This window comes from Podarcis erhardii (genome assembly GCF_964252035.2).
Source record: "Podarcis erhardii genome assembly, chromosome: 5".
In the NCBI taxonomy this organism is placed as follows: domain Eukaryota; kingdom Metazoa; phylum Chordata; class Lepidosauria; order Squamata; family Lacertidae; genus Podarcis; species Podarcis erhardii.
In genome coordinates this window covers 31,388,929-31,451,266 of record NC_138509.1, presented here as the reverse complement: position 1 = coordinate 31,451,266, position 62,338 = coordinate 31,388,929, and the positions used below count along the sequence as shown (strand labels likewise).

Genomic DNA, 62,338 nt, shown 5'->3' with positions numbered 1-62,338 from the left:
CTCCTTTCAAGTTAGCTTCCTACAACAGAAAAGGAGTTTTGCACATGCAAAACTTATTGATTTTTGACTGAAAACCTTAAACCATAGGCACTCTTGCATAGGAATAGTGGGGAAAGGCAACATAGTTCCTGCAACGTCAATTGCATTAAAACATTTCTCATAAGATTTTGCAGCATGTATTCTTTGTAATAGAGGACCCTCTGAACAACCAAAGAGTAAGCATGTAACACATGAGTAGGCAAATTAAGGCCCGGGAGCCAGATCCAGCCTAACTGCCTTCTAAATCTGGCCCGTGGAGAATCAGTGTGTTTTTACATGAGTAGAATGTGTCCTTTTATTTAAAATGCATCTCTGGGTTATTTGTGGGGCATAGGAATTCAATTTTTTTCCAAAATATAGTCCGGCCCCCCACAAGGTCTGAGGGACAGTGGACCGGCCCCCTACTGAAGGTTTGCTGGCCCCTGAGTAACAAATATTGTATAGAACCTCCAGTTCAAGAGAATATTTGTGCATACAGCTGGTGTCAAGAAATTGAGTTTTTTCCTTGCGTCACTGAATACAGGGAGAAAAAGAAATCTCAGACATGAATCCAAAGCTTTGCGCTTGATCAACAGGGTGATTTGTGATGTCTTTGATGAAAACAGAGAAAAACTTAGGAGGAAAGAGAAGTTTGGTCAGAGACAAGCTGGATTTCAGGTGTCAATGAAACACCTGAACACAAAATGTCAAGACACAAATGGAGATCTAAGATTTGGTGGAAAGCTCTAGGTGGTAAGGAAAGCCACAAACTCTGATGTTGTCCCCCAGGTGTAGTGAGAAGAGAAAGAAGAGGATTAAGAACAGATCCTAAGAGTTCCTAATGGAAAGGATGAAACTACAAAACGTTTCACCTTGTGGTGACAGTAATCACTGAGCAATTAAAGAGGTAGGAAAAGAACCAGCAGGGGACAGTCAAAGTATCTCTGGAGCAGAGACTCCTTACAAAACAAAAAGGAGTTGGAAGTGAGGTGATTGGTAATAGGGCAGTTTCTGTGGGGTGCAGTGGGTGGAAGGTGGATTGCAATGGATCATAATCATTGGTAGGACAGTTTCTGGGGAGTTGCATGGGGTGGAAGCTAGTTAGTAACAGGCCAAGAGGATGAAGTCGACAGCAAGGAATAAGTGGCATACTCCAGGGAGTTTGGAAGTAAAGAACAGAAATGTATTTACTTCATTAGAGTGATGGTGGATTTTCCCTCTCTTTTCCTTTTTTAATGCGGGAAATGGTGGTGCATTTGAAAAACACTATATACAGTAGTTAGTCTGAAGTGGGCAAAAGGATAGTACTGTAGTGGTAATTTTGGAGTCTCTGTGGTACTTAAGACAACATTCATGATGGTAGTAGCCATGTTAGCCTGTAACAGCCAAACCAACCAAGTGTCTGCTAACACCTTAAACCCTCTCACTTTTATTTGAGCATGTCTTCCTGGGTCAGAGAGGCCACTTTGTCAGGTGCATGCAGTGTGGTGTTTAGCATTTTGGGTCATCACCTCTCCCCACTTTCCTAAGCAGAAAATTGACAAATCATGGAGGATAAGGTTATGCCAAGCACAACCTCCAGTATCGGAAAACATGCCCACGAGTGGGGGCAAGCGCTGCTGCTGTCAGGTCATGTTTGTTTATTATCCTTTTATTGTATTTAGACCCCACTTTTCCTCCAAGAAGTTCAAGGCAGCATAGTTCCCTTTACTTTCCAAATTATCCTCAAAACAAGACAAGTCTATGAGGGGTAGGCTGAGAAGAGAGGCAGCCCCCGGCCTACGGGTGAGCTTTCGTGGCAGAGTGAGCCTTTGAACCCGGGTCTCCCTCCGACCCACTCTAACCCCTACCCCACCCTAGCTCTAGCAGGCGGCGGTGAGATGTGTCTTCGTCCTGCTCTAGCCAGCGCTTCCCCTCGCGCGCCCAAGGCTCCCCTGGCAGCTGCGTCCCCTGCCCGCTTCGCTTTCGCCCGGGCGAGGGACAAAGCGAGCGTGCGGCTCCGCGGCCTTTGGACCCAGCGGGTCTGCGGCAGAGGGCGCTGTGATTGCCAAGGCCTGTGGCGAGCGAGCGAGCTACTCGAGGCGGAGGCGGCGAGGGCGCCTAGGCCTGCTTCCGGGCCGGCACCCGGAGAGGCGCGCGGTGGCGCTTCTTGCAATCACAGCCGCGCCGGAGACTCCTCTCTCTCCTGCCCGCCCTCTCCTTCTCCCTCTCGCTCTCTGTCCAGTCACGCGCAGAGAAAGAGAGGCAGGCTGGGGTGGCCGCTCTCCGCCTCCTCCTTTTTTTGCAAAGCCCAGCTCTCCGCCCGACGCTCAGGCCGATTTAGTTGAGCAACACAAACAACAGCAGTAGCAACAACAACAACAGCAGCGTCCCTCGCTGACCCCGCGCGTGCAAAGGCTGCCCGGAGAGGCTGTGGAGAACCATGGTGAGTCTTTGTGTCGTCCCCGCAGCTCCTCTCTGGTTTTGTTTCACTTATTTGGGGGACCCGCCGGACGAGGGGGTGCTGGTGGCGCGCGCGCGGCTCCTTCCTCTCCATCCCTTCTCGGGTCCCCTGCTCCAGTTTCGTCAAACTTTCGCTCCGCTTTCCCCGTTCCCCGCGCTCCCCCACTCCAGGGGAAACTTCTCCGGAGCCCCTCTCGCTCCCGGGAGTAGTAGACACGGCACTTTGGCACCCTCTCGTGTGCACACGCCTAGCCCGCGGGGATCGACTCGTGTGGTGGGGCGCCGAGGGGAGCGTCGGGAGAGAAGGAGCCCAACCACTAGGCGCTTGGGCCGTCTCCTGTAAACAGTGCGCCGAGGAGGCGGCGCTAGGTAGGTAGGTAGGTAGGTAGGGGGATAGAATGCCAAGCCAGGAACCAACTTTTCCAAGGTCAGGTTGGGATGGTGGGGCAAGTGAGCGAGACGTCGTCGGATACCCCCCCCCCCCAATCGAATGGGAACCAGTACGGATTTTCTGCTTGGGGGTCTTTCAGTCTTCTCTGTTCATAAGCTCAGCCAGTCTCAGGACCTCCCCTCCCCACCCCCATCACTATGTTTTGCAGATCAGTCTGAGGGACGGTCTACCCCTTGGGTGGGGAACCTGTGGTCCTTTGGTGGGCTGCATTTGCCATCAGTGTTTATGGATGATGGGATATGTAGTCCTCTCGCATGTGGAAGGCCACAGGTTCCCCTATCCTTGGTCTCCTCCCCGCCGCCCACCCTCTCCCCTTATAAAACAAAGTACTGGACTTCTCCATGGGTCTTATTCATCTCCCTGTTTCCAGATTGATCTCAAAGCCTGGCGTTAGCTTTTCCTTGCTGAACTCGCTCCCCGTAATGCTTTTGTGCTTTGCTCTCTTAGATCTCTGGATAACTTCCCTGTTTGTCTTTCCTGTTTTCTCTCCACAACTCTCTCTCTCTCCCACTCTTTCTTTCTCTTTCCCTCCCTCCCTCTTTCCACTCCATCTGCTTCCCCCTTACCTATACCTAATGGTAAATAGGAAAGTACCCAGACTGGGGAAGTGGTTAGATGGGCACCCTGCGTGTGTTTGGTATTAAAACAAAAGCTAGTGAGTGGAGAATGGAATGGAACAGAGATTACTTTCTCAGTAGAGAGTTTACAAAACAGGAAGTGAAGGGGGGGGGGCGGGCAGATAAAAGTGGCCTGCCCTAAAAATCCTTTAAAAAACAGAATACTTTAAATGTATCCTTTTCAAAAGAGTCTTTCTGGGGAATATCTTGAGTTAGCCCACACTGGTTTCCCTGCTCCATTCTAAAAGCTTGGCTGAAAGGCAGAGATTATTACCCTGAAAAGGCTAAGGGCTTGATGGTTGAAACTGGTGTTTTTGCATGGGCAGAAAACCAACTATTGTGCCCAGCTTGGCACTTGGTAGAAAATAAAAAGGCTGCTTTTCATATTCTTTTTGGGGTTGTTTTCTCCATAGTTGTACAGCAAAGTCTATTGTGTGAACTTGTAGCACGGCAGCTGCACTTTTGGTGATTCCTGCTTTTGACGTATCAGTTGGAAAATCACGGCAGAGTGTACAGTACCCATAAATTTCTGCTGTGCACAACACACTCTGCTCTTTCCTCAGATGACTGAGTGCCCAAAGAGGATTGCATCCATCAGGATTAGGCAACACGCCCCCCCCCAAAGAGCCTGGGGGCCATTGGTCAGGGTTCACATGCTGGCAGTGGGCAGAGCTCATGGTGGGTGGGGCCAGAACTAAAAGTGGGCGTGGCAACATCTTTTCTCTCACCTGTAGGCCCAAAGGTTGTCCATAGGTGAATATAGAGAATTAACATTGATCATTATGTGATATTATGGCAGTGGACAAAACTGTACTGTAACTTTTAAATAAATGGATTTTTAAAAAACAAACTAACTAACTAACAAACAAACACAACATCGATCCTAAGTCCTGCTGAGTGCTTTATGTTGCCAGTTGTAGCTTCCCACTGCATGTATGCAGGGGGAAATGGTTGCATGCATTTGGTACATGTGACCGTGTACACAGGTTCTCTTGTCCAGAGGTGATACCTGTGCAGGACACCGACCATATGTGAAGCATATGGGCTGAGTTTGGGCATGTGGTAAAAATGATCCAGGCCTTGTCCTATGTCGAAATCCTTCTTTTTAAAATGCAGCCTGACATGTTGTGGCGAAGGATGGTCGAGCAGAGGTGTGATCCCATCCTTCCACACTGCAAATGTGGCAGATGCATGCTGTCACTTCTCTGCATGTCCAACACTTGCGTACAATCCAGGGTGGATAAAAATCAGTAATTAAAAAATAATAATCAAAGAAATCAGATTTTTTTTTTCAATTTAAATTGGATTTTTAAAATAAAATGCTTTTGGAGGAAAAATCTTTCCAAAGATAGTTTTCTGTTTAAGTTACATTATAGTCCAAAGGCTGTCCATCAGGAAATAAGGATTTGTTTTAAGTTTTTCATGTGTGCTAAAACTCAGCCTAAGTTGTTTGTTTTTTTTTAATTGTTTTAACTGCATCAGTTAACAAACATAGATACATATGCTATAATGCTATTGTTTTAGTTAAATAAATTGTTTAAATTGTTATTAAGGAAATTATTACCGTATTTTTCTCCTTCCAATAAAGTATAGCAGAAAAGTTGTCCAAATATAAACAGTTAACTTAATCTCACAATAATTTCATAATTATCTGTATAACCAAATAAGTAATTTTTGATATAACTGTAAAAACTACTCTGAAAATTTATTATTCCAAAAATGAAACCTTCATCTGGTTGTAAATATTAAGATTATACCAGCAAGAATGAGTCTTTCTGTAAAAAAAATGATTTAAATCAAGTCTTACTGACTAGTGATTTAAATTGTGATGTAAATCAAATCCACCCTGATACAATCCATGCTCATGAGACTCACCATCTGTTTTTAATAGTGCCTAAAAGTTTAAGACTGTGCATGAATTTGCTCCAGTGTTGTGAGGTGAAAAATTTGACCCCCCCCCCTTTTATAAATTTGTGACAATTAATGGATACAAATTGAAATTATGATATTAGGTAAGCTTGGCCATTTCAGTGCTTTTAGCTTTGATTAATAAAGGCAAGTAGAATAAACATGAGAAATTAGATTACTCTCTAGAGCAGTGGTGTTCAGCCAGTTCAACTGGGGTGCCTTGAATGATGGCCAGGGGTGCTGCGGGCAACACTGGCCTCTATCCCTCTTTCCTTCCTTCCCTCCTGATACCTTCTTGTGTCTCCCAAAGGCTTGCAGAGCTGTTTGTTGCAGCAGCCCTGGCTACAAGCTTCCCAGATGAATGGTGCCTCTTGGCCATGGGGCTCTGGTTGCCAGGAGCTGAGGCAGCCTCGGAGTAAGCAGGCAAGGGATTCAGCCCGCCTGCCTCCCAGGCCTTGCTGTTGGGAATGGACAAAGTCCCAGGCCCCTGTGGGGGGCAGTGTGAGGAGGCACATCTCTTTGGGGCAGGGGGGCAGCAGTGGCTGCCTGGAGGACTCTCAAGGAGAGGAGGCTGAGGAAGCACTTCACAAGGGAACGTGTTTGAAAAAACTCTGCAGGCAAGGGGTGACATAACTGGGCACCTGAGCCCCACAGGGGTACTGCAGAAAGAATGTACTGTTCTTTGGTTAAAGACAGTACCTTGGGTTAAAGACGCTTCAGGTTAAATCTTTTCAGGTTGCGTTCTACGGCGACCCGGAAGTACCGGAAAGGGTTACTTCTGGGTTTCGCCGCATGCGCAGTCACTCAAAATGATGCCACGCGTATGCACAGAAGCGGCGAATCACAGCACACGCAGACGTGGGTTGCGTTCTGCTCAGGTTGTGAACGGGGCTCCAGAACGGATCCCGTTCGCATCCAGAGGTACCACTGTAGTTGATCAAGGGACCCATGGACTCAAAAAACCCTCTGCTCTCTTGTGCATGTTACCCTATGCAGATTACTCCATTTCCCCCTGGAAAACACGCATTGCTTATCTTCCATAAATCAAAATGCCCTCATTTTCAGGTTCAGGTTCAACCTCAAAAAGAGTGAACACTGAGACATCTTGGACAAGCAGCTGTTGTTTTTCATTATTCTGATTTTTCTTAACAATAGATAAAGAAGTCACTTTAAGCATCATCTAGTCATGGATATAGCTGAAGTCCCACACAGTGAAGGATATGCAACAACTAGTGGATAAGCAGAACATACCTGTATCAAAATACACATCCAGCCAATTTATTGGGACATGGATGAGTGTTGTGGTGGGAATCCATCTGTGTTGGCTGCATGTGGGATCAGATCCAGAATGACTATATTTTCAGTACTCAGTAGTGATCTTTAACATCTAAGGGAGATAAAACACACAAATAGGCTTTGTAAAACAGTAGGACTCAGCTGTTTCCAAGCATGCGTCCTTCTTTCTCCCCCCCCCCCCCGGCCCCATCCTATTCTAGACATACATTTCTGAGATCTCCTCTCTTATTAGTCCTCATTTACAGTTCTTTTCATTTGTAGTGTTCACTGATGCCTACATACATGGATCTTTCATGTGGTTTGTCTTTATTTCAGACTGTCTCAAAGCTTTCCCACTGCGGTTTGTTGTTAATTTACATAGCTTCTTCATCTATTCAGGAATATATGAGCTTGCAGTTTAGATCAAGGAGCACCACACAATGTACACAGAATTGCGGGTCTTCAGCTTGGCTATATATCATATCATTGAAAAACAAAACAAATTATACGTTTGCAACATTCTTTTATCACAGACTCCTACCAGTCTGGGCTGATTTTTCATACTGTAGGTCAAAAATGCAGTAAGGTTCCTTAGGGTATATAGGAATTGAGCAAGAAAGCAGGCATGCCTTGAATTTTATCTACAGTGATCTCGTTTTCACTAAAAAAGCAAACCTGTTTATGGACTGTGTTACTTTAGTCTTCAAGTTGAGGCTCACAGAGCTGAATATATATATTTCCCTGCACAAAGAATGCTAGCATGTCAGGCTGAAGAGTTCTAACTTAAATCTTCTCCCTGACAGGTCAGCTTTCTTTGTTTTGAACTTTCTTGTGTGAATATACTTTACAGTGTGATAAAATGGCATAGCCCAGACTGCAGGTTCTCTGTTTTGGTGAGAACTGCATTTGGTTTCACATACTTGTTCAACACTCACTTTGCCTCACCTGAACGCCCTGAAAAAGATAGAGAAAGGGTGTTTAGTGTTGTCAGCATACATGGAGGAGACACCTTGTTCTGTGTCCCTGAGTAGCTTATCCCAGCAGTTTCAAACAAATGTTAAAGAGGATTAACTTTCAATTGCTAGTTGGAATATCCAGGGAGATGGTTTGGGAGGTTGTCCAGAATCAGGTGGTTCGCTTTTTGCATGCCATCAGCAGTTCTGTTGTGTAATGGTGGTGTAAGGAGAAGTAGCAATAAAAGCTGGGGGGGGGGGGTCCTGTCAAGGAGCATAGCTGCAAAGTAGAGGCTTGTTATCTCTTGTACTCTGGTAGAAGACACAAGCTTAGCAGGTTCTAATCTTCAGATCCGTATTATATAAGCATCCTGAGATAAAGAGCAGATAGAACAGTTCATGCTGAACTTCAAACCTCTGTTTAAAAAAAAGGGAACATGAACCTCTCTTGGATAAGAAGCACCTCTGCATAAGACAAAAAAAGGGATTGCTTGGCTGGCTTTCTTTGTTCCTCTTTCGAAAGGCTTCGGATAATGGAAAATGCATGCAGCTTACTTGCTGCGGCCTAATAAAGTAGGCTTATGTATATATGCATTGATATGGAAGTAGAAATTACTTACCGTATATACTCGAGTATAAGCCGACCCGAATATAAGCCGAGGCACCTAATTTTACCACAAAAAACTGGGAAAACTTATTGAGTATAAGCCAGTTCACCACACCACAAACCTCCTGGTGGGCCGGAGTGCGTGTGTGCGCGCGTGCATGCGCACAAAGCAGAGGAGGCTTCTCTCCCCCCCCCAGCCCCTCCCGTGCCCCTGCCTACCTAGGGTGCTGCCAAGAGGCTGGTGGCAGCAGCAGTGGAGGAGGAGGAGGAAGGAGCAGCCCGAAAGGGACCCTCACTCGAGTATAAGCCGAGGGGGGCTTTTTCAGCATAAAATATGTGCTGAAAAAGTCGGCTTATACTCAAGTATATACGGTAAGTCAGATATGCACCTGTAAGTAAACAAATGCATAGGGATTGAAGTGGCAGGCAGGGGAAGAGGGGAGTTGTGAAACTTCTGTGTTTCGACATGTTAGCAACATAGGAACCTGCCGTCCGCCAAGTCAAGACCATTGTCTCATCTTGCTGAGCATTGTCTACACCAGAGGTAGAGAACCTGTGAGACTCCAGTTACTGGAATACAATTCCCATTCTCCCCGGCCATTGGCCTTGTTGGTGGGGCTGATGGGAGTTGGAGTCCAACAACACAATGGAGGGCTACAGGTTCCCTGACCCTGGTCAACACTGACTACCGGTGGCTCTCCAAAGTTTGGACAGTCCTTATCTTGCCAGCTGGTGATGTCAGGAACTGGATGTGTTGAGGAGAAAAAGAAGAACAGCTGCTGGAATGTATAATGGCTCATGGTATCATATTAATGATCGCTGAGGATCATTCTAGTCTAGCCTCCTGCAATTCAGGAATAAGCAGCTACCCCATACGGGGATCGAACCTGCAACCTTGGTATTATCAGCACCACGCTCTAACCAATAGAGCTATCCAGGCATATCTGGTTACAATAATGATTGGTGCACCAGAATAGTGAGTCTCCCCCCACCCCCGTGATATGTCTCGTATTAGTTATCCGTTGTTGGGTACTCTTCCCACAATTCAAATTATTTCCCCTTTGAATAAAACTGTTCTGTGGCTCCTTGTAGGGCCACTGTGTTGTTGTGGCATCAACTATCAGAAGTTGCTAGTCAATAAATGTGTCAGACATCTAAGGTGTCAAGGGATCCTTCTTGTCTATAACTTCCCGTCTTCTCCGCTTCTGGGGGTGCAAATGTTAATTGCATTCATGATGTGGATGGCCCTAAAATGTGTAATGTTTTATTATGTTTTATAAATGTTGCAAGCTGCCCAGAATGGCTGGGCAACCCAGTCAGGTGAGCGGGGTACAAATAATCAAACTATTATTATAATTAATTAATTAATTCAAAACAAAAGCTCATTTGAATTAGACCAGAGGCACCTCCCAGCCTGGCATTTTGCTTCCCATAGTGGCCTATGCAAATTCCACAAGCAGGATTCCACAGGCTTACTCACTGCATTCTGCTATTGTGCATTTCAATTAAGGCGAAATTGCCACACCTTGGTAGGGACCTTGCTCAGAAGAAGGTTTCAAAAGTTGGATGTGGAAGAACAGGTCTGAGGAGCAGAGTGCAGCCATGAAAATTTGTATTTTCTGCAGCGCGGCTTTAAAGATTGGGAGCTGGATATGACAGACGTGGTTGGCAAAGGACAGCAACTGTGAATTTGAAATATTAAGGGTTGGTTTCTTTAAGGGGTGTGGGCTCAAGGTTACGCAGTCAGGTGGGAAAGGGAAAATGGTAGGAAGCAACACTCATTGAGTATTGAGATTGAGACTGGAAAGGCTCCTTTCTTCAGTGCATTTGCTACAGCAGAGGTCTTCCCCCACCTTCTACTTACAACAAAAGATGTTAGGGAAAATAAAGGAAGCTTGTGTTTAAGGAGCTAACACTTTCCAGTGTTGTCCTTTGTGGGGCTAAAGTTCTGGAACCTCAAGCTGATACGGCAGATCCTGCATTGTCCATTGATGCCATTCAAAAGTCACGGTGCAAGACGTGGAAATGAATGGGAGGCTAACTTTGCTGGAAGATGTTCCGTGTTGCTGTTGAGCTGTAATTTTAAACTTACACAGGGAGAACTTACCCTGAGGAAATTTTGGCTGATGACGAAAGCAGTTACAAAAGACACAGTCTCAAGAACAGCAAACACCGGTTAGTTTTAGTGGGAGACACTAAACATGGATTTATCCCTGTGCGCTGGTGGTTCTTATTTTGGATTAACGGGGACTAATGGAGAGGGTTGCTGTTTTCAGATAGGATTAGTTCACATGCCAGCAAAGTCAGGCTGCACAATTGAGGTTGGTTTGGTGCTCTTGTGCAACAAACATAGCCCACGGTCAGGGATGATGGGATTTGTAGTCCAGCAACACCTGGAAGACCACAGGTTCCCCAACCCTACGCTAAATGGTTTGGGACACAGTTACCTTCAGAGCTGTCATCCCATTTGAGCCAAAATTCTCCCTAAGATTTCCCATGGAGGCTCATTTTTGCATCTCCCTCAACATCTGAGTTGTGCTTGGTTGGGACCTTCATTGTGGCCACTTCTTGACTTTGGAATCTCCTGCTGAGAAAAGCCCACTTCATCCCTCTTTGATGACTCTCCACCTCTGTGCAATATCACTTATCACTGAGCGAGGATTTTGCCTGTCCATTTTTGGGGTAAATAATTTTTATTAGTTTTCCCGATACACAAATATTGTACCTGAGAACTTTAGAACAATGGTATTGTAGAGTTGGAAGTGACCACGAGTCTCATCTCGTCCAACCCCCGGCAATGCGGGAATCCTTTTGCCCAATGTGGGGCTCGAACTCCTGTCCCTGAGGTTAAGAGTCTTATGCTCTACCGACTGAGCTATCCTGCAGGCATCCTGCATTGTCAAACAAACAGCCATTCTTATCTATACACAAAAGAAACTGCAGAGCATACAATAACAATTTCTTTTTTTTTTTTTTTTTTATAATAATTTTTATTGATTTTACAACATAAAGAAAAAACAAAACAAACATAATGCGACTTCCCCAAACCTCCCCTTCACTGCATCCAAATTTCAAAATTTTTAGCAATTCTTCATCCCATTTTTATATTTAATTCTCTTTAAAAAGAGTTTCTGCTTTATAAATTTCGATTTATAGCTGTAATTCTTAGTGTCCAATCCCCTGACATCTTAACATTCCGAAATTTTACAACAATTTTTAAGATAGATTTTAAATTTTTTCCAGTCCTCCTCCACTGTCTCTTTCTTCTGGTCACGGATTCTGCCGGTCATCTCTGCCAGTCCCATAAATTCAGTCACCTTGGTCTGCCATTCTTCCAGAGTAGGTAATTCTTTAGTCTTCCAATACTTCGCCAAAAGGATTCTTGCTGCTGTTGTTGCGTACATAAAAAAGGTCCTATCTTTCTTTGGTACCAATTGGCCGACCATGCCCAAGAGAAAAGCCTCCGGTTTCTTTACAAATGTCCACTTAAGGATTTTCTTAATTTCATTATAGATCATTTCCCAGTAGGCCTTAATCTTTGGGCAGGTCCACCAAAGGTGATAAAAAGTTCCTTCACATTCATTACACTTCCAGCAATTGTTATTGGGCAAATGATATATCTTTGCAAGCTTGACTGGGGTCATGTACCACCTATAGATCATTTTCATTATGTTCTCTTTCAGGGCACTACATGCCGTAAATTTAATACCTGTGGTACAATAACAATTTCTTTAAACACAAAAACCACGGGTGTATAATAGTTTGTTAGGGCTGTAATCCAGATTCAGTAATCGTAACCGAAATCAAAAGCAGAATCATAAAGCCCTCTTTAGCTACAAACAAGATAAAATTTAACCAAAGTGTTATGAAATTATCCTTCTTCCTTTGGCTCTTGGTAACTCAATTTGCCGGCTCCCCGGTTTTTAAATACAGTGGTACCTTGGGTTACAGACGCTTCAGGTTATAGACGCTTCAGGTTACAGACTCTGCTAACCCGGAAGTAGTACCTCGGGTTAAGAACTTTACCTCAGGATGAGAACAGAAATCGTGCGGTGGCAGTGGGAGGCCCCATTAGCTAAAGTGGTACCTCAGGTTAAGAACCATTTCAGGTTAACAACGGACTTCCAGAACAAATTAAGTTCTTAACCCGAGGTACCACTGTACCACCTCTCTGACATGCTAATTGATGTGTTTATTTGCTGTTTCTTTTCTTCTCAATTTAATTTTTTGTATTTTATTGTTGGCGTTACTTTTGCTTCGATGGTAAAACTGCCTTGGGCATTTCTTTGAAGGGGAAGGTGGGGCTAAAACACTCATGGCAAATAAATCAACCTCACTTTCCAGCCACATTTGTTCATTCTGCCTCGGCCTTGCCCTTGCCCTCTGCCTCATGGGTCCTTTGTCTTCTTTTCTAGGATGCGGTTGTTCCTTACAAAGAAATCCTTCTGCAATATTTAAACGAAACAAGAAATGCCCTGAATGCAAAGTGTGCTGGGGCTGAGCCCTGGCAACTGGTAACATCCACAATTGGGGCTACCCTCCTGGTTGTTTGGCTATACAGGTTCCTCTTCCAACAAGAAAGTAAGTGCTTTGTGCGTCTCTGATGTGAGGAATTGGGGGGGTCCACTGCATTTGTGTAGCATGATGCTCTTCAAACAGGATTTCATTTTAAAAAGCCCCTGACATTCGTGGTAGCAAAGAGGTGAGGTTAGAAAGTCCCAACTAACTCTTCACCTTGTTTTATTTCTACGTTGATGGCTGTGTTTGGCCCTAAGACTAAACTATAATTTATGAGAGCTTGGCTTCTCCTCCAGTGCAGCTTCAAGAAGGAGAGCAGAAGTTTCCATTTCTCTTTAAGACTAACCACAGTTTGGTGTGTTGTCCAGATCTTAAACCGTGTTTAACCTTAATATTAGTGGAAACAAGCCAGCCTGGTTTGGAGTTGGCTTGTGTACATAATCAGAGTTAAGGATAACCACAGTTTGCTCAGGTTTAGATGCATGAGCATGCTGTAGCTGATCTAAAACAGAAATGAAAACTTTCAAATTTCCTGTGGCTCAGCCAGGAGAGATGGGAGGGTGTGAGCTTGAGGCTCACTCAGGTCCATTTCTCTAATGCTTTATTCCAGGGATTTGGACCACAGACGCAGGGGCTTCTTCCCTATATAGCCCTTGGGACTCCCACATTGCTTTATGATTTCGTTACGATGCCCACTGCCTTGATACTTAACGTGACCGGGCCATATATAAATACTTCTAGAAATAAAAGGCTAAACTGTGGTTTCGTTTTGAACAGCTGGCTCGAAAATGTTCAAACTTGGGTGTTGTAGAATAGGTCCACCAAATAAAGTTATATGTTGATAGGGTTCATGGTGAGAGAGAGAGTGTGTGTGCACAAGTTACGTACTCAAATGCAACAAATTCATAAATTAGCCATCACCTCTGCAGTTCAGGGTTATGGTATTGAAGAAATGTTATACTCTCTGTTGTAGGGTGTGATAGGTCTTGATATCCGTGTGTGTGTGTGTGTGAGTGAGAGAGAGCACATGTGTCCTTGATGGAGAAAAGAAAGGTAGCATTTTAAATACAGTGGTACCTCGCAAGACAAAATTAATTCGTTCTGCGAGTTTTTTCGTCTTGCGAGTTTTTCGTCTTGCGAAGCACGGAGTTTGGAAAAGCTTCAAAAATCACCAGAGTCTTCAAAAACCTCAAAAAAGGCTACCACACCGCGTGCTATGAGTTGCTCCTCGAAGTCAAGTCGCAACAGCACCCCCTGAATGCATGGTTTTAAGAAAAAGGAAACAAACTTGCAAGACAAAGGAAACAAACTTGCAAGCCCATAGGGAAATTTGCAAAGCAACTCAAAAAACGAAAAACTCTTTCGTCTTGCGAGTTTTTCGTCTTACGAGGCATTCGTCTTGCGAGGTACCACTGTACAGACATGTTTGATAACACAGGCAACAAGTTGGTTCTTAAAAGGTAAAGGGACCCCTGACCATTAGGTCCAGTCGTGGCCGACTCTGGGGTTACAGTGCTCATCTCGCTTTATTGGCTGAGGGAGCCGGCGTACAGCTTCCGGGTCATGTGGCCAGCATGACTAAGCCGCTTCTGGCGAACCAGAGCAGCGCACGGAAACGCACGGAAGCGCACGTTTACCTTCCCGCCGGAGCGGTACCTATTTATCTACTTGCACTTTGATGTGCTTTTGAAGTGCTAGGTTGGCAGGAGCAGGAACCGAGCAACAGGATCTCACCCCATCATGGGGATTCAAACTGCCAACCTTCTGATTGGCAACTCCTAGGCTCTATGGTTTAACCCACAGCACCACCCCAAAAGCCTAGTTTTCGGCCTTCATTAGATTCCGCACGCCCTTGTTTTTTCCTACAGCACATGTCCAAATGTGATCCAAGCTGCTTTCTGTGTTCATTCCATCCATAAGCTTTTGGATTGAGTTTATCCCCCCACCCCCATTGCTATGCACAGACAGGAATTCGGAAGGCTTCAGAGCATTTCCAGCTTCGCAAAGCAGACAGTGCCAAGACGGGCATGTGCCTGTGTGCATTTCATTTATATCCTTCTCCCTTCTGGTCTAAGAGCATCTGGGGAAGCTTCGCAGCTCAGAAATTTCGGCCATGCCAGCCTTCCCCTGTGTACATGCAGGGTTTTGCAATTCCCAAAGATGTGCACATGGATGTGCTTGGGATCAGTAGGGGCAGTGCAAAGGTCTTGGCAACAAATTGCTGGGAACTTTGATGGCTAGAGGGCAGTGCAGGTAAGCATGCAAGAGGGGTAGAAAGCAGCTTTCTGAAGCAGGAAGCCTTCTGTACTCAAGAAGCAGGGATTCTTCTCTACCCTGGCAAATAAAAAAAAATTACATTTGGAAATTTTGGGGCTGAATAATAATATTTTTTTTAATGTTTTCTTTCTAGGTTTAACATCACGATCTAAAAAGTGGTTCTTCAGAAATTTACGCAAATTGCCCTTTATTGGTACTATTGTAAGTTTTTAAGCATTGAGCTACTTACCTATTTAATTTGCTAGGAGGAAACATATTTATTGCTCTTTATCATTTGATGCTCGGGGGGGGGGGAGGGAATTAAAAGCATACCTGTGAAAAGAGGTCAGCTTGTTTAAAATTGAACTCAAGGCTTGAACTATTTTTTTGCAAGGTATTTGCAATTAAATTATCCCCATGATTAGAATCTGTTCATATTATATTTGCATGTGTGTTTGTCTATCCTAACAGATAAAGAAACAGATGAATAAGACTATGGAAGATATGGCCAGCACCTTAAGTTTCTTGAAAGAAAAAACGGGTTATGTCAAAATCCTGCCGGCAAAAGGCTTGAGCCAACCAGATGTGCTGAAGAAGATGAAGGAATACAGCTCTATGGGTATGAGTCTGAATGCATACTGGCACATGTCAGTCAGTTTCAGCATCTGCTATGCTCTGCTCCAGTGCTAATGTTAATTAATAAGCAGCAGCAAATGGCTGTGTATTACAAATACTCAGCCTTCATTCTCAATTAATGATGGAAGCATAGTTCTTGGAGAAGAGAACAAAATAAAAACCCTGCCACTGTCTCATAAAAGCGAAGTAATGTTGTTAGTTGCATGAATATGAGGAAATACTAACTTGACTTAGAAAGTTTGGAGAGCTCCTGTTTGGAGGGGTGTAAAACCTGATTTTCATGATTTCTCCTTGCCATGTATTTTTCACAAGTGTTGGACATTTCTCTCTTCCAGAAAGAGATTATTATAAGTTTGGGTCCCATTCTGGAGCATGAATTCCTGCCACCTGCTGCTGTAATAGTAGTAATAATACGGATATTATTATTAATAATAATATTGTGAGTTATACCCTGCCCATCTGGTTGGGTTGCCCCAGCCGTTCTGAGTGGCTTCCAACACATATAGGTTAAAGGTAAAGGACCCCTGGACAGTTAAGTCCAGTCAAAGGTGACTATGGGGTGTGGTGCTCATCTTGCTTCAGGCCGAGGGAGCCAGCGTTTGTCCACAAACAGCTTTCCTGGTCATATAGATCAAGTAAATCAATATTCAATAATCCATTAGAATCCAATAGTAAACAGTAAAATCAGCAAATAATAACTTTACAGTTCCATGGTTAATCATTGCTTTTTAACAATAGTTAAAGAGGCAGGCTGTTTGCAAGTGCTTAAAAAACCCCTTGCCTATCTGCTGATAGTTGTCTCTGACAAAGGGTGTCTTAAAACCCCACATTGCCTTATTTATCTCCGCTCAATGCCTGATACGAGGTCAGGCGAGCGGCAGGTGGGTGTGACTTAGAAAAAAACCAGCCTTGTGGGTCAGAAAGGGAGACCTGCCGGGCCTAATTCTGCATGCAGAGTAAGGGTTCCCTAGCTCTGTGCTAGACTGTAGTTTTAATGTTGTCTCCATAGACCGTTGTGTGAACAGTCAATCAACTGCAGTTTTGATCGGCAAAGTGCTTTTAAATATGAAGGGCGGTTTCTTGTCTCCGTGCTTTCAGGTGAAGTAAACTGGGAAGACGGGAAAGTGTCCGGGACAGTGTACAGTGGGGATCAGAAACTCACGGATCTGCTTGTGAAGGTAATTCAGTGTGGTAAAAGCTATATGTTTATCCTTCTGTTTGTTGAAGAAGAAGAGTTTGGATTTGATATCCCGCTTTATCACTACCCAAAGGAGTCTCAAAGCGGCTAACATTCTCCTTTCCCTTCCTCCCCCACAACAAACACTCTGTGACGTGAGTGGGGCTGAGAGACTTCAGAGACTTCAGAGAAGTGTGACTAGCCCAAGGTCACCCAGCAGCTGCATGTGGAGGAGACGCGAACCCGGTTCCCCAGATTACGAGTCTACCACTCTTAACCTCTACACCACACTGAATGCATGTGTGCAATTTTTTATTTTTTTTAATGACTTATTTTAAATGAAGCAAGTTCTCATTTTGTATTTTTTATGTTGTGAACTGCCCTGTGCTCTCTTTGGGTGAAGGGCGGTGTACAAATTAAATAATAAGGATTAACTAATTCTCCCTGTAATGAGGCGTTCTATTTTGAAGGAACAGGAAGGAATGTGAAGTGGAAAGCAAATTGTGACAGGGAAAAAAACCCCCCATCCCACTTGTGAGTAAATGAGGTTCAGGCAGGCCAGTAAAGTAGGTGTACTGGTTAGGCATCACACATACTGGAATTGGAAGCAGAAATTCCCCTGAATTTATGCCCTGTGAATCATTTCAAATGCATTAATGTGTCTTGCTCATAATTGTAAGGTGTGGTTTGGCTACCACATGCTGTGACTTCCAAGCATGAATTCAGTTAAACCTATCCTTCCCCTTTCCCATGCCCAATGGAGATAGGAATTGTAGGGAAAAGGTGGAAGCGTTTGGTAGACTGTCCCTACCTCTGCCACAGTCAGTTTACAAGGAATTTACTTAAATTATTTTATCACCAATCGCTTCCCGTGAAACAAACTGATGCGTTTCTGCAATAAAAGCATGTATAAAAAGAATTTCAAGCTTCAGGCCGGGATACAAAATCTCCGCTAAAAAGGCTTGTTAAAAAAGAAAGGTGTTCAATAGTCTGCTTGACTCCCAAACAGTCCTCTGTATCTCTTTTAAAACTTGTTTTCCTTCTGTCATAGAAAATAAGTAGGAAGAAATGTCATGCTAGCTTTGTAGAGGCACCTGAGGCCCACGTGATTAGAACTGCAGGAGAAGAGCAGGGCTGTGCTTGCTTCCTCACTCTTCTGCAGGCCCCCCTCCGAGGCCCAGAGGGACCCTGGGCTGCTTCTAGGTTTTGAGGCCCCCAGCCACGATAGGAATGAATGAAAATAAAATGCCTCTTTATGCCTTGGGTGGGAAGCCGCCTCTGTGTGTGCATGTAGGCTTCTCACATGGTTTAGCCTAGGGGTCCCTGTTTCAGACTTTGCAGCCAAGGTGTGGATGTTGGCGAATGCGTGGAACAGGTAGGGTCTGTGAGGTTGAGGCCACCAAGCATAGCTCCACTCGTCGCTTCACACAGCTACCATCACGTGAGACGTAACTCCTATTCAAAGCTTCTGCAGCATTAGAACTCGGTATTTGGATGAGATGGCAGTATGCAAAGCATTCTGGGACTAACTTTATAGCAGAGAAAACTCTGCAGGGTCCTCCTGTGATTTCTCCGAAACCAGTCATCTTTGATGGATGGGGAGTGAGGTGACTTTCTCCTGTACAGTGCAGCATCGCCTTTTCAAGGTTTACTTTCGAGGAGCAATCTCACCTGTGCCAATTTTCTCCCTGAAGGTTTATGAGGAATTTGCATGGAGTAACCCGCTTCATCCAGATATATTTCCGGGTGTGAGGAAGATGGAAGCAGAGGTTGTGAGAATGGCTTGTGCGCTTTTCCACGGAGGGCCCAAATCTTGTGGAACGGTAAGTAACACGACATGAGTCCCACTAGCTGCAGCCAGTGTATTTGTGTAAATGTTAAAAGATCCATTACAGAAAAAAGTGTGTGTCTTTTTTGCCTTGTTTCCAAGGGAAGCTGCATTTGCTTTGGGTCTAGCCAACTCTAATGAAATTGTTATTTTATTTATTAGAATATGTATATAACCTGCTCGATGAAAGAGCTGCCTAAGCAGTGTACAAATGAAATTGTAGACAAACCACAGCTGAAATCCACAAAACAGTTGAGAAACGAAACACCTTTAAATTTTGTTAAAGTCTGAAAACAAATTTTACGTAGCTAAAATATAGGTAGCTAAATTATATGTCTGTGTAGGCAGAACATATATAAGCTATCCTGAGAATTAACAGCTGTGCTGGCAAACTGGTGACACAGTGGACACCAAAGGTAATTAAGAAGTTGTGGACAGCTTGCCAAATACCTTGGTAGTTATGCAGTGCTATTCATTAACCTCTCTTCCAAGTTGCACGCTGCTTGGCTAGTTTGTTTACATAATGTTGATGGTTGACCTGTGCAGGCAATGAACTTGCTTGCAAATGTAAAAAGCCTTGTCATTTCTAAAGAGGACAACACCAAGAATTGTGGGTGTCCAGTTCTTGAAAAAGTCAAAATTGAAAGAGAATTGTGTTCTCTCCCCCCCCCCCCAGGTGTGTGTGTGTGTGTTATCAGAGCAAGTTGTATGTAATAAATACGTTGGGTGAAAATTGTGGTTGGTATTTCAGCAACTCGTATGTTTAGTAGCAGCATCTTTTATATTATGTTGCCAAGAAGGTGAGCGATTAGACAGGAGTTCCTTTGGATCTAATGTGGATGGTGTTTGTTGCTGGAACAGTTTAGGGTCAGTAAGATTCATTCATTCATTCACTTTATTTGTATACCGCTTTTCCACACACACACACACACACACACACACACACACTTCTCAAAGCTGCTTACAACAAAGAAGCAGAGATGCATTTCAAGCAAACATTGCAAAAACTTTCATAACGTAGCAAAATAACGCGGTAGCAATTTCATAACAACCTAGCAAAACAAAAATAACATACAAAATAACCACATTTCAATACTGTAAATAAAACAAGATTAATTGACAGGCAGCATTCAATAGCTAAAAGAACAAGGGAGCGTCACAGTTTCATTTTAGACCTAGAAAAACACCCCCCCGTGGTTTGACTCAGTGACCCTCTCCTGCAGCCACTTGCAAGGTTTGCAAGAATAATGGGTGGGGTAGCAGGAAACACCCCCCCCCCCCAATGTTGCTAATGAAGATATGGGATGAGAGGCCTAAATCCAGCACAGATTTAGGCATGCTTAATTTTAATTTTGTGTCGCAGTTAGCCTAGGGTTTATGACCCTAGCAATGCAGCGTCCCATTCTATAAACAGTGTTTCTCCAACTTGGGTGCCCAGCTGTTATTGGACTACAGCTCCCATCATCCCTGACCATTGGTCCTGCTAACTAGGGGTGATGGGTGTTGTAGTCGAACAACAGTCATGCTCTGCATACTGTCAGTCTGTTGAATTCAAGAGGCACTGTATGTGGGCCAGGATCTGGGAAGCCCGGCTTTCAAAGCTGCGAAACAGTGCATCTCACCTATGCCAAGAGGGTGATGGGGAGGAGAGAATGGATGCCATAGATGGACTTGAAACCAACTGGACTACAGATCTGTAATAGGTCAAGGGCTTGCCTTTTGATGGGTTTGATGTTTTACTGTGGTTTTATAGTTTGTTGGAAGCTGCTCAAGAGTCGCTGTGGCAACCCAGTCAGACAGGCAGCATATAAAAGATAAATCATCATCTTTTTACCCTGGCTTTTGATACATGAGATGCATGTATTCAGGACCTACCCTGTTCTTGCAATTTGTTTTACATATTTTAAATACTGAATTTTAAATGGTTGTAACTGCCCTGGAGCCTGATGATGAAGGGTAGGTAATAATCGAAATAATAATGATGCACTTTAAGTGAAGTATACTGATTTGCTTTTGTACCAAGAGAGATGAACATCTTTATGTCAATATTTATATTCTCCAGACGTTTCCCCAGAGTAAAACTGTCAGGTTCACAATAACCGTTTCCAGTTCCTGGACGTACATGAACTTGCAAGATGTAATATTGCCATTCGATATGCAGGATGGTGTTAATCTTCTATCTCCATGTAAATAAAAGCTATCAGAAAAACTACCAAGAATAAAAAAAAATCTGTTTTTCTTTAGCCTCCACTGTGTTCCTTATGAACAACAAAACCAGCCTCTAGAATTCTACTGCTAGGATGCTTATCTGTGCTACGGACTTAGACTGAAATTTATGCAATAGTTACCCCTTTCTCCAGGGAACTCTGGGAACTGTAGTTCACGAGGGATAGAGAAGGCTAAGGGTCTCTAGCAACCAGCACCCTCACCATACCACATTTCCCAGGAATCACAGAGGAAGCCACGATGAATTAACTGCAATACATCTTAGTGATTAATGTAGATATGCCCTAAGTTTGCCTTTCACAGTCATCTGCGCTGATCCAAAAATACCTTCTGTACATCATCTGTATTCGCAGGTGCTTCTGTGCTTCATGTACATTTTTAGGAATGTGAGTGTGGGGTGAATAATAATAATAATAATAATAATAATAATAATAATTTAATATTTATACTCCGCCCATCTGGCTGGGTTTCCCCAAACACCCTGGGCAGCTCCCAGCCGAATATTAAAAACACAATACAGCATTAAACATTAAAAACGTCCCTAAACAGGGCTGACTTCAGATGTCTTTTAAAAGTAAGACAGTTGCTTATTGCCTTGACATCTGATTGGAGGGCGTTCCACAGGGCAGGCGCCACTACCGAAAAGGCCCTCTGCCTGGTTCCCTGTATCCTCACTTCTTGCAGTGAGGAAACCTCCAGAAGGCCCTCGGTGCTGGACCTCAGGGGGTGGAGATGCTCCTTGAGGTATACAGGACCTGAATGGGAGAGCAAGGATAAAATTCCAGTTTTAAGTACTGAGGCAGCTGCTCTTGTCCAACAGCAGATGAAAATTGCCAAGTGACTTCTCTGAAAGAGGCTTATTTGTGAGGAGGGCTGGTCCTCTTATGTCTGTGGGGCTGAACCGGAGACTGTTGTTGTGCAGTCTTGCCCACCAGTTGAGGCTGAGGGCTTCCAACTAAGCAGCGGCGCACTGAAACCACTGCTCTCGGTGCCCAGTCACCAGCCGTGACCTAGACTGGGTAAGGCATTGTTGCTAAAGAAGCAGCAGGCTCCCAGGCAGTGATGTAAGGAAGCGAGGGTTGTACTTTCGTGTGCTCAGAGACCTTATTAAAATTAATTTATTGCAAACTCGTCTTGCAGGGTTAGCATCGCCTTGCAATCTGTAGGGAAGGAGCTGCCCACAGACAGTGAAACTTAGGCAGGAGGTTAACAGTTCAAAGGACTCGGAGGTGTATGGCTAGCGGTTAATAGAACTCACGTGGAGCAGAAAATATGACATGGTTCTTTTGAGGAGGCTGTGTGGCATAAGAAACAATTCTTCAATGATATAAATAGTTGCTTTAATAGCTGCATATTTGTCGGTGGTTAGCATTTACTTCGCATTTCCTCTCAAGGGTCTACACATATATTCTCAATGAATGCTTACAACTACCCTGTAAGACGGGCTAGTAGCTGCCTTCTTAATACAGGGGCGTGTGTAATTTGGCAGCTTGGTGGGATCATCACAGCTCATTCTCTTAATCACGAAGCCCCATTAGGTTTTAGGAGCCACAGTTCCATTTTGCACAAATGTACTGACATTACACTTTCAAAAGAGCCTAAATACCATTTAACTGAATCCGTGCAGACTTAATTTGCTGGATTCACCAGTGAAGCCTTTATTTGCTTAGTTAATTCTGTTTGACTTTTGGCAACATAAAATGGGTCCTTCTGCACTATAAAGGTAGAGAGAAAAAGGCTTACGTACAATTAACAATTCCTTTTTTAAAAAAGTGGTACAGTCTTTGTTAATTGATTATTGCCATGCCTGTCAATATCTCTTCCTCCTCCTCTATTCCTGCTGTAAATTTCTGGAAGCTAAAATGTGTTTTTGGAATTCTGAGTGTCCGTTTTTTGTTTTGTTTTTTACTTGAGAGTAGAGCACGGATACTTCCTTTTCCTAATCTTTAAAAAAATGTTTTTCTTGATCTATTTTCTCGCAGTATAGAATTGTTGAATTTCAAGGCCCCACCTCAGTGCTTGGGCACGGCAAATGTTTATTCTGAGGCTTAATAACTATGCCTGATTAATGAAAACATAATTAGGGCATTTCCATGTGCTCTGGTTTCCATCACGGTGTTCTGTTGCGCCACAAGCGGTTTAGTCATACTGGCCACATGGCCCGGAAAACTGTCTGTGGACAAACGCCTGCTCCCTCAACCTGAAAGTGAGATGAGCGCCGCAACCCCATAGTCGCCTTTTGTCAGGAGCTTGTCCTACACTCGAGTAGGACCCTGGCAGAGACACATGCCCGACTGGCATGTTCTCTCCCTCCTGGTCGATCTTTTGGGAGCTTCAAAAGCTTTCTTCAGGCAGAACATCACAGCGACTGATGCCAGCAGACATCGGCACACTTAGGGATCTGCAGAGTCTTCACAGCTTGTGTAACAGACCTCAGCAACTCAGCATTTTGGCTAATCTACTATATTTACATATAAACACACACGGAGCACTGCAACATGGCTCCCTCTCTCTCTAGCATCAGACAGCAAAGAGAAAGAACAAAGGACAATAGTCCCATGTTACGAAACACAGTATCACAAACATCCTGTCTCCGTAACTTCCCACTTTGTGGAGTCAAAACATACACTGTCATGTGATAGACAACAATCCCATGACTGCAGTCATGGAACAGGAATTCTAACACTTTTGACTGGACTTGATCGTCCAGGGGTCCTTTACCTTTTACCTTTTGACTCGGGTCCTCCTAATACATGCATGCTGTAGAGCTCCTTCTTTGCTACTTCCTTTGTAGTTGCTTCAGAATTTTTTTAAGCCCACAGAGTTTCACTTCTCAGCAAGTTTACATAACAACCTTTTTATGATTCCTCCCCTTGGGAGGTGCATCATAGAAACCTACCTCAGCCAACCCCCGCAAAACCAAACAACTTACCCTTAGATCTCCCCCTGCTGCTGCAAGCCAGCTGCAAGCTCCCATACTTCTGTGTCCTTCACTGACTATACTCTAGTTGTTAATCTAAAGAGGTAAGGCATGCCAGAGATTTTGCCATGAAATGTTTGTAAGAGGCATGGAATGTTTGCAGAAGTGTGTCAATGCAAGAGCAGGAGGAACAGGGAGAGATGCAATATGATCCCAACCCTTTGTAATTAATTTCCTGAAATTAAAACTTGCAAATCTCTGCTGCCTTTGCAGTCTGCTAGCATCCGCCACTCATCAAAAGCCACTGAGCCCAAGCATCTTCTACCTATTACTACCCTTCAAAGAAAGTTCTTGAGCTGTTACGCTAAACAAAGAAACTAAATGTGGTGAAGAGCTGTAGCAATATTCTTATTGCCTGACCCAAGGAATTCCAGGGTGACTTTGCCACATCTACTGCACCTGGCCATGTTTTACATTGTGAAATGGGGAGCTTTCATTTTTAGTCTCCTCCCTTGCAACATATGACCTGCCACCTCCGATTTCTTTCCAGTTTTCAAAGGCCATGCATGTAGGCCTTATTGGCACTTCCAGCCTGTAATGGAGCCAATTTTCCACTTGACTTTCAAATGCAAAATATATTGCAACAGTGAGAAAAAGATTAGGGACAACGCACAGTCTGAACCTCTGGTGAAAACTGAAGACCTGCCAAGTCATAAGAGCAGTCCCACTGTTCTTACCCATAAAGAATTAATTGCCAGTGGCGGCATTTTGTTTTTACCAGAGGTTCAGGCTATGTGTCGCTCCAGTTTTTCTGTGTCTGTGGGCATAGATGTGCTGCCGTCTTGTGGTTTTCCAACCAAACTCAGAGGATTATATGCTTCTGTTGTACTGCTCTACTATTGTAACAAACTTGACATTGCCTCTTGTGCTTGCCAAACCACTCCCACTATTACGAGGAAACTATCCATGATCTTTAATCCCAGAACCAAAGAATATTCCTCTTGGTCTCTCACGCACCCTTTCTGTCTTCTACAGAGTTCAGAAAGGCACATCTTAAATGTGCTCTTCCCTGCTCAAACTGGCAACATTCAGAATAATCTTGTCAAGAAACAAAGTGAAAAGGAAAAATGAGTAAGGCCAGTGTTTTTGCCCAGCTGTTCTAGGGGGTTTAATAACTAGATATGCACTGGAAGCAGAACTTTCCTCCCTCCCAAATGTTGATGTATGTACTACAGCTTCCACCAGTTGCTGTGCTGGCAGGTGCTGATGGGAGTTTTATAGTACAGCATATGAAGGGGCACCAGGTTGGGGAAGGTTAGTATGAAGATTTCCTGTCAAGTAATTTCCCTACACAGAACGGAACAGAATAAAAGAGGAGTTTATTATATAGGAAATGCTATCTTTGGTTTTATTTATTTGGGGGCGGAGAGATGACACCCCATGTTTCCCTCACTTGCAAATAAGCCCAGCCTTTTCTTCCCAGACACATGCCATGCTGAAATTCGCCAGTGCTTTACTCAAATCCCACTTGGGAAGAACAACAGCACTGGGATAAGAATCTTGCTGAGCCACATACAATTCCTTGTTGGTGTTTTCACAGCTGTCTGGCTTCTGCTAAAAACAAACAGTGCATCATCTGTTCTTTCTTTGTTAGAGGGACAGGGTCGGGAGTGACATACTGTCTTGTGCAATGACAGTTTGTTTTCTTGGCTTGTGTTTTTTTTTAAAGGGAGAGGAATCAAAAGGATGTGGGATCTTACATTGACAAATTGTGAGCTATATATTCCAAGGGGGTTACAGTGATTCTGAGAATTGGTAGGGAATTACAGGTTTCACAAATAAGCCATAGGTGGATAGCTCAGTTGGTTAGAGCATGGTGCTGATAACGCCAAGGTTGCAGGTTCGATCTCTGCATGGGGCAGCTGCATATTCCTGCATTTCAGGGTGTTGGACTAGATGATCCTCAGGGTCCTTTCCAATTCTACAATTCTATGGCAGCGAGCTGATTTAAATTTGTACTCATTCAGTTGGACTTTGTGCTTTCATCTTGCAAGTAATTTTTTATAGTGTGAGTTATTACTTCTGGCACACACAGTTTCAGGTTAAGTACGAACCTCCAGAACGAATTAAATACTTAACCTGAGGTACCACTGTAAATCTATTACATTGACCTTCAGTATTGGCATTGTGTTTTCATGAAGGCAGCTGAGGCATAGTTGTGGGTAGTTCAACTGTAATAACCTCCCCCAAAGAATCTTGGGAAGTGTAGTTTGATGAGGATGTTGAGAATTCCCACACACAACTACACATCCCAGGATTCCTGGGAGAGCAATGTTAATATTAAACTGGTTTGTAGTATAAATATACCCACTGTCGCCCAAGTACCATAAGCAGTGAATTTGAGATTTGCTGAATGAGGCTCTTTCTCCCTCTCCTTTCATAGAAATGGTTCTTGTTTATTCATATGCATGTAGGAAGTACTCTAGAGGTGCTTAAAAATAGTCATAATAGGGTGCTGTTTTGCTGTGGAATGCTAACATTATATGTAGTGGAACTGACAGATTAGCAAGGAAGAGTTATATCCTCTAAACTTTCTTCGAGAGAGTGTGTACATATAAATATATGTGATAAGACATCTCTCATTTTCCCTTAAAACAGTCAAATTCTTGAGATAATGCATTCAGCTTTTTTTTTGCATACAGAATTAGAAAGATATCCCCAGACGCTGTCTGCTTCATTTTTCGCACGTCACGTTCTGAGCTTCCCCCTTGTATTAGAGGAAGTCAGTCAGCTATACATGCTTGAAAAGGCTGTCAGCTGTTGCTGAGTCACCTGGCATTGGCCAGCTGCCCACTATATTGCAAAAACCAGAATAAATGTCGTGTGACAGTGATTCATACAGTCTCAAGGAGATAATAGTCTACACTGGAAGGTAACCAAGACAGTGTTATATAGGCTAAAGTTGACATCAAAGCTTTAAGCAGGGGTCTTAACGTGGCAGTTCTGCAATTGCGCTCACAATCTCACTCAGTAATGGACTCTCATTTACATTTCTACTGCTTATAAATTTTGAATTGTCCCATGAAAAGTGGTCATAATCTTCAAAATACCACAACTCTGCTCTTTTCTTATATGCACAGTAGCTAGAATGTTTGGAGACGCTTTTGCACAAAGAAGTTAAGAAAGAGTGGCTTGGATGCTGGATCCCACAACACCAGGCCAACAACAACAGCCGAGTCTCTTAAGCAGATTTCTCATTCAGCTGTCTCCCTTTCTCAGATTACTTCAATGTCTCTTTGGGTTTCTGTGTACCAACAAGTCTGGTTGCAGAAAAGTCCTTGCCACAACTGCTGTCATCCGTTCCTCTTTACTGGAAAGGGTTTCATTGTTGAATATATATATATATATATATATATATATATATATATATATATATATTTGCTTTCGTAGATTTTCACGGGTACAGGAATGCAGGTTTTGGTGTCCTCGGGTGTCTTCCCGTGTAAAAGTTGGGGTGTCTAGGCGACGTTTCGACGAGGTCTCACTCGTCATCTTCAGAAGATGACGAGTGAGACCTCGTCGAAACGTCGCCTAGACACCCCAACTTTTACACGGGAAGACACCCGAGGACACCAAAACCTGCATATATATATATATATATATATATATATATATATATATCCATCCCCCTATAGTTGGAAATGACCTGCTGCCTACAGGAGCTTTTGTAGTTAACATGCTGATAGTCCCTTTGTTCTGTTTGTGCAATTTGTGTGTGTGGAAGTCTTCTGTTGTTAGGACAGGGCATTGCATCTCATTGGCTTGATTTCGGTGTTGCTGTGGCACTTACATCCTCTCCTGTGATGTGTGTATGTGCGTACGTGGGTGTCTATATTTGTGTGTGTGTGTGTGTGCGCGCGCATGCACTTGACACTCTTTCAGAGTTTCTGATAACTAGGGACTAAAATTCACTTTCCAGTATAAGACGGTACTTCCATTTGTATGTGGTCATTTAAGTGTGTCTGCTGTTTTTAATTCCTTCTGAACAGATGACCTCTGGTGGGACTGAGAGCATCCTGATGGTCTGCAAAGCTTACAGGAATTTGGCTTACGAAAAAGGAATCAAGCATCCAGAAATGTATGTAGCCCATTAGCCCATTCCCCCCCCCCCCGCAACAAAGTAACTAATCACACCCTTAATATAGGAGAAGCTATTTTCATTAAGCATCTTTTTAGATTGGTCACTACTTTACCTTTTCATATGCTGGGCCAATACTGTTGATATTTTTACCCCTCCCATTGCAAGAATCTCCTGATCTGAGGTTTTGAGAAAGGAGGGGGCAGAAACTGCTCTTCTACTCTTCCGCTCCTGACTGCCTGTCTGTGTGTGGAGACAGTCTTATCTATGTAGTGACTAGATGGCTGACTGGGAGATGTAACACTCATGCAAGCCAGTAGTTCTTTAGTTTGTAGTAGCTATTAGAAATAAAAGGAGTTATGCTTCACAGCTAGCTTCTGCGTTATTTATACTCTGCATGAGTCTGGTGCTCACAATACACAGTTGTGAGTCCAGTGCACTGAGACCTGCTTTCCAGGATTGGAAGGTCTCTGAAAGTGCTCCAGTCGCCTAGCCCCGTCGGGGCAGAACCAGTTATGGAGCCCAGTCGCTGACATCGGTTGAAAGGCGTACTGACAAATACTTTACACTGAAGAAAATGGAATCAAAAACTAAACGGGAGGGGTAGCCAAACATGGTTCCCTGCAGATGTTTTTTGGACTCCCAACTCCCATCAGTCCCATCCCCTATGGCTGATGGTCATACTCTGAATTAAACTCTGAATTCACTGCAGAATGGCAAGAATTCAAAAAGCACAACTTTGAAACCTCTTCTAAATGCACCCCCCAATACTTTTGCTTATCTAGGAGCACTTTGGAGTTTGGTTGTTGTTCATGGAAGAATAAACTGTCAGTGGAGGCAGAATAATAGGATCACAGAGTTGGAAGGGACTACGAGGATCATCTAGTCCAGCCCCCTGCAATGTGGGAATCTTTTGCCCAATGTAAGGCTTGAATCCATGACCCTGAGGCCTTCCATTTCAAAAGCTGCCTGCCATGCAGAGGGTGGTGACTGTTGTTTGCGACAAGCCAAATGCCCCACTGGGCATACAGAATAACTTGGGCAGTTTTCCAAACTGTGGTCTTGTGTGGTTGCTGGTTTTTTAATAGCAAAACCAACTTATCAGAGGTCCATGCGATGCATGTATTTCTTTAAGTCCCCCACATCTCCCAGGCTTTCAGGTATATATCAGTTTATTTTTGTGCAGGCAAGGAGGGGATGAAACAGGAAGGATACAAATCACGGGCAACTACAAACGTTTTCTGAGACATCTTGCTATATCTGTCTTCCCCAGGCTGGTTCCAGTGAGTGTCCATGCAGCATTTGATAAAGCAGCTCATTATTTTGGGATGAAGATTGTGCACATTCCATTGACCAAGACGATGCAAGTGGATGTTAAGGTATTGCTCAGATATTCTCAGACCTCTTATCAATAGTGACTCTGTAAAGTATTGAACATCGTTGGGCTTCCTAGGACAGGGTTCATCAAAAGGCCCTGTATCACGATCATAGTTGCAGGCCTCATGTGCCATTCTGAAGACTGGTGTCTAATAGAGCATCTTGACTGCCTGATCGTTTCCTCTTGATTTTTTTCAGGCAATGAAGAGAGCCATTTCCAAGAATACAGCCATGCTGGTCTGCTCAGCACCGCAGTTTCCTCATGGAGTCATGGACCCAATTGAGGAGGTCGCAGAGGTAACTACCTTTGTGCTACTTCAACCTGAGATATACATTGCTTCCTGTGAGAGGGGAGGGAGAGTTGTTTTCAACACACAAAGTTTATCCCTCCAGTCCCCTGGTCCATAGCTGATGAATGGAAAACCCAGATGCATGTACAGATTGGCCTCCTGCAGGGCACCATGTGTCCATAAATACAAACTCGTATCATTTGCAAAGTGACTGCAATATCCTGATGTAGCTGAGTGCAGCTCCACATCTTTGGAAGATAGCAAACAGTTCTATTACCATACTTTCTGTGGTCTTAGGCCAGGGGTCGGCAACCTAAGGCCCGCGGGCCACAAGCAGCCCATGGGGGTTGTTTAAGCAGCCCATGGACCCCCACTGCCCACTCAGGGACCCCCATCGCCCGCTCGGTCGGCTCCCGTATGCTGCGCTAAACCAGCGCTGAGCAGAGTGGGGACTGTTGGCAAAACCTATTGGTGTTTCGCAACTTTCTGACTAGTTGCAGGACCTTAGCCAGACCTAGCAGAGTAAACGCAGAATCCACGGAAGCAGTTGGCAACTTGGCTGCAGACAGGATAGACGAAGCAGGAACCAGGAACTTGTAGTTAGGTGTTTATTATATACAGTGGACTATTTACAGGAACAGAACGCGGATCTTTTGCTAGCTCTCTCTGACACGACTCACAACTCCTACACTGACACACAGAACTCTGAACTCCAAACTCTTGAACTAACATATTCCAGTTAGTAGGCCATTATCACTCCCTTGAGATAGCTTGACCAATCAGGGAGCTGTCTCCATGTCTCTGTTATCACCAGGCAGACTTACTCCTTCACATGACCTTCTGGCTGTCTGCCAAACCTTAATTGACTGAGTAGCTGCACGTACACAGTTTCCCAACAGGGACCGCCTTCCGCGATGCTGGCCCGCTTTCCATTGGCTGCATGAAGCCCCTGCAGCCAATGGGAAGCTGCACACACCTCCGCTCTGGAAGGAGCACTGGAAATAGCGTTTGCACATGCATGTGCACGCACGCACTCCGGCCCACTGCAGTGTCTGCGGGACCGTGAACCGGCCGAAGCCACAAAAACTTTGCTGACCTCACAAGGACTGTTCCTTGTGATCAGTTTTGGATTTGAAGCAACCCTGTATTGATGCAGATCTCCCGTTCATTGACTTCATGAGGATCAAAGGGAGGATAACAGTTTGGAAATTACAAATAGAAGGACTTTGGTAGACACTACCAGAATCTGAAGCCACTGGTCAGGGCCTCCTTGCTTGTAGAATGCCTTGAGAATGGTGAATTTTGCATCTTTTTGGGGAAGAATGCTCAGTCGTCTTTTCAAACAATGTAAATAGGTTTGATATATTTGAGATTCACACTTGGCAGGAAGTTTCTGTCTTCTTGCTTTTGGTTTAGCTGGAGAAACTAAGTTGATTTCCCCCTTTGGCACAGCTTGCATTGAAACACAAGATTCCCTTCCATGTGGATGCTTGCCTGGGAGGCTTTCTCATTGTCTTCATGGAGAAGGCAGGGTACCCTCTGAAGGGGGGTTTTGATTTCCGAGTGAAAGGTGTCACCAGCATTTCTGCAGATACGCACAAGGTGAGTTTAAGCAGGTTTAATGGAGAAAATCTAGCTTGAGTCGATTGCCCACTCTCCAAACTGGATCAGGCATGCTTCCTTTAATTCTGCTTCTGGTTCATTTGTACGGAAAGACTTTTACGATCATTGCCACTGGGCATTTGCCCTAAACTGCAATCCTGAACATAAGTCCTTGCAAATAATTCTCACTGCATTTCTGAGTAAACTTGTTTAGGTTCAGGGTATATAAGCATGATGGCAGGTGTGTACACAGCAGGAGAATTTACCTTTGCAAGAAAGGAGTGGACTTTAATAGAAGACTAAATGCATTAATTAATACATTAATCTTCAGAATGTTTGGAACTGGGTTCAGATGTGATCCTCTGTCTTTTTAGCAAGTTGACACCTGTCCCCTTGTTATGCCCCATCTTTGAACGAGACACTCCTAAATAGCTTGCAGGCTTCCCATAGGCATCTGGTTGGCTATGGTGAGAGCGAGATCCTGGTGAAGGTGGGTCTTTGGCCTCATCTGGCAGAGCTCTTACCTGCCCATAGACTTTCAGCAGCTGGAATACTTTATAAGAAAAAAGAAAACCCACACTTAACATTTTAAAAATCACTGAAGCCAGTGTGGAATCATTAAGGTGCTGGTTTTACCCTGCAATTCCCTGCAGAAGAGGTTTGAACATGTCTGTGGAATTCAGTCTCCATCAGATTCTTGTGTGTGGGGATTTGTATTAAATGCTTGCTTTTTATTGTTTTGCAACTTGGACTCCCATCTCGTCCTCTGCAGTACGGCTATGCACCAAAGGGCTCCTCCGTGATCCTGTACAGCAGTGAGAGATATCGGCAGTATCAGTTCTTCATTGCCCCTGACTGGCCAGGAGGTATCTACGCCTCCCCTACCATGTCTGGTTCCAGGCCAGGTGGCCTCATCGCAGCTTGCTGGGCGACCATGATGCACATAGGAGAAGATGGATATGTGGAATACACCAGGAAGATAATTGCAGCTGCACGCTTCCTCGAAGCAGAGTATGTGCGGGGTTTAAAGGGGACAAAGCCAGATGCTTCAAATAGAGATTTTGAGAGATGGTCGGGGCCACCCATCTGCCATTCATGACATCATAATGTTGTTGAAATTTGTCCACCTGCCAAATTTGGCCCATGAGATTGATCCTGATAAGGACATGGCCCATGAAGCTAAAAGAGCCCTCCATCCTTGGGATAGCAGGTGGTGGCAGCTCCTTGAAGACGAGAGGCACACAGACTTACTCTATGAAAACTTAAGAAAACGTTAAGATGGCATGCTAGACAGGGGATGGGGAAGCTATGGCCTTCCAGATGTTGTTGAACTACAACTCCCATCATCCCTGACCATGAGCCACAGGTTTCCCACCACTGAGACAAACCATTGTTTAGTGTGATATGCACACTAGGCCTATGCAAGCCTAAAGCTCACATGCTGCCCTCTCCTGCTCCAGCCAGCATGGCTGCAAGGAGTTTGGAAATGTTTGCTTACATTTTCCTTTAACAGCGGCGTATTCGTCAACCTTTCGTTTGTGTGAAATGAGCCAACTTGAAACCGTGGGAAAGTGACAGTGGGAAAGCTTCCGAACTGCTCCTTGCAGCTGTTCTGGAGGGAAAGAAGGGTGACACTGATAAGTAACTGCTTTCTGTGCTCTTTTAGGGGAAGATGGAGGGATTCCCTGAATTTAGAGGGAGGGAAGCCCGCCTTTGACAATAATAAAAATCTGAACAATACCATCAGAATTAAATGTAATTAGGGTGTATGAAACATTCCCCCCCCCATCAGTATCAAAAGGCAATAGGAATATTTTGATTTTGTTATGTGAAGCGCCCCGAGACCTCTGGGTATAGGGCGGTATATAAATTCAATAAAGAATAATAGTGTAAACTTTTTGAACTTGCATCTTTTTAAGGCTGCGGAAAATTGACAACATCTTCATCTTTGGAAATCCCGAGGTGTCTGCACTTGCTTTGGGGTCGGACACATTTGACATATATCGGTTGTCAAACATGTTAATAACAAGAGGGTGGAATCTGAACATTCTGCAGTTTCCTCCAAGGTGAGCTCATTGTGATCCTGGGTTCTGTGGGCTGAGTGCTTTGATGATCACCTGGGAGGTAGGAGAACGAGCAACAGTCAAGGAGCTGTTTTGGCGCCCGCCCGCCCCACCTCTGAGGAAAATCTATTTACTGCAGTAGCCACATTAGAAATTACTACATTTTACATGAGCCAAGTACTCAAGGCGTCTGGAGTGAGAGGGCATGGTGAGGAAGGGCAAAGGAATTCACATGCCGTTGTGCCACAATGCGAAGAGGACGGGGAGCTTCTCCCGCATTTGATCTCGCAAAGATGCTTTTCTTTTTTAACTATTTTTTTAAACCAAAAAAGTGTTGACAGAGACGGCTTCTTCTTTCAATAGCCAAGCAAAAAAGGTATTGACTCGTTGGGTGTTCTGTGACTTCACAACGCTCCGAACAAATAGCTTGGTTTCTCAAGAGGAACAGGAAGCACAGAGAAGCAGCACTTCCTGTTGCATTCATGTAAATTTACAGTCTGCGTTCGAAACCCAAAGCAGCTTCTGTAATCCACACAGGTGAACATTGTGTATGGATGAAAGATGCTCTTCGGATCTACCACCAGTTTTCTAGAACTAAAAGAAAGGATATGTACAAATGCCTGCAAAACAGAACAGCACTATTGGGAACAAAGCTGATTTTTTTCTTTTTATCTCCTTCCCTAGTATTCATTTTTGCTTAACCCAAGTGCACACGAAGCCTGGGGTGGTTGAACGGCTGCTGAGTGACATCAAAGAATGTGTCCATGATATCATGAAGTTCCCCAAGGGCAAGACCACTGGCCTGGTAAGACGACCCTCAAATTCAAAGGGGATGCTTTGGGTTGAATTTCAGCAGGAGCGTCTTGCATTTGCAAAAAACAGCTTGGACGCGTTTACTGACTTTTCTTTTTGTTTTGACTTTTATAGGGTGCTATCTATGGCATGGCCCAAGCCATCCCCGACAGGAATATGATTTCAGAGATTGCTGGTGCTTACTTGGACTGCCTGTACAGCACGGAAATCTCTCCTTCGTCTGAAGCACATGTGAATGGGTCTCCAGGCCACCACTGATTCTGTGTGCCTTGTCCGCTGATGGATGGTATTCTAAAGAATTCTAGGGGAAGGGAATGTTGGTCTTCCTGCAGATCATATGGCAGCTTGATCTCTGTTCTTGTCCCATCTCTCTTTCTGATAAGCGTCGGCTCTGTTCACCATTTTGTTTATGTGAGTTTTCAGAGTCCAGTGGTTTCCCTCCCCACTTTCTTTCTAATACTAACTCCTTGTGTTTCTTCACACTTGTTCACTGCTGCTACTACTAGTCTTCAACAGAACAGCTATATTTATGGCCACTGCGACTCCATTCTACTCCCCTCGTTCTCAGGTGTTCAAAATCTATACATTCCTTTCCTTCCTCCTGGTTGGCTTGCTTGCTTGTTTGTGCTGAATGATGAGCCATGGGAAAAGAAGTGAAAGTGTTGGAAGAGGAGAAAGGAGAAACTCGTTTGTTTGTTTTTTCCAAATCACCAGGTGTGGGATTTGCTCTGAAAGGGAGATATGAGGTACTTAACTTTGTTCGTTTCCCCCATGGTACAATCTTGCTGCTTTCCTCTTTCTCTGGATTTTTTTACAGTGCCGCCCACAGCCCTATTGAGTCGTGGCGTATCTGTGGAACAGCTTCAAGGGCAACACACTTATTCAGTTATCTGAATGTTTTGCTCCAGCTTAAAATAATGCACTCTCAGCAGTGTTAGAAAGCGATTTTGCGATCCCTAGGTGCCAGAATTGGATTTTGAGAAGTCCAGAGCTCTGCTCTCCTTCCTGTAACTGGATGTGAGCTTTTATAAAAGTGGAGAGCACTAACATCAACTTTTTGTTTTGTTTTAAATGTAATCTTACAATAGCGGACTCCGTTTGGCTTTGTTTGTGCTGCGTTGACTGTAAGGCACACTTCTAAAAAGAGCACTCACAGGTTTGCCTTAATGTTGATAGCATTCCCCCTGGGAAGCCCAGGAAGGGAGCAGAATACCGTCAGTCAACAGGTGATCAACTCTTTTGTGGTACTACACTGAAAACAACCTTAGTGGTGAATCAGCCTCAGGTATAATGAAAACATTCCTCTCCCCGTTCCTATTTATAGGTAGAACAGGACTTCACAACTGTGTTTTGGGCTACCTGCTGACTAGGAGGTGTGGTCTTAACTTGTATTCTGATTGTATACAGTTTGCTTTTAGAAAACAGCTATAATTCCTGCACAAAGCTGAGAAAAGCAAGCACCAGTAGCTTCTTCCAAGGCTTGAAGTGAGGCTGAAAGCAGAGTTTTCAGTTGGGGCTTGAGCCATTTTGATACAGCACTAAGTACTTCACTGGGTCAGTTTCATGAAATATTTCATTACCTCCTACTTGGTAGCAGTGCTTCCTTTGAAGGAAGCACAAATGTGAATTTACAGAATTGTAGATTTGTGAAGCACATTGTTTTCCGCCATTATGACAGAATCCTTTTTGTGGCTTGATTTGTTCAGCGGGACATGTTCCCTTTTGACTATTGTGAATTCTGGGAATATTGGTTTAGCCCTTCACAGCCATCTTTCTGATTTAGTTTTAAATCTAGCCAGTCCAACCAGAATGCTTTGCATACAACTTGGACCTGTACAGAACTCATGATAACTTACTACTGTGTGCTGTTCACCAAGTTGACAGTTTTGCATTGTTTTAGAAAGGGAAACATTTGACCATCACATCCTTATGCATAATTCACCCAGAAATGTGTTTCAAGTAGTTCTGATTATGTTTTAGAGTGGAATGAAACTCTTGTCAGTTTCTGCAAGAAATGAGTTGGGTTTTGCAGTCCAATCAGGAAGTCGAAGATGTGTTTGCATACCACTTTTTTAAAAAATCCTGTAGGATACTGTCTTGGTACTATTTTATTTTGAACGCATAATCCATGTTTACTTTATCATGCATCATGTATACAATTCCAGGTTTAAAATAAAAAAATTTCTAGGGCAGAAAAAATAGTTGTTTTTTTAATATTGTTGGGATGATTTTTCCATTCAGCAGATAAGATTTTTAAATGTAGAGCTGCATTCACTGGTAAACTTTTTTCAAATTAAGAGAGTAAGTACTGACCCATTGGGGCCTTTGCTTCCAAAGTATTGTACAGCCTTCCACAAATTATCAAGTATTATTACAAACAAAGGTCTGCCAAATTTGTTTTTAACTTGGTTTTACAAAAGTGTAAAATGCAAAAGTACATTCCATTTTCCTTTTCAGGTACCAATTGGTACCTTGGTTCTCTAACTTAATCCATTCTGGGAGTATCCATTCGACTCCTGAAACCATTTAGAAACCAAGGCGCGGCTTTCGATTGGGTGCAGGAAGCTTCTGCAGCCAATCGGAAGCTGCAGAGGAAGGCCAGCTTCCGAAAAATGTTCGCAAACCAGAACACTCACTTCTGGGTTTGCCAGTCAATTTGTTTGACAACTAAGCCCTTTGGGAACCAAGGTACCACTGTATTTGAGACAAACACTCACAGATGTTGTTTACTAAAGGGTGCGATCCTATGGTCCCAGGGGCCAGAGCATAGACTGGATCTGTCCTTCTGACATCACAGCTTGGACCTCTGCAAGGGATTTCTCTCCCTTCTGACATGGTACAACTAGAAATGGGACATTCTAGGAAATGGTTTGGATCCGAAAGTCATCCGAGTTCCCTACCCCACCCACCTCAAACGTGAGAGACATTTTATAACATTTATATGCCACTTTTCTTCCAAGGATCTTGAGGTGGTGTTCATGGTTCCTCCTTCCTGTTTCATCCTCACAACCACCCTGGGAGGTAGGTTGGGCTAAGAGATGGTGACTGGCCCAAGAACACTCACTGAGCAACATGGCCAAGTAGAGATTTGAACCCTGCTCTCCGAGGTCGACACCCTAACCATTTAATTATGCTCATTGAAGTAACTGTAAAGCTGAAAAGATGACATAGCAACGGAGGACAGTCCTGCGCCTTTCCTCTACCCAATAGGATGCTGGATAAGGTGGCAGGCTTGCCTTAAAACCCCCCCCCATCCCTTGCTTTTCTCAAAAAGCATGCAATCATTTATCGTGCACTGGTAGAGAAAATGCCTGGTTTGAGTTCAGTCTGCTCATTGGTGTTCTAGAATATGCCCTTCAGCAGAAAGAAGGTAAGACTCAGGTAACGGGACAGATGATAAGTTTATTGTAAACTGCTTAAGTCACAAGCCAGGTTGACTGTAACTAACTGTATGGCAGGCAGGGCTGGGCGATACCTGGTTTTATCACCAGCTAAAAACATTGCAATCGACCGATATATCACCATGTCTGAAATAAAGGATGGAGCTACGTAGAGGCACTGGCTGGCTTCACAGTTGTCCCCAGAATGTGATTTTTGCATAGCACAAACATACACCATGATTCACGATATATTGGCAGGTCAAAAATTATGAAACAGATATCACGATATGGACTTCAAACCAGTTTTGGACGGTATCTCGCCTACCCCAAAGGTAGCTTTCTACTGTGCTGGTATAATACTGCTTGAACAAACTACAGAGTAGCAACACTGAATTCTGAGAGGCAATAAACATGCCATGAGACAGCTTTGTCTAAAAAACAAAATAATGCAATGGCATGGATTTTTAAAATGGCAGGGTACCATCATGCACTGGGCTAATACTAAGGCTCTGTCAGCAACTGGATAAAAATAATTATCTGCATCAACATCTCACACTTCTCCCTTGGCATTGCCTTGGCCAACAGAAGATTGTAGATGGCAAGGGTGGCCGATTCTAAGCCAGCGTGTTTGCCACTTGCTCTATGAAGCTGGCCAAGTTGATATCCCGCTCCGATAAGCCTCCACACTCATGGGTGCTCAAGGTTATGTGAACCTACAAATACAAAGAATAAAATAAAAATGTAGTCATCATGCTGAGTGGGAATACAGGAAGCACATGTGACGTTTGCAAGCACCCTAGAGCAGTAGGGCACATTTTAAAAGTTCAGTACTGCAGTACGAAGTACCATATTTTTCGCCCTATAGGACGTACCTTTCCCCCTCCAAAAATGAAGGGGAAATCCGGGTGCGTCCTATGGGGCGAGTGCAGGCTTTCGCTGAAGCATGGAGAGCGAGAGGGGTCAGTGCGCACCGACCCCTCTCGCTCTCCAGGCTTCAGGAAGACATCCGCAGCCTAGGCAGCCCTGCGGGAGTTCCTGCAGGGCTGTCTAGGCTGCGGATAATAACCTGATTCCCGGAGCGCCGGGCGCGCAGAAAGCAGAGCGCCCAGCGCTTCGGGAGCACATCCGCAGCCTAGGCAGCCCTGCAGGAGTTCCCCGCAGGGCTCCCCATGCTGTGGATAGCAGCCTGTTGCCTGGCGCACGGGGCACCCTGAAGCAGAGCGCCCCTCGCGCCGGGCAGACATCGGCCAGCCCCACAAGTTCAGGAGACAGCAGGGAGGCGCAGCGCCACCATCCCGCTGTTCCTCGACCTGGTTCGGTTTCCCCGACCTGCTTTTGGGGGGGAAATAAAGGGGGGGAAATTCCTTTATTTCCCCCCCAAAAAACTAGGTGCGTCCTATGGGACGGAAAATACGGTACCTCTTACTCTCAGCCCCAGAGCGTACACCCGCACAATTTAAGGCTTAATCCATAACTTTCGAAACTTTTCATGTTGGCGACACGCTTTTTTGGTGTGCATCATTTCGCAACACGGTATAATTCAGTTTTGCATCATTTCATGACACAGTAGTTCAGTTTTTACTAGCGAACTAACCCCTTTCTGGCCCCGGGAGGAGCGTGGGGAGCGTTGGCGCAACACACCTACACACTGCAGCCAACACAGTGTTTGGAAAGCTCTGGCTTCATCTATGCCACATACATTAGAAGGATCCACTTTGGATCTAGGGGAATTCTAAAGAGCTCTATTGCTTCTTAACTGCTGGCGAAACATTGATTTTAAAGTGGAAAAAAGAAATACTAATGCTTGGCCAAGGGACACGATCCTCCTTTTATGCAACCTAAGAGGAAGACTATGAATTACGCTATAGGCATAAATAGCAAAGCCCTAGTGGTTCCTTCCCCTTTTGCAATGGAAAAGGAAGAGTTGTTTACGCAGGCAGAGGACTGTAGTTTAGTAGTAGAGAATCTGACTTGTTTGCAGAAGGTCCCTGGCATTTGTAGTGGGGCTGGGAAGGCCCCATGCCTGACACCTGGACAGCTGCTGCCGGTCAAGGGTAGACTATACTGAGCTAAGTTGCACCCATCTTCTGGCTCTGTCTAAGGCAGCTTCCTGGATTTCTAACTGCCCCCTGTCAAGCTGCTGCAGAATACCATACCTTTGAAAGAAAGAGGACAGGCCCAAGTTGGCTGGCAGGGGTAAAATGTAGCTGGTAGGTGACATTTTGGAGGGAGGGTTAACACCCCTCCCCTTCTAGTCTCCTCAATGGTACATGCTTAAGGGGGGAGGGAAACACAATGGGAATTGGGGAGATGGAAAGCACATTTGGTTATCTTGATCTTAAGCCAGTAGCAATTAATCACATGCAGCTCAATCCTACTCATGTCTACTCAAAAAGTTAGCCTCGTTGAGCTCAGCGGGGCTTACTCCCAGGTGAATGGTGTAAATTATAAGATTGCAGCCGCAGACTGCTTTGTCTGAGCTTGGACAGCCAACTGTTCTCTCTTACCTTGTTGTAGACATTGAACCATTCAGGGTGGTGGTCCAGTTTTTCTGCCTGCAGAGCGACTCTGGTCATAAATCCAAAGGCCTGCTCACGGGATGCAAAGGAAGAGTTAGGAAAACACACACATGCAAGTTCGCACATGATGAACTTCATAAATATCAACCAGTGCTCATTTCTCGCTACACAGGCTTGTCATTGACTCTTACAGAGTTTAAAAGAATGGACAGTCATTGACAGCACAGTACTGTACACAATGTAATAACTTGGTAGAGAAGGGTTTACCATGGGAAGGCTTAAACTGCATTTAAGTTAAGCTATGTTGGCAGAGAAGACAATAACTATTTGCATTTTATTTTTAAAATCCTGCATGTTAAGGGCAGACACATATTTGGCCTCCAGGGTTCTATAAACACAGTAAAAAAGGAAGTTACAACACAAAAATAAAAATAACTACATTCAGGGATAGTGCTAGGTTAAGATCTCTAGGGTTTGAGCAGCAGTAGCAGCAGTTCCTATGCCTAGGAATACACTTCTGCCATTCTGCAGGAGCCTCTGAAGCACTCCAATGGGAAGCAGTGGCAAGCCCTGACCTTTGACCCTGGCAAGCTCCATCTGGATGATACAGCTGAAGTCACACAACACAGCTGTTTGCCTTGGTCATAGAATGCTGATGGGTTGGCCATCTCTTCCTCCCTCTTTCCATGGTGGTGTCATGCTGCAGCTACACCCCTAGCCAAGTCCTACATCAGGGGTCAGCAAACTTTTTGAGCAGGGGGCCGGTCCACTGTCCGTCAGACCTTGTGGGGGGGGGGGGGAGAACATATTTTGGAAGAAAAAAAAGTGAACGAATTCCTATGCCCCACAAATAACCCAGAGATGCACTTTAAATAAAAGCACACATTCTATTCATGTACAAACACGCTGATTCCCGGACCGTCCACGGGCCAGATTGAGAAGGCGATTGGGCCAGATTGAGAAGGCGATTGGGCCGGATCCGGCCCCCGGGCCTTAGTTTGCCTGCCCATGTCCTACTGCAAATAGAGGGCTGCAATGGGGCAGGGAGCGGGTTGAAGCTCCCATTGCTACCTGCTTAAGCTTCCCTGGAATAAAATGCAGACAAAAGAACTATGATGCAGGGATATTATTATTTTTTGTACCCGATTAAAGTCCTTGAAGTGGAACTCCTTGTAAATGGCATCTCTACCCTCCACCTCATTCCATCCAACAGCTCTGAGATTGGGCAGCAGTTGTTCTCTCTCTTCGCCACTTAGTCTGTGGGCTTTTCCCGCCTAGGAAAGACAACAAGAGAGAGAGAAAGTGGAACTGCCACAAGAGCTTTAATATCACCTTCAGAACTTCATAATGCAAGCTTCATTTGGAATGCACACTCTCAACTGGGGCGGAGAGCAGGACAACCAGTCTTGGAAGAAGAGACAAACTAGAATCATAGAATCATAGAATCAGAGTTGGAAGAGACCACAAGGGCCATCGAGTCCAACCCCCTGCTAGTCCAACTAGTGCATACATCAGCGAACGACAAAGCAAAACATCTGAACTCTCCATTTCGAAAAAGTAATTCGGACTGAAAGCTCAGAGGGTGGTTTGTTCCATGCATGCGAGTAGACTTTGACTTGCAGCTGAGCAACAGATGAGCAATCAAAGAAAGTCCGTCGGAGCAGGTCAGGTGTGGGAAGGGATTTGTCCACGAGCCTTTTGATAGGGTAAGGCAGGCATGGCCAAACTCAGCCCTCCAGATGTTTTGGGACTACAATTCCCATCATCACTGACTGCTGGTCCTGTTAGCCAGGGATGATGGGAGTTGTAGTCCTAATACATCTGAAGGGCCGAGTGTGGCCATGCCTGGGGTAAGGTGTTCATACTTTGCTTGTTTCAGAGTTATTATGGATCAATTGAACCATCTGGGTGAGAACCTCTGACAAGATGTTTGCCCCACTTTTAACTACCACTCACAACGTTTGGGTCTTGCTACATTTTTTCCCTTTCTTTGTGGGAAACCCCTCCAAAAATTGTAATATGCCATTAGGAACAGCCCAGTGTATATGTTACCTACAGTAGAGGTGAGGAATGGAGCTCTCCAGGTGTTGTTGCACAAAGCTCCCATCACCCCTGGCCAATGGCCATGCTCTCTAGTACTTATAGGAGTTGAAATCCAGGTGTTTGAACCCATCCTTTGGCCAACCGGCTGAATTGCAAGCCCTTCCGTATCCCCTACTCACTGGGCTCTGTCTTGGCAGCTACACTACACCAGCTACTCTAAGCTATACACCTAGGGCTTATGAAGAAGAGCACCACCGATTCGAAGACATAATGGTACACACTGCTTGGCAACTTTACCTGGACTCTAGAGAAAAGAGCAACACTAGCAACAGAATCCTGCTTTTAGACATTTTCACTGTCAACAAGTTGCTATCAATTTGGTTTTTCGAGTCATGCAGTCGGTGTCTGTGATTAGATGCTCTCCTAAACTGCACCACAACGCACACCTGCAACGTCACATCATGTGCGCTGTTGGGGTGCAGTGCATTTTCTGTCTTTGGGAAAGCTTTTCTTAAAGCATGCGGCTATTATTCTCTGGGAAATAGGAAGCGCCCATGTTTATATGAATAATAAATAATAATAATAAATTTTATTTATATCCCGCCCTCCCCAGCTGAAGCTGGGCTCAGGGCAGCTAACAACAATAAAATAGTACAACATTCTAAAGTCATTTCATTATAAAATTAATTCAAATCAAATTGATGGCAACCATTAGGCTAAAGTTCTGTGAAGATTGCCAAAGGAGGGAGTCAGGCTGTGCCCTGACCAAAGGCCTGGTGGAACAGCTCTGTTTTGCAGGCCATGCGGAAAGATGTCAAGTCCCGCAGGGCCCTAGTCTCTTGTGACAGAGTGTTCCACCAGATTGGAGCCACAGCCGAGAAAGCCCTGGCTCTAGTTGAGGCCAGCCTAACCACTCTGTGGCCTGGGACCTTCAGGATGCTTTTGTTTGAAGACCACAAGTTCCTCTGTGGGGCATACCAGGAGAGGCGGTCCCGTAGGTAGGAGGGTCCTAGGCCGTATAGGGCTTTAAAGGTTAAAACCAGCACCTTAAACCTGATCCTGTACTCCACCGGGAGCCAGTGCAGCTGGTATAGCACCGGATGAATGTGATCTCTAAGCGAAGACCCCGTAAGGAGTCTCGCTGCAGCATTCTGCACCCGCTGGAGTTTCTGGGTCAGTCTCAAGGGCAGCCCCACGTAGAGCGAGTTACAATAATCCAGTCTGGAGGTGACCGTCGCGTGGATCACAGTGGATAGGTCAGGGCGAGAGAGGTAAGGAGCCAACTGCTTAGCTTGGCGGAGATGGAAAAATGCCTTTGTTATAGCTGCAATCTGCGCCTCCATGGAAAGGGAAGTGTCGAAGATTACACCCAAACTCTTACCGGACGGTGCTGGCACTAATTGCGCCCCCGCAAGAGATGGGAAGAGAGAAGTGAGAAGAAGAAGAGTTTGGATTTGATATCCCGCTTTATCACTACCCTGAGGAGTCTTAAAGTGGCTAACAATTTCCTTTCTCTTCCTCCACCACAACAAACGCTCTGTGAGGTGAGGTATCTGAAGAAGTGTGCATGCACACGAAAGCTCATACCAAGAACTGACTTAGTTGGTCTTTAAGGTGCTACTGGAAGGAATTTGTTTTGTTTTGACTATGGCAGACCAACACGGCTACCTATCTGTAACTGGATCTGTGAGGTGAGTGAGGCTGAGAGACTTCAGAGAAGTGTGACTGGCCCAAGGTCACCCAGCAGCTGCATGTGGAGGAGCGGAGACGCGAAACCCAGTTCCCCAGATTACGAATCTACCGCTCTTAACCACTACACCACACTGGCTCCCAGTGAAGGGGGACCGGGAGAGAGAGAAACACTGCTTCACATTAACTAGCTTGTTTGCGGTTAATGGTTAAAAGCTATTGCATTACTTTGTTCTGCCATTTAAACTCGCCTGGATATTGGGAGGGGCAGAGAGCGGCAAATCGGGAACAGCCAGTACTGTTGTCCATAGCACAGTAACTTATTGGAAGCAAGCTCTCTAATGCAATGAACCCCTCCCCAGTCTGCAGCAGATTTTGTTTGAACCAGAATTTGGATAATAAATTGAACCACTTTGGGTAATATTTTATATAACTGCTATTACCGCTGGGGGTGGAGGAAAGGTGGAGAAAAACCACACCATTATTATGCAAGAACAAGCTTCCCAATCCATGGCGATCTAAGGATAGGCTGGCTTATGTAAGGCAGTGTCGTCAGCAGGAGGCACGACCAGCCTTTGCCAAGCCATGGCCTTGCAAGGTCTTTGATAAGGTCATGAGACTGAGTGTCCCAACACAGCCCACTGCCAGCTTGCCAGCTATTCCCATCCTGTGACAATTGCTGGTGGGACTGTAGATCCATAAGGCACCTACTCAAAAGTATTCTCCATTTTATTTTCATTTTTTTGCAGAAGAGGAGGGACACTAGCTAGGGAACTTTTTTTATTAGTTTTTTTTTTAACAACAGAAATGCTTTCTTAACATGAAATCACAATGAAAAATTTCAGTTTTCCTGTTGATAAATGTGTAATTCTAAATCATAATAAAGAAAAACAAAGATATATTCTTATTCATTTGATTAATTGATATTCTAATTACCTCTGACTTCCCTGCCCTTCTTACTTGGGTCTTTTAAAGTTCTTAGTTGAGTGCATATCATGATAAAGCTAGGTTGTTGGTAACAAACTTTTTTATTACTATTTAATGTTTCCCATTACAAGAGTTAATCTAAACCAGTCAAAATTTTTAGTGCTCCGCAGTGGTCTATCAGGTATTGTTTAAATATATTCCAATCTTTACTATTTTGTTTGTTTCACTTGATCCCTTATCTGCCCTGTCAGTTTGTTCATCTCAGCATATTCCATCAGTTTAATCAGCCAATCTTTTTTTTGATGGTATGGTCTCATTTTTCCAATTCTGTGCAATCAAAACTCTCGCTGCTGTGGTGGCATACATGAATAGTTTCTTTAAGTGTCTTGGAATCTCCCTCCCGATAATCCCTAAAAGAAATGCCTCAGGTTTTTGGGGAAATGAAATTTTGAACATCTTTCTCAACTCATTATAAATTAAATCCCAAAATTCCCTCATTCTTTTACAGGTCCACCAAACGTCGTGCCTCCTGCTGACGGCACTGCCTTACATAAGCCAAACATTGATCCCACCACCTCCCTGCATTTCCAACACCGGTCTGAATTATTTTTTGTACATTATTGCTAATTTACTCTGTTTTATGTACCAACGGTAGAAGATCTTCATATAGTTTTCCTTAATAGTATAACATGCTGTGAACCTAACCTCTTCCCTCCACAGTTTTTGCCAATCTGAGAGTTGTATATTATGACCTAGATCTCTTGCCCACTTTACCGTCATGGATTTTACCTCCTCATCTTTAACTGACCATTCTAATAAAATGTTATACATTTTGGAACATTTAACAAGGCTGTATAAGCCTTGTCAACCTGTTTCCTTATGTAAAGCCTCTTCTGTGTCCAGGATCACTACGGTGGTACCTCGGGTTACATACGCTTCAGGTTACAGACGCTTCAGGTTACAGACTCCGCTAAGCCAGAAATAGTACCTCGGGTTAAGAACTTTGCTTCAGGATGAGAACAGAAATCGTGCTCTGGCAGTGTGGCGGCAGCAGGAGGCCCCATTAGCTAAAGTGGTGCTTCAGGTTAAGAACAGTTTCAGGTTAAGAACAGACCTCTGGTACGAATTAAGTACTTAACCTGAGGTACCACTGTATTTGCCATCTGTCCACTTTTTTGTCCCGTCCCCCCATGCATCGATGGGCTCTGTTCTAGAACAGGGGCTAGCAGAGCACCAAAGGGGGGCGGGCTGGTGCCTAGGACAGGCAGAGCCAACACATTCTAGCTTGGACCACATCCTCATCTCTGCAGAGTTCTCCAACAGCAAGATGGAGGCTGAGGAAGCTGGCAGGCAATTTCATCCCTGCAAGTAAGAAGGCAGTTAAGGGGGAATGGGGCTGGCAGTGCCCCACTTTCCCTAAAGGACCAGTCTCCTTGAGCTGACAGCACTATGCTGGTGGGTTGTGCTTTTCCACAACTAAAACACAGCAAATAATTTGTTTTTGCCAAGCACCCAAGGCTGAATGCGCACAAGTTAAACTTGCGTAAGTTGTGGGCTTACTGTACATTGTTTTATAACACAACCACAACTTTGCATCACCATGCAATACTTAAGATAAGTTACTGAATATCAAATATTTGCGTAATTAGCCTGCCTTTCCCATTAGAGCAATTTGCTTGGACTAGACGCCACTGTGGTTTCTTAAAAGGACAACAAAGAAGCTTTTGTGGATAGCTCAGTTGGTTAGAGCATGGTTCTGATGATGCCAAGGTCACAGGTTTGATCCCCATATGGGGCAGCTGCATATTCGTGAATTGCAGGGGGTTGGTCCAGATGAACCTGAGAGTCCCTTCCAACTTTGCAATTCTATGAAAACATATTCATATTAGATCAGGGAAGCATCATTAAGGCGATGTCTGGTAGGTTCCTGCTTTGACCATCTTACAAACCAGCTGAAGATGTGGATTGTTTAAGACTCTGGTCATATATAAACACACACACACACACACACACACACACACGTATATGAGATTCTTGAGGCTTCTGTTGTGTATGAGGTAACTCACACTGCTAGTGTGTAGAGCAGGCTTCCTCAAACTCGGCCCTTCAGATGTTTTTAACCTACAAATCCCATGATCCCTAGCTAGCAGGACCAGTGGTCAGGGATGATGGGAACTGTAGTTTCAAAACATCTGGAGGGCCAAGTTTGAGGAAGAGAAACCTTCACAAGACTGGAACCCCTAAAAGGAGGGGGGCTTTCCTTTGACCCTCCAGATGTTGTTTTATTCCCCTTAGGTCCCACCAAGATGACCAATGGTGAGGTATGGCTGGAGATGCACTTCAGAAACCATTAGAGAGCCACCCTAATGTAAAACAGCAAGTTCACGGAGGGCTAAGAACAGCCTCCCCCCCAGCCTGGCACCCTCCAGATGTTTTGGACTACCAACTCCTGCCAGCCCAACCAGTCAGGTATGATCGGAGTTTCCAGTCCAACAGTATCTGGAGGGTCGCAGGACCCTCACCCCTACACCCTGCAGGGAATATTCAGGGAGTCACTCAAAGGGGTTTCTTCCCATTTTCATCTCAGCCAATTGTTTTGCTGAAGTGCAGCTGCACTGAGTAAACGCTGCTTAGTGCAATAAAGCTCCAGCCTTTGCCCTTTGAGTGAGATCAGTAGATAAGCTGGCACAAGGTATCTTAGCAACAATAAAGGAGAAGGGACAGAAGGAAGGGAGACTGTCGGAGCCCACTGCTTTTTGCTCTTCCAATAACCGCCTGCTAGAAGGGAGGAGGCAACTGACCAGAGAAAAGGAAAACAGGGGTTCACCTCTATCATGTGAATGGATGTTTCAAGAGCTCGCATTCAGTTTTAAGATGGATGTCGGTGCTGTCAAGGCAGCACACACTGGTGCGGTTCTTCCACTTTATCCTTGAAGTGGCTAGTTCTCCAGCAATTCATGGAAGGTTAAAAACAAATTCAGGTAAGGCAACTGCAAAAAGCAGACTCTCCACTCCTGAAAGGGATAAGTCTCTGGGAGTGGGATTGTGCCACAAGTCTTGCAAATCCCGGGACATGAGAAAAAAGCAAGATAAGGTAGTGATGACTAAGCAAGGATAAATCAATTCTTTTCAGTCCTATGGAAAAAACCCACTTCTTTCCATGGTGGTGGTGGGGGGAAGGGATTGAACCACCCTTTTATAGGTTAAACAAATCAACACTTTAATTACGCAACCTTGCCATACAATGCAAGAATGGGATTTTAAAGTGACACTCCTTGATTTCATCTATTCATTTTGAAGACGACATTCTCTTCCTGGCACACTTAATTTGGCAGGCTTTGCCCCACTTTCAGATGATGCCCAGAAATGGAGAGAGATTATTGGTACATCCATCAAGGATGCATATAGAAGTCATTTAGACAAGCCTAGAGAAGGCCTCACCTGCTAAGGCAGGGATGGAGAACCTGCAGCATCTTGTTGGACCCCATCTCCCATCATCCTTGATCACTGGTCATGTTGACTGGGGCTGATGGGAGCTGGAGTTCAGCAAGTTCCCCATCCCTGTGCAGGGTCTGTGAGGTTGTGCTGCTGTTAAAAATAGCAGGCATCCAGCATGAAGACATTCAGAAGACACAAACGATGGGTGGAGAACAGTGTCCTTCAGCCTTAAGTCTGCAGATGCTGGTGGGACACCTCTTCTCATTACCCCTAGCCAGTTTGGCCAACAGTTAGGAATGGAGAGGTCCAGAATATATGGATAGCATGCATTTGTGGTAAGTCTGAACAAGGTATCCACTATCAATCCCATTGCTGCTTGTAATTAGGTCCTAAAGTAAACAGTTCCAAAAGCTAAGGTTTTCCCAGTAGTGATGTATGGAAGTGAGAGCTGGGCCATAAAGAAGGCTGATTGCCGGAGAATTGATGCTTTTGAATTATGGTGCTGGAGGAGACTCTTGAGAGTCCCATGGACTGCAAGAAGATCAAACATCTCCATTCTTAAGGAAATCAGCCCTGAGTGCTCACTGGAAGGACAGATCCTGAAGCTGAGGCTCCAATACTTTGGCCACCTCATGAGAAGTTAAGACTTCCTGGAAAAGACCCTGATGTTGGGAAAGATGGAGGGCACAAGGAGAAGGGGACGACAGAGGACGAGATGGTTGGACAGTGTTCTCAAAGCTACAAACATGAGTTTGACCAAACTGTGGGATGCAGTGGAAGACAGGAGTGCCTGGCGTGCTCTGGTCCATGGGGTCACGAAGAGTCGGACACGACTAAACGACTAAACAACAACAACAAAAGGTCACAAAGGTTTGAATCCAAACTGCACAAGTTGCATTTAGGTCCCACTGCTATCAGTAGAGCTTAAGTTAGTCATGACTAACTCAAGCCCTGTTGATTGCAGTGGGATCTCAACACAACTGGTCCCAACCTATGTTTTACTTTAGTTTGCAGGCTTATGAGTAAACTTGTTACTAGGATTCTTCATCCGTGGTGTTGACAGCCACTAGCTTCAACCATTTCCTTACCCACTGAGTATCATGCCTCTTGCCAGCTTGCTCCCCCTATCTAATGCTTCTGACCATGAGTCCTGGGCTGTGGGTGTGCATGTTTAATGCCTCCCAGATCCAATGTGCTTTGCCCCTTTTCCTCTCCAACATAGGAAACAAAAAACGCTTTCCACATGCTTTCCACAAACCATTAAAGTCCACATGCTTCTCATTACAGCAGACTGCCGAAAGCATTTAAGGGGGAACGTCACACCAACAAATGCAATTTTCTAACTTCCTGGACCCAGTTATAAACAACAGATGCATGAAAAGCTAATTCAAGCATACAACAGAAGTTACTTTGTCTACTTACTTGGAACTTAAAAAGGTATAGCAACTCCCTTTCTGGCTTCAGCTGGGGATGGCAAAAGTTGCAAAATGTATTACCCAAAAGGCAACAACATCCTCCACTCCCCCAAAACTCACACATGAAACACTGACTGTGTATGCACCATCCATTTAAAGCACATGACCCCCCCAAGAATCCTGGGAACTCATTTAAAGATACAGGGAATTGAAGCTCCATAAGGGGCAAACAACAGTTCCCAGAGTCCTTTTTTTGGGAGGGTGTGTGTGCTTTAAACCAGATGTTCCCAAGCTTGGGTACCTAGATTTCTTTTTTTTTACTACAACTCCCATCATCCCAACAAGCTAGCAAGACCAGTGTTCAGGGTTGATGGGAATTAGAGTCCCACAACATCTGGGGACCCAAAGCTGGGAAAGGCTGATTTCAATGCCTCTTTCACCTGTCTCCTTCAGTCCCTCCCAAAAACAGGAGCAGCAGTCTCAAGCCTGAAAGCTCTTAAAGCAACATTTACACCTAGCCAGGGACAAAATTAGGCGTTATTTCACCCGTGCATTTGTGCGCGCACATACACACATGCTGGGAACCTCAATGGCGCCCCTCTGGAGGCTTCAGCTGGGGGGAAAAGCCTGGCTAGCTCCTCCTCACCCCCTAGCTAAAAACAGAAAATGCCAGACGCTCTCTCCTTCCCTCGCCCCACTGTCCACCCCCTTGCTCTGCTGGGTTCAAAGGTGCCACGGTTCTTATAGGACGCCAAACCATCGTGTTTTATGACTGTCCGTCTGCCTAACAAGAGTACAACTGTCGTAGCCGTAGAAATACTACAGCTTTCAGAGAGATCCGTTGAAATGCAAAAGAGAGTGGCACCTTAAAGACATTGGGATTCTCCCCATCTTCGAGTCTTGAGCCTAAGCACACACACATAAAAACCCTTCCTCCCGCCCCACCCCTCCTTTAAAGAAGGGCAGGGCGTTTAACTTGGCTTATGCATTAACTCGTCCATCTATTTCACCTGAGCGACTCCACCTCCCTCAGTGCCTCCGCCGCTTTTGCACCGGGAGGGATCTCATAAGCTAGCTCTGCAAGCCACCGTGCAAAGAACCTGCAACAAGAAAGCACCTTCTCTAACTTACCATGCTTGCAGCCGATTAACTAGCAGCCGGGTTGTGCAAGCAACAGGAGGGCGGGCGGTCGGGCGCTCATAGCACCGCCCGGGCGCTTCGCAGACCTCCTGCTCTCGGCCTTGCGTGGGCGGAAGAGGGCGGGGCCTCTGTCCTCAGGCTGCTCACTAGGAGCGGGAGTAGCTTTTTCAATGATTAACCAGTGACGTATCAGCGGAGGTGGAATCTCGAGGCGCGCATGGTTCCGAAGCGGCCCTTTGATCCTGAATGGAACAAGGGTTCGCGCGAGGGGGCGGGCCGGGCCAGATTAAGGGTGAGCGAAGTGGGGGAGGGAATACTCCGCCAACGCAAGAGGATGCTGTGTGATTTGCCAGAGATTCTCTAGCGGTGATTCCTGCCTTGTCAGGCGGGTTGGGCTAGATGGCCGCGTGGGTCGCTTCCGACTCTACAATTCCATGATTCTAAAATGGGCAGAAATCTCTATGTGGGACAAGAAGCTACAGTTAGAACTTGATATGGAACAACTGATTGGTTCAAAATTGGGAAAGGAGTAAGACAAGGCTGTATATTGTCTCCCTGCTTCTTTAACTTATATACAGAATTTATCATGTGAAAGGCTGGGCTGGATGAATCCCAAACCGGGATTAAGATTGCCAGAAGAAATATCAGCAACCTCAGATATGCAGATGACACAACCTTGATGGCAGAAAGTGAGGAGGAATTAAAGAACCTTTTAATGAGGGTGAAAGAGGAGAGTGCAAAATATGGTCTGAAGCTCAGCATCAAAAAAACAAAGATCATGGCCACTGGGCCCATCACCTCCTGGCAAATAGAAGGGGAAGAAATGGAGGCAGTGAGAGATTTTACTTTCTTGGGCTCCATGATCACTGCAGATGGTGACAGCAGTCGCGAAATTAAAAGATGCCTGCTTCTTGGGAGAAAAGCAGTGACAAACCAAGACAGCATCTTAAAAAGCAGAGACATCACCTTGCCAACAAAGGTCCATATAGTTAAAGCTATGGTTTTCCCAGTAGTGATGTATGGAAGTGAGAGCTGGACCATAAAGAAGGATGATCGCTGAATTGATGCTTTTGAATTATGGTGCTGAAGAAGACTCTTGACTGCAAGAAGATCAAACCTATCCATTCTTAAGGAAATCAGCCCTGAGTGCTCACTGGAAGGACAGATCCTGAAGCTGAGGCTCCAATACTTTGGCCACCTCATGAGAAGAGAAGACTCCCTGGAAAAGACCCTCATGTTGGGAAAGATGGAGGGCACAAGGAGAAGGGGACGACAGAGGACGAGATGGTTGGACAGTGTTCTCGAAGCTACCAGCATGAGTCTGACCAAACTGCAAGAAGCAGTGGAAGACAGGTGTGCCCGGCATGCTCTGATCCATGGGGTCACGAAGAGTCGGACACGGCTAAACAACTAAACAACAAGATGGGCAGCAACTGCTGATGGGAGCAGAGCTTTGCTCCCATTCCAAGGTTCCATTGCATTCAAATGCACATAGAAGTGAAATCCCAGATAAGTGGGGTCAGGATTGCAGCCCTGCTTACAATCCATTAAAACAGGATGTGGAGATCTGAAAAAATGACATAGGACAACAAATACAATTTTATTTGCGGTTTGGACTGATGACCTGATTGTTCTCAGCTTGGAGAACAGAACGGAAAAGGTCTGCAGGGTACCAAAAATATTGAGTCAGTGGTAGAGACAGCCTTGAATGAATGAAACGGTTGCAGCACAGAGTGGCAGTGAGATGTTACCAGAAAGGTCTGGATACCGAGATGCCTGACTGTGACTGCCTCAAGAGGCAGAAGTAATAAGGGAACCTATCAGATGGGTTGTTTTTAGAAAGAAGAAAGGGACGGGAAGGGAGGACTTAGCAGCAGGGAGAACAGAAATGAGAACAGTGTGCCAGTGTGACCACCTCATCAAAAAAAGATGATGAAATTTGCATCAATTTTGCCTGTATCAACATATATCTATCGATAATGACATAAGAAGAGCCTGCTGGATCAGGCCAGGTCGTGTATCCATAGCAGTGGCCAGAGGAGGAATGACCTCTGGGAGGATGGGAGAGAGAAGAAACTCCATGGTGCATCTGCAGCAGAACGCCTTCATCTGTCCCAGCTGCAACAAAACATATGTCTCCTGAATCTCTACAGCCACAGCAGGCGCTGTAACTCTCCAACGGTTTGACTTCACTTCCAAAGGCGTACTCCTCCATTGGCTCCCGAGACAGATGGATGCCATGAATATACATCTCTATGGACTAGTATGTCCTGGTGAATTTGTCCTTCTAGAACCACCGGAGGGGGGGTCCTCACATCCTGGTAGCTCACATAAGTTGCCAGTGCTTCTTAATTATCCTCTGTATGCTCCCAGATAAAGTAGAAAATTCAAAAGGGCAGGTGAGCTGGTCTGACCCTTGCCTGTCTCTTACCTACAGGAGAGTTCCTCTGAGTAGTACCTCTTATGCTGGGTGGTGGGCATAATAAACAACATTCTCTGGGTAGCCCCTAGATCATAGAGTTGGAAGGGACCCATCTAGGGTCATCTAGTCCGACCCCCTGCAATGCATGAATTTGAGCTAAAGCATCCACAGATGGCCATTAGCTTTTTTTGCTGCTGCATCACACACATGTTGACTCATGTTAAGCTTGTGTTCCACCAAGACCCCTAGATCCTTTTCACATGTACATCTAGTAAACCAGGGGTTTCCCCATCCTATATTTGTGCACCTGGTTCTTCCTGCCTAAGTGCAGAACCTTACATTTGTCCCTACTGAAATTCATTTTGCTAGCTTGCACCCAGTTCTCCAATCTGCTAAGGTCATTTTAAATTCTGATTCTGTCTTTTGCGACATTAGCTACCCCTCCCACTTTGGTGTCCTCTGCAGATTCGATGAGCATCCTCTCAATTCCTTCATCCAAGGATAAAGATGTTAAACAACAACGGGCCCAGGACAGAACCCTGCAACACCCCACTTGTCACTTTGTTCCAGGATGACAAGGAACCATTAATGAGTACTCTTTGGGTTTGGTCAGTTAACCAGCTACAAATCCACCTAACAGTCACCCCATTTAACCTACATTTTACCAGCTTCCTCGTGAGAATATCATGGGGGACTTTGTCAAAAGCCTTACGTCAAGATACACTGTGTCCACAGCATTTTCCTGATCTACCAAGTTTGTAATTCTATCAAAAAAAAAATCAGATTGGTCTGGCACAACTTATTTTTCAGAAACACATGCTGGGTCTTAGTAATCACAGCATCCTTTTCTAAGTGCTCACAGTCTGACTGTTGAATTATCTGTTTAAGGAACTTCTCTGGTATCGATGTCAAGATACCTGTCGGTAGTTACCTGGGTCTTCTTGTCTCCCTTTTTTGAAGATAGGGACAACATTTGCCTGCCTCCTAGATTGCAGTTGATTCACTGTGGTTTGTTAAGGATGCTGTGAGATGCTAGAAGACCCTGTACCCCTCCAATTCCCAGAGTGGTTTAACAGGCAATCCCTCATCCCAGGGAACTCTGGGAGGGAAAAGTTTGCAAGAGTGCAGCTCTTACAAGAATAAAGAAAATGCTTGTGTGACTCACATAAGTCGATTCATCATAAGCATGAAAGATTTTGGAATGGCTGTCAGAACGCTAAGATCAGGAGTCAGACTGCAATATTTGACCTGACTCCCAGCACGTCCCACACTCCCTGATATTTAACAGCAAGTCTAGCAATTGTCTCCTTCTGGTGAGAGTCACTTGTTTATATGAGTCTTTTGGGATCCATAACTCTGAGTCTCTGGCATCACTTCTGGGGGTTTGCCTTGGCTGTTGTTGTTGCAGTGATTGTCCATGTTTGACTTCCATTTCTTCTGACCACTAACAGCGACGCCTTTGTGAACTAGCACACTGCATATATCTTGGTTCATTAGAATGGTGTTTGGTTTTTTTTTTTTGGTCAGAGCAATCATTCCAGGAGTAATGCTGATCCGAGGAAAGCACTTCATTATATTGCCGGATAACTTTTCAATAATATATGGTTCCCTTCAGCTGCCATTTGTCAGCAGTTTGCTAAAATAGATCTTTCACAAATCAAAATTAAATTTGAAAGAAATATGATGGCAGGGACGTGTGTATGTGTGAATCTGGCAATGGAAATAGGCACATAGGCTATAGAGTTAATAAAAGATTTACTGGATGACTTGTACCATTCTCAAGAGATTAACATTGCCTTGCCACACACTGCTGGAGCACCATTTGGCAAATCTATTGGTTGCATCAGACCTAACTTACTTAAGAGCTGAGATAATTGCTTGCTTTACAGCAAGCTATGGAACAGACTGTGCTTTGCAAATCTCCGTAACAAGAGTTGATTTCTGCCTGCAGAGGTACCATGGCACAAGTGTCTTCCAGCTGATCTGAATATGCCCAACCTGCTACACAAAAGCAGTAGGCAGGTATGGGGAGCCTGTGGCCTTCCAGATGTTAATTAGACTACAACTCCCATAATGCCTGACCATTGACCAGACTGGCAGCAGCTGATGGGAGCTGGAGCCCCACAAAATCTGGAGGGCCACAGGTTTCCCGTCTTTGCAGTAGGGAATTTAGAGATTCTGCCAGAGAAAGGACAGACAGGGGCCCTTGTGGGAGTGCTTGCGAAGCTGGAACATTGGCTCCAAAAGTTCCAGTGTTTGCAGGAAGGATTAAGGGCAATTATATTCTGTTTCCAAAATCACAACTGCTTGTTTGCCTCCACCTGTACTTGGCCGGAACTGCCGTAGTCATGCAAAGGTCTTTCCTCCCAACTACTCTGCCAGGTTAAGCTTGTCCTAGGAACACAGGAAGCTGCCTTGCACAGACCGTTGGCTTATCTAGCGCAGTGTTGTCAAAACGACTGGCAGCTCGTCAGGGTTTCAGACGGGACATCTCTGGAGATGCCAGGGATTGAACCGGAGACATCAGATACTCTGCCACTTCCAAATGATCTGACCCCTTTAGCAGTCCCCTTTTACGATCAGATTCATAGGACTGGGGAGGGGAAGCATTGAAAAATCATACAACCGTCCCGCTCCAACCAGATCTCATTACAGTATTGTTATAAGTTTGGCAGAGGGTGAAAAACGGCCTGTATGCAGAGACTCCTCTAATCCCTGCATCCAGCAAAGGTTAGAATTTAACCAAGGCTCTCATTCTTCGAATAGCCAGGCTAGCAAGGGGAATAGCCAGGCTAGCAAGGGGAACAAGGGAAGGGTTTTCAGTGGGAGACGACAAATGTGTGGGGCTGCTTCCTCAACTCGCAAGTAGTGAGGCAGACAAAAGTCAGCATTGAGAACTGAGAGCTTGGACAGTGATAAGTAAAGCAGGAAGCTGGAGAGAGAGTCAGAGCAAAGTTTGATTTCCACTTGAATCCCAGGCTGTAGCTATGGGAGAAACGAGATGCTTTTTGGGTGTTCATGCTGTGCAGGGGTGCCAACAGGAATTAAAATATTGGGGGGGGGGCAAGTAAGCCCCGCCCTGCACAATTGATCACAGAATGTGGTGCACACACACCATTTGAATGGCAATGATCATCAACCTTTTTTTGGGGGGGTGGCCCCCTCCAATATTTTACTGGGGGGAGGCGAAGACCCTTTGGCCCCTAGGAGTTGGCTCCTGTGATGCCGCGAACCCCTGCATCGGATGCTCAGGTTGTATATTTGTGCAAATAAACCATATATCATAAAGACTCCATGGTCTCCACTGTGCCTCATCCCTGAAATGGAAATGGAAACCTTGCATAAGCTCCCGGAACCCCTGTCATCTCAAACCATTTGGAGATTGGGGTGGAATGCAACAGTACGATTAGCCATTTCTACACCAGAGGGAAAAGGTTGTACTTTAGATAGCCCTTTGAGTTCCACTAGTAAGGAGTGGTTGGTTGGTTGGGGGTAGGGAGGCATTGGCAAAAGGCGTGCTTGCTTAATTATAAGAAAGGCAATTAAAGTGACTTCGTGATTTCAAAGACTGGCATGTACGTGTGTGCATATGCATAATTCCGTGGGAGGACATTTTGAATAATCAGGCTAAGAATAGCTGTTTCAAAGCCAGCAGGATTAAGTTATAGCTTGGGTGGCAAAGGTGTCTGCTTCCCTCCCGCACCCAACTCACCTACCAGAGCTGCCTCTCTCTACTCTGCCGGTCCCTGCTGGCATCACTGCAATCCCTGCTGCAGCAGGTTCTTCCAGCTCCGTCAGTATTTATAACATTGCCGCTGTCTTTCACACACAAAAGGTTTAATTAAAAGCCTTGTTTAGTGTTTTGGATTTAGTGGATTTGTGGCAACCTTTACACTGACTAAAGAGCCAGATAAACAGGGATGAATTATTAACAAGTATTAATTATCTCCCGCACAAGGCTCGGCCTTGTCGTGTTGCCGTGCCAAAGTCATTGAGGAGGACTCATTTACTCATTTGCTTGAGAGGGAGAAGGAAAATGGACTGGGGGAAGCAGGTGCGCGGCCAGTTGGCTGTCAGGGCAAGCAAAGCCCCCCCTCCAATGCAATGGGCAGAACAACTCTCACTGGGTTGTGTGTTGCAGTTAGGGGTGTGAGAAAAATTCGATTCAGTTTGCATTTAAAGGCTGAGAACCTCCCCAATTTGCACTTTCTGAAACAATACGAGAACAGAAACGCGGCAGAAATGCGTTGCTTTACAAAAATGTGTACGTTAGGTAAAACTGCATGAACGTGTGTATTAGGAGAAAGTCACAGACTGATATGGGAGTGCAGAGAAGGGAGCTTAAAACGGGGGGAAACGAGAAATAATAATAACAATAATAATAATTTATTATTTGTACCCCGCCCATCTGGCTGGGCTTCCCCAGCCACTCTGGGCGGCTTCCAAAAAATATATATTAAAATACTGTAATACATCAAACATTAAAAGCTTCCCTGAACAGGGCTGCCTTCAGATGTCTTCTAAAAGTCTGGTCGTTGTTGTTCTCTTTGACATCTGGTGGGAGGGCGTTCCACAGGGAGGGCGCCACTACCGAGAAGGTTCCCTGTAACTTGGCTTCTCGCAGTGAGGGAACCGCCAGAAGGCCCTCGGAGCTGGAGAAACTGAAATTGACAAGATTTTCCCATCCCTCCCTGTTGAGAATGCAAATCAGATCGATTATTTCATGAGCAAGGAGGGGCTGATGGCTCTCCTACAGACCTGCACAGATCAGCTGAGGTATGTGGGGGGGGGTCCTGTATGCCTCCTCCTCCTCCTATTTTCCTCATTTAATTTTTTTTATCTCCCATTGACGCCAATGGATGAAAATTAACTTGGCTACTGGTGTATTTGTTTAGGAGTGAGGGGGCTTTGCATCCTGCAGAGCCAAGACTGTCCCTGTCCTCCTCCCCATCTCAGTATCAGTGAGAATGGGACATTTATGTCCCAGAGCTTTCTTCTTGTGGACCAGGGACTCTTGGAGGTGCCATCGCAGGGATGGAGCTTTTCTTCCTGTGGTAGGGTTGCCATATTTCAAAAAGTGAGAATCCAGACACAAAAGTGGGTGGGTGGGAATTCCAGACGTATGGAAGCCCTATCCTGGACTCCTCTTGCTCATGTTTTTAGGCCCCTTAAGGCAGCCTGACTACCTCTTTGCATGGCAGAAAATCTTCTGTCCTGGCCCATTGCCATAGGTGGTAATAGCCCAAGTTCACTTCTCTGGACTTATAGGAGTTTGACATTGAAAATACATTCTAGGGCATACAGTCTGTTGTAACAGGGTTGGAGAATAGTCATAATCTTTTATGCTCTGTCCAAATTGTTTTTTAAGAGAAAGGGAATAAATCACTGCGGAAAGCGCACATGAATTTAAATACCTTGAGCGGAGGCAGGGACCAAGACAAAGGTTAAGGCCATCATCCTGTGCACACCTGCCAGGGCTCGTTGTTTTTAATGGGCAGCCTGACCCCAAATGGGCAGAACAAAAAGAATATTTGGGCAGCTCAAAAATTCAAGCCACGGAAAAAATTGTATTATGTTAGGTGACGTGAAAAGTAAACAATGTGAAAAGTAAATTCGGTTGTCCCCTAGAATCCCTGATTCTGACCAAACATGCCCATTTCTCCCCTCCCCCAAAGTCCACAATTCATGTGTGGTGCTTACAACACTTTTCTACGTTAGTGCCATCAAATCCCCAGTTCTGAGGCTTCTTTCCCACTCTTTGCGAGCGTCTAAATGTAATGGAAAGGGACGCAGGTGGCGCTGTGGGTTAAAGCCTCAGCGCCTAGGACTTGCCGATCGAAAGGTCGGCGGTTCGAATCCCTGCGGCGGGGTGCGCTCCCGCTGCTCGGTCCCAGCGCCTGCCAACCTAGCAGTTCGAAAGCACCTCCGGGTGCAAGTAGATAAATAGGGACCGCTTACCAGCGGGAAGGTAAACGGCGTTTCCGTGTGCGGCTCTGGCTCTGGCTCTGGCCAGAGCAGCGATGTCACGCTGGCCACGTGACCCGGAAGTGTCTTCGGACAGCGCTGGCCCCTGGCCTCTTAAGTGAGATGGGCGCACAACCCCAGAGTCTGTCAAGACTGGCCCGTACGGGCAGGGGTACCTTTACCTTTACCTTAAATGTCATGGAATGTGACTGTAAGCAGGAAAGTGTGCACACACGCATGAAGGAAATGCACAGGTGTGTAGTGCTTTGTGCATGAGTTATAATCACATACTACTGGGCAGTTCTACATTTTCTTTCCCAAAAAATCCCTGACACCCAGCTATGAGTAAGGCCTATGAGCAGACTGGGGTTTACTTCCACACACACTTGCATAGAGTCCCTTTCTGTGAATAGGACTCAGAAAAGGAACCGGGTTGTCGCTTGAGTTGAGGTTGATGTGGATGATGACCATGACAAGTATAAAACAAGGAATGGAGATGGTAAACAAAGGGGCCTTGCTGAGGAGTGAGAGTGCCACCAATGAAGGCAGTATGCCTTTGGATATCTGCTGCTGGGAATTGCAAGTGGGGAGAAGATTATTGCATTTGGCTCTGACTTGCTGGTTTTCCACCTGATTGGCCACTGTCAGAACAGAAGGCCAGACTAGATAGACCTTAGTAGAACTGCCCCTACAAGACTGATTGCCTTGTGGCTAGGCTGTTTCTTGAAATAGAAATCAGTATTCGCAACTCTCAGGGTGCTGTTAGCGGCTCCCGGTTGGTTGCCCAGGAAATTATAAATTTAAGGAAAAGTTTATTACAGTTCTTTTTTATTTCAGTCTTTACAGAGAGAGGCCATAGAACCCAGCCTCTTGGATAATGCACGGTGGTTCAGGACGCACAGCCAGTCCCTGTGCTTCAATGCATGTAACTTTGCAAACATGCATTTTCTGAAATGTATGCTGTTGTGCCCATACACGGGCACACAAAACACTTCAGGTGCACTTGTGATGATGATGGCGATGATGATGTATATCCCGCTCATCTGGCTGGGTTTTCCCAGCCACTCTTGTTAAAATAGGATATACGCTATCACTACCACTCTCCATGCTGCTCTGTCCCATCTGGAGCAGCCGGGGAGTTATGTGAGGCTGCTGTTTGTGGATTTTAGCTCTGCTTTTAACACTATCCTCCCCCATAGACTGGTGTCCAAGCTAGAGGCGATTGGACTCTCCAACTCCACCTGTCTCTGGGTTTTGGACTTTTTGTCAGAACGTTCTCAGAGGGTTAGAGTAGGGTCACATATGTCCACAGCCCTTAGCCTTAACACCGGCTCACCACAGGGTTGTGTGTTGAGTCCCCTGCTCTATACTCTCTATACGTATGATTGTACAGCCATTTATTCCAGCAACAAAATCATCAAGTTTGCTGATGACACTACGGTGGTGGGGCTCATTTCAGGAGGGGATGAGTCCGCCTATCGGGACGAGGTGGAGCGGCTTTGTGCTTGGTGTGGAGAGAACAATCTGGCTCTTAATACGGCTAAGACCAAGGAATTGGTGGTGGATTACAGGAAAAAAAAGGCGGACATTCAGCCCTTGTATATCAACGGGGAACGGGTGGAGAGGGTGGCGGAATTCAGGTTTTTGGGAGTGACTATCGATCAGGGCATGACTTGGAGCGCAAATACCACTGCTCTGGTGAAGAAGGCCCAGCAGAGAATTTATTTCCTCAGACTTTTAAAGAAGAACAATCTGAGTGAGAGACTGCTGGTGTCCTTCTACCGAGGCTCCATAGAGAGCATTCTCACATACTGTATTTGTGCCTGGTTCTCCAGCTGTACAGCTAGGAAGAGGAAGGTGCTCCAGAAGGTCATAACCACAGCCCAAAGGATTATTGGTCATCCCCTCCCATCTTTGGAAGAACTGTACGGTTCCCGTTGTCTTAGGAAAGCAAACAATATCCTGCAGGATGCATCTCACCCGGGACACAGTCTGTTTGTACTACTGCCTTCTGGCAGGAGATACAGAAACATCAAGTCAAGGACAAATAGACTGAAAAATAGTTTCTATCCAAGAGCTGTGGCCTTCTTAAATGCAGTAACTCGATAGTGTGACCTGGGAGTTTGATGGGTGTGGGTGTGGGTGTGGCTGGAATGTGGTTTGTTTGGTTGTTGTTGTTGTTTTGCTTTTGTTGTTTTTAAGGGATGGCATCCAATTTCGTTGCACTTGTGCAATGTTGCACTTGTGTAATGACAATAAAGAATCTATCTATCTATCTATCTATCTATCTATCTATATGTGGAGCAGCCCGCAAATCCTTAGTAAAAAAGGGTTCACTGTCACTGGCCTGCAAGATCAGAGTTGGTATGCATTGCGGTCTAGCCAGTCTTCCTGATTTGGCTGCCTGTCTTAGCTGACGGTCTGCATGAGGCTGGTTGAATCACAAGTTGTGCAGACTGGCTGCACCATTTATGAACATGTTGCAATGCAGTGTTCTCTGCCTGCCACTAGGGGTCAGGGAACAGCTACTGGAGATCATGTTCTAGTGAGAGTTTCTAAAAGATCCCACATTTGAAAACCCACATTTCTCAGATCAGTTTTGTGCATTGTAATGCTCTGTGCTTCCATACCAGTGCTGGTTGTTTTCTGTTCTTGCAGTTTGTTCGACCAAAACCACATGTTCTGCCTAATTTGTATTTCACATCTAGGCGCCTATTGATCATGAGCCCCTGCTCACGAACTTTTCATAAGCAGCGCATAAAACCCACTGATTTCTGTTTCCGGTGGAAAGAAGAAAGATGCATGTGCTCTGCTTGCTTCTCTTTTACCCCCATGCATTTTTTGCGGGGTTGGGGGGACATTGTTAGATTGCTAGATTGCTAGGGGGGCATTGTTATATTAGATATGCGCCAACTAAGCTTCCACAATTACAGAAGCAGGCCTCAGTGGATCTGCCCTAGGCTGCTTTCTGGTGGTGCAGCTTTTGCTAGATTGTGACACCCAGTCATAAGATGGGGTGTGGGGGGGTGGAAGAGCACATTATGGGCTGGTGGGGAAAGTGGAGGCCGTTGGCACGTGTTGAAGCAATGAGCAAACTAGAAGTAAGTCAAATATGTTGAAGAGACTCAGTGAAAGGTGCGGGACGGTACTCGGAAGCATGGGAAATGGGGGCAGCAGTAGAAAGAAAATGGGGCAAGGAAGGGCAAGTAGAATGTGACATGATCATGGGCACAGGCGGGGGTGGGCTCTGAAAGCAGGGATAGCCCATATAAGCCCCAAACTGTGA

The 62,338-nt window shown here is 45.1% G+C and overlaps 2 protein-coding genes across 3 annotated transcripts; one reads left to right on the top strand and one right to left on the bottom strand.

The window, feature by feature from the left end:
- The first annotated feature begins 2,251 nt into the window (after window positions 1-2,251).
- On the top strand, window positions 2,252-37,686 carry SGPL1 (sphingosine-1-phosphate lyase 1). The gene is made up of 15 exons (XM_081861868.1): window positions 2,252-2,443; window positions 12,687-12,852; window positions 15,200-15,267; window positions 15,517-15,664; window positions 16,780-16,859; window positions 18,553-18,681; window positions 27,882-27,970; window positions 29,244-29,349; window positions 29,546-29,644; window positions 31,090-31,239; window positions 32,012-32,250; window positions 33,159-33,305; window positions 33,987-34,107; window positions 34,230-36,333; window positions 37,390-37,686. Exons 1-14 carry the CDS (start codon window positions 2,441-2,443, stop codon window positions 34,371-34,373), a joined length of 1,689 nt encoding a protein of 562 aa, XP_081717994.1. The 5' UTR covers window positions 2,252-2,440; the 3' UTR covers window positions 34,374-36,333; window positions 37,390-37,686.
- Window positions 37,498-50,817, bottom strand: PCBD1 (pterin-4 alpha-carbinolamine dehydratase 1). 2 transcript variants are annotated; one of them, XM_081862006.1, is made up of 4 exons: window positions 50,658-50,817; window positions 41,157-41,288; window positions 40,003-40,083; window positions 37,498-38,208 (listed from the first exon to the last, which is right to left on the bottom strand). In XM_081862006.1, exons 1-4 carry the CDS (start codon window positions 50,658-50,660, stop codon window positions 38,110-38,112), a joined length of 315 nt encoding a protein of 104 aa, XP_081718132.1. In that variant the 5' UTR covers window positions 50,661-50,817; the 3' UTR covers window positions 37,498-38,109. The 2 variants fall into 2 exon arrangements, with proteins under 2 accessions (XP_081718132.1, XP_081718131.1); XM_081862005.1 differs by lacking the exon at window positions 50,658-50,817 and adding an exon at window positions 49,534-49,665.
- Between the last annotated feature and the right edge of the window lie 11,521 nt (window positions 50,818-62,338).

Coding starts and splice junctions, on each gene's coding strand:
- SGPL1 (XM_081861868.1), top strand. Junction 16,860..18,552: donor TCACGGATCTGCTTGTGAAG/GTAATTCAGTGT, acceptor TTCTCCCTGAAG/GTTTATGAGGAATTTGCATG. Junction 33,306..33,986: donor ATTCTGCAGTTTCCTCCAAG/GTGAGCTCATTG, acceptor CTCCTTCCCTAG/TATTCATTTTTGCTTAACCC.
- PCBD1 (XM_081862005.1), bottom strand. CDS start 49,650: ATGTGTGAGTTTTGGGGGAGTGGAGGATGTTGTTGCCTTTTGGGTAAT. Junction 41,289..49,533: donor TATACCTTTTTAAGTTCCAA/GTAAGTAGACAA, acceptor TGTCTTTCCTAG/GCGGGAAAAGCCCACAGACT. Junction 40,084..41,156: donor ACTTCAAGGACTTTAATCGG/GTACAAAAAATA, acceptor TCCCGTGAGCAG/GCCTTTGGATTTATGACCAG.